At 57.0% G+C, this 60097-nt stretch overlaps 4 protein-coding genes across 6 annotated transcripts; 2 read left to right on the plus strand and 2 right to left on the minus strand.

The window, feature by feature from the left end:
• Positions 1 to 8428: 8428 nt before the first annotated feature.
• Positions 8429 to 10578, minus strand: GADD45B (growth arrest and DNA damage inducible beta). The gene is made up of 4 exons (XM_073324039.2): positions 10266 to 10578; positions 10027 to 10128; positions 9532 to 9748; positions 8429 to 9250 (listed from the first exon to the last, which is right to left on the minus strand). The coding sequence occupies exons 1-4, from the start codon at positions 10307 to 10309 to the stop codon at positions 9137 to 9139; spliced, it is 477 nt and encodes a 158-aa protein (XP_073180140.1). The 5' UTR covers positions 10310 to 10578; the 3' UTR covers positions 8429 to 9136.
• Positions 10579 to 24829: 14251 nt separating this feature from the next.
• Positions 24830 to 31737, plus strand: LOC140903188 (uncharacterized). Of its 3 annotated transcripts, none has more exons than XM_073324075.1 (10): positions 24830 to 25014; positions 26547 to 26618; positions 26984 to 27103; positions 27287 to 27484; positions 27999 to 28193; positions 28708 to 28833; positions 29689 to 29757; positions 30387 to 30509; positions 30913 to 30991; positions 31447 to 31737. In XM_073324075.1, the coding sequence occupies exons 1-10, from the start codon at positions 24967 to 24969 to the stop codon at positions 31536 to 31538; spliced, it is 1122 nt and encodes a 373-aa protein (XP_073180176.1). In that variant the 5' UTR covers positions 24830 to 24966; the 3' UTR covers positions 31539 to 31737. The 3 variants fall into 3 exon arrangements, with proteins under 3 accessions (XP_073180176.1, XP_073180173.1, XP_073180174.1); XM_073324072.1 differs by having other exon boundaries at positions 24831 to 25014; positions 30913 to 31002; XM_073324073.1 differs by having other exon boundaries at positions 24831 to 25014; positions 30913 to 30998.
• A 1175-nt stretch (positions 31738 to 32912) lies between these two features.
• Positions 32913 to 44019, plus strand: LOC140903196 (uncharacterized). The gene is made up of 3 exons (XM_073324101.2): positions 32913 to 37951; positions 40847 to 40930; positions 41970 to 44019. Exons 1-3 carry the CDS (start codon positions 37151 to 37153, stop codon positions 42075 to 42077), a joined length of 993 nt encoding a protein of 330 aa, XP_073180202.1. The 5' UTR covers positions 32913 to 37150; the 3' UTR covers positions 42078 to 44019.
• A 3682-nt stretch (positions 44020 to 47701) lies between these two features.
• LOC140903215 (zona pellucida sperm-binding protein 4) lies at positions 47702 to 55569 on the minus strand. The gene is made up of 12 exons (XM_073324148.1): positions 55386 to 55569; positions 54353 to 54474; positions 53159 to 53243; positions 52614 to 52769; positions 52066 to 52253; positions 51155 to 51252; positions 50711 to 50838; positions 49949 to 50138; positions 49721 to 49868; positions 49118 to 49205; positions 48429 to 48545; positions 47702 to 47856 (listed from the first exon to the last, which is right to left on the minus strand). The coding sequence occupies exons 1-12, from the start codon at positions 55567 to 55569 to the stop codon at positions 47702 to 47704; spliced, it is 1659 nt and encodes a 552-aa protein (XP_073180249.1).
• Positions 55570 to 60097: the final 4528 nt, after the last annotated feature.

A 60097-nucleotide genomic window follows, 5' to 3' on the forward strand; every position in this document is an offset into this window, starting at 1 on the left:
GTGGTGGGCAGGCACTGTCCAGGCCTGAGCCCTGGCGCTCAGGGGAACAAACTGTGCGGTGGGCCCTGAGAGGCACAGAGGGGTGCACACGCCCGGGAAGCTCCAGGGTCCAGGCAGCAAGCAGAGTCCTGGGCTGTGGGTTAGCAGCGTGGCTGCAGCACCCGGGGGTGTCAGAGCCCAGGCGTGCCAGGGTTTGAGCGTGACCAGGAGCCAGCCACATTCAGGTAGGCGCAGGCCGTGCAGTGTGGAATGGGCCCAAGCCAAGCTGCCGGGTCAGACTCCAGGACGAGCTGAGGATGCAGCCCTCAGTTTTCAGGGACCTCAGAGCTGAACCCACGGGCCAGGAAGGTGTTTTCCTCCCACTGACACGACTGCAGACCAGTTCCTCCCCCCACTGAGGGGCTGTATTGTGCATGTGGCCTGGTGGGGCTGCTGCAGAGAGGTGCCATGGGCCTGTGAGCAAGTGTAGGTGCAAAGCTGCCTCTGCTCCCAGCCCAGCCCTGGGGTGAAGCTGGAACAGAGCAGCCGGTTAAATCAGGTCAGGGCGCCAACAGCGTCTCCGTCTCTGCTGCTTGAACTGGGAGCTGAGCTCGTGGAGAGCAATGGAGGCTCAGGGCTTGAGCTAGCCAAGATGTGCAACCCCCGTGCACACACGCATACGCAAACCCGTGCACGCACAGACACACCCAGAGCCCAGCACAACCATGTACGTGCAAAAACCATGGACCCCTCCCCTCCAACAGAGTCCCAAGGTGCCCAGCACCCTGCAGGCTCCCCCTGTTCTTGTTGGAGCCAGGGGGGGAATTCTCCATTGTTCTCTGCTGGGGGGGGTCCTCTATTCTGGGGGTGGGGCTGCTCAGCTCTGTGCCCAGGCAGCCAGGAATTCCATGCAAACAGCCGCTGCCCGCTCTGCCAGGCCGCGGGGTGACCAGGTCTTTGCCGTTGCCCTGTGCTGGGAGCAGGATCACACTCTCCTCTCCACCAACCTTCTTGCTAAGGTCACGGGCTGGGCCAGAAGTCCTGGGTCCCACCTGGCGGGGCTCTGGGGACGACGCTGTGCCGGGGCCCATCCACTTTGCACCAAGCCTGGTGACCAGATTTTTCCTTTTCCTTTGGCAGGCTATGGCCTGCCAAGGCTGCTTGCATCCCGGCCCCAGGACGTGCCCGTCGCCCGCCACCGGGACCCCTCCTGGCTGGCTTGAACCTGGCAGAGGCAGCTTCTGTGCTGAACAGTGAACCGAGAAGGGGGAGGAACGGGACAAGCAGGACCAACACCTTACCAGTGCGTAACTAATCATTAACCGGCAGCGAGACAGGGAGCCTCATGAACAGCGAGCGCTCGCTGCAGGGCCTGTGTGCCGTGGCGCTTAGCCACTGGAAGTGAAATTCACCCAAGAGTTCCTGCAGCCCTTCTGTCCTCAAAACAGGGCTAAGGAGGGGGGCATACTGATCAGCTGGGACTAACTCCCTGCCCCTGGGTGAAACTGACATGCACCGCATGGCCTATCCTAGCAGCACCAGCTTCACCCCCCACCCCAAAAACAAGGTCCTGGGGGAAGCCAGAGCTGGTTCCATGCGGCTCCGAGAGGCCCAACCAGCAGAGCTCTTTGCAAGCTCCTAGATTCGCCCCTCTGCTTTGGTGAAAGCTGATTGCAGCAGCTTGCAGGGTGTGAGTCCTTATCAGCACTCCAGCCCCTGCCTTTGGAAGCTGCAGAGATGCTAGTTAGTGACGCCTTTGGAATACATGTTCTTCCATCCCAAGGGCCCAGGGTCATCACGGGTCGGTGTGGCGGTGACAGAGGCAGTGAGTGTGGTGGAAGCGAGGAGCGGCAGGTGGCGGAGAGCAGGCTGGCTGTGGGACATGGTGCACAGTGGAGGGATGCAGAGAGAAAGCTGGCTCTGTTTCCGGGCGTTCAGTGAAATCCTGCATCACCAAGGAGCTGTGCACCGGGAGTGAGGAGCCCAAAGTGTTTTGCAAAATAAATGCACCCCCACAGCGCTGAAATGCAGCCACATCTGGGGTGGCTGGAGGGGGAGACTGGGAGTCCGAACTCCTGAGTTCTATGCCCAGCTCTGCTTCTCTGTGTGGCCTTGTGCACGTCACTGCTCTGAGCCTCAGTTTCCCCATCTGCAAAAAAAAGGTGAAATACTTCTTGAGTGGTGCTGTGAGGCTTCATTTGTTGCTATTGGGGAAGTGCTTGGAGATCCTTGGCTGGAAGGTGCTAGGGGTGGGGGTGTCATTAACGAACATGCCTCGTCAGTATCTGTCGGACCTCACTCTCTCTCCTCCCACATCAAACTTTCACGCTGTTTGCTAATGAGGGTTATTGTCATCAGCAGCACTGAGGGTGGCAAGACAGTGTTCCAAGCAAGGAAGGGAAGGTGTGAGTGTGAGTGTGTGTGTGTGGTGGGGGGGGTGGGGGGGTGAGCAGGGAAGCTGTGCATGCAGGAGTGAAACCAAGGAAGAGGAAGTGCTGACCTCGCGTGCTACACTTTAGAGCCAGCTCAGAGCTGGAGCTGGGCAGGGTTTTTAAGCTGCGTGTTTCCTGCAGGTGGACAAGTGGCAAACGGGCCGTTATAGCTCAGACACCTAGTCTAATAACTAGCGCGGGGAGGGGTGGGCTTCAGGACACCTGGGTTCTGGTAGAAGAATGAGCGTGAATAGTTAGAGCAGGGGGGCTAGAATTCATGATTCCCATGTGCTATTCCTGGCTCTCAGAGGGAGAGCAGGGGATGGAGAGCCAGGAATCCTGGGTTCGCCCCCGGATGCTGGGAGGATGATGTTGCCTAGAGATTGGAGCAGGGAGAGTTCTCTTCCTGGCTTTCCTACTGACTCCTTGTGTGATGTTGGACAAATCCTACCCCATGCCTCAGTTTCCCCATTTGGAAGTTAAGGCTAATGGCACCTTTGTCAGTTGCTCTGAGAGCCATGGTGCAAATGTGTGACATGTTGTTGCTCGTGCAAGCTGTTACTGCCTTTGCAAATGCGAACATGCCATTAAGTGCACAACTGCTCCCTAAGGAAGACTGGTGTTTGGAATACCCCAGGAAACCGACCTTGGGGCCCGAACCGCAGATGGGGTAAATCGGCCCAGCTCCATTGGAGTCAATGATCACCAGGGAACAAAATCGGTGTCGCTCCACTGACTGCTTCAAAGCTTTGGATACCTCTGTTCCTGTGAAATAAGGGGACGTGGCTCAAGGGTTGTTAGGTTATTTAACCCATCTCTTTCTGCAGGGTGTTGACAACAGGGGCTGGCTTGATGCCCCGGCAATGGGCAGCCAGTAACCTGCAGTCCCTGTTAGTATGGGCGGCAGCAGGGAGAGGTTGCCCTCTACCCCTGCCCTGGAAGGACTAGAGGTGAAAAGGGACTTCAGCCTCCATGGCCCAGTCAGTCCCCAGGGTCTCTGCCAAGGCTGCCAGTGACGGGGGCCAAAGTGGTGACAAGGCTCAATGACATGGCTGCTCGGACTTGGGCTGAGACCCAACCAAACTCATGTCATCCAAGCTGCCGATCTCCCTACCCCCCGGAAATGCCAGCGGCATTTGTTCACTGCCATCCCCTGCAGGAGGGGACAGCCTCAGGGGCAAAGGCAGAAGCCTACACACACACACACACACACACACACTCGTGCATGCAACCTGCACAGGTGTGCAAGCCCTTGAGGCTTGTGCACAAACTGGGGATGCACATGCATGTTCTGTGCATGTGCAAGGTGAGACGGCAGGTGGAGGTGCACGTGAAAATGTGTGCACGCCTAGGCTCGTGCCTCTGCACACTACCGCCTGCTCTCGCCCCCCCATCTCAGTCCACCAGGGCTCTCTGAGGTGGTATGTGACGAGCCAGCCGCCCTGTGCCCTGCTCCAAAGGAGAGTGGGGTCCCAGGGGCAAGGACACCCCATGAATAGGAGATGACCCTCCCTTTAGCAGGGCTAGGAGCGTGCGTGAGCAGCACTATCAGATTTGCTGGCTGTGGGGCCACTGGGCCTCCCCAGAGACCTAGCTTCTGAGCTGCTATCCTAGGCCTCACCCTGGGCTTCCCACCCCACCCTGGGATTGTCCAGTCCCAGGCTCCCCACTGCACCACACTCCTGATCCACAGCACCCACCCCTGCTCCCAGGATAGTCCCCGGGGGGAACTGGCTAATCAGGCCAGTTGCTGTGGACATGTGTCCACCAGGGGGGATAGGCTGAGACCCACCAAACCTAGTTACACGTCTGAGTGAGGATTTAAGGTCTGAACAGAAAGAGTGGGGCTGGAACCCAGAAGGGCCTCCCGGGTGAGAGCTAAGCTGGAATCACCTGCGTCACTTCCTCATTGGCTTGTTTGGCCACCTGGCTTTATTTGCATAGCCCTTTCCACCTGTTTCGGCAGCGGCTGGCAGGCCAGACGCAGAATGCTTCATGGCTGTTGCGTTCTCCCAGGGGAATCCCCAGCTCTTCCCCCTTCCTGAATGCTTCCAGGCCGGCCTTGGCCATGGAGTTTGTTCTGGGAAACCGGCAGCCCTGGTGGCTGAGTCATTAAATAGCTACACTGCCCGGGCTGCCAGCGCCTTGCGCCTGAGGCTCTCCGAGCAGCGAGCAGCTTTTGCTCCTTCCCCAGCAAGAAGGGAGGGTGTATGGGTTAGGTAGGGTTATCACTCCCATGTCAGATATGGGGAAACTGAGGCACGGAGCAGGGCTGGGATGTCCCCAAAGGTTACACAGTGAGTCAGTGGCAGAGCTGAGCCTGGAACCCAGGATTCCTGACCCCCAGGCCCCTGCTCTGACCACTAGAAAATACTTCCCCCTCCCCCCAAATCCTCTCTTTAGGCCCAGAATGGGTGTGGCACGCGCAGTGATGGGTCAGATATCCCTCATAGCCTGCTCGGTGCTGGTGGATCTCAGCCCTGCATGCCAGCACCCACACACCCCCCACGCCCCGCCGTAGGGCCAAGGCAGGGAGGAGGGGCTCTGGCTCCAGAGCTCAGCTCCCCACCCCACAACACAGCTCCCCGCCCTGTTTCTAACAAGACTCCGGGCAGAGCTGGAGGATGCGCAGCTCCTGAGTGGCTGCTTCCCTTAGGGGGCCTGATCCCGGGTGGAAAGATTCCTGTCGGCTGCCGTGATGGGTTTTGGGTCAGGTGCCTAGGGCGGGCATAAGGCTGCGGGGATGTGTCTCTCGTAAGGGGGGTGCCGAATCCCCCTCTCCTCCGTCCCTCCCTCGCTTGGCCCCTGGGGATCAGATGGAGCCTGGGTGTCAGCCCCCGGCCTCCGCTCTGTCCCTCTGGGTTGTGAGCATCACTCACTGCTCAGCTGCCTCCTGTGTGGTTGGTGGTTGTGGTGACTTCATCACGGAGACACTGGGCTCCGAGTCCCTCCAGCTGGAGGCGGCTCAGGGGATTTCTGTTGAGCCCGTGTGGCTGTGAGAAGCCCCCCCCCCCCCCAGCACAGAGCGTGGGCGTGGAGGGGGTGGGCATGTGGCTGCCCAGCAGACAGTAGGTCTGCCAGGAGCGCGGGGGGTTCCCTAGCCAGGGAGGCTGAGGCAGCCTGCTCCTGGCAAGGCTAAAGAACCCCCCCGCCCCCGCAGCCTGGGGAAGGGGGGAGGGGTTGTGCTCAAAGGGCAGCTTCCTACATGGCAGCGAAATCCCCAGCAGCGCCCATCATGCCACCCCCTCATTCTCCACACCCACGAGCCGGGGCTGCCCAGCCAGGACCATGGGCAGCTCTCTGGTGGGGGGTTGGTGACAGCTTGGGAGGTCACCCTCTGGCTGGATTCTAACCAGCAGGCTAAGAGCGGGGCAAGGCCCCATCTCCCATTCCCAATCCTCCCAGCCCCCAGGGGAGGGGGTGGAGCTGGGAGAACAGAATGGGGCCTTAGTAACAGGAGTGCAGGGGCAGTGGAGACTGAAGGCCAATGACACACAAGGTGAGCCCACCCCCATGGACACCCACCCACACGTGTGCCCACAGGAACATGCATGTGCCAGCACACACAGGGACACACACATACAGGATGGGCCCCCTCTCTGGCCGCAAACAGGTGCATCATGGACACTTGCCACTGCTGTGTGTGTGTGTGTGCAATGAAACCCCCCCCCCTGCCCTGGCTATCTGCATGTGCAATTTATACACCTGCCCTTTTTCCCCAAACAGCCCCCTCCTTCTTCCATATTATTTATTTACATTCTTCCAGTTTGGGGAGATTCATCAGTTTCATGTTTGTTTCTTGTAGTTCCCACTCAGCTGCATTTCCAGATTTGCAAGCTCCGGCACAAAGCTGCAAGGATGGGGGGCTGCAAATCTTGCAGGTTGCAGCGGGGCGGGGAGGGGGAGCTGCAGGGAGCATATTATTTGTGCAGAAGAACCCTGACTCCATTAGATTCTCTCATGTCGGCTTCCCTCCTCTTGTCTTAGGTCTCCACAGACGCTTTGCTCCCTGCAGAAACAACAGGATTTCCCATCAAGCCCACAGCCGGCACCTGACTCCCTGCCGCAGGGCTCTCGGGGAGCCCTGACCACAGGAAATCAGCTGTTCAGCCTCTATTTTGCTTTCGGGATGCAGGTCACCCTCCAGAATTGAAAGCGAGAGCTCTGCGCGGGTCGGCTTCACCGCAATAGGAGATAGGACTTGGGAATTGAAAGCAGCTCTCAGCAGCAGGGGCTCTGCACCTTCCACCAGGTGTGGAGTGTCCAAGGCATGGGCTCCCTACCCCCATGGGAAGAATCAGGCCTCCCTCTCCATACTTGCGTATTTTCTGCAGCCCCAGGAGCGCTTGCAAGTGCAAAGCCGCTGACTGGCAGCCAAGGGGATTAGCTGCAAGGCGGATGCCACCGGGCAGCCAACCCTCGTGTCTCCTCCACCCCACTAACCCCTGGGTCAAACAAGCCCCCAAGCCATGGGGCAGGTCACTCCTGATCAATTACCTCACCCAGTCAGGAGGAGCTAGCATGAGGCTCAGGAGACTAAGGCTCCACTTGCCACAGTCTTGCTGTGCGACCTTGGGCAAGCCCCTTTCTGCGCCTCAGTTTCCCCCCTTCTCGCTCTGTAAAATGGGGACACCGGCAATCCGGCAGTGGACTAGATTTAAAGCAGTAGAGTGATCTTGAATGGGTGGGATGCCCCCCCCATTACGCTGACGCAGCCGGTGATGTTAGGCAAGATCTCGCATTAGCTGAGCCTGTGTGCATGGCTGATTTGAATTAAAGGCTACTTTTGCCAGCCAGTCATTGCTGGCTGTAGCCCACAATTGTGGCTCATGTCCTTTTAAATACCTGGCATCTAAAAAAAAAAACCCCATGTCTAGTTCACCGTTTATACTACACAGGCAGAGGCTGGTTTAGCACAGAACAGCTGATGCCCCCACCCTACAGCAGGGCCATGGGGGGGCTTTTCTGCCCACAAGGCTCAGAAGAGGAAGAGATGCATGCAGATTGGAGGGGAAAATACACTTCGATCCCAGCCTAGGAAAGCCTCAGCCGTAAGGACTCTGGATACCTCAGGGGGGTTGGGGAAGTGGGTTGGATGCAGGGGAATGGTCTTGCCCTAGAACCAACCCTGCCCCCCTGACACTTGGGGCCCCATCTAGGCCCAGAGCACGGTGTGGACCTGCTGCCACACCCCAGCTAGCCTGTGCTAAGCCAGCACTCGCCCCCGTAGTGCTACGCGCAGGGTAAGCCGCCCTGATAGGCTCAACAGAAAGGGGCTAGCATGAGTCAGGGGCTTGTTCCCTAGGTGCTCCCTGCTTCTCGGAGTCGGGGCAGAACCAGGCTCCTGCCAAAAGAACTTGTAGGTGGAAATGGGTCTGCAGCAGCAGCTGTGCTGGCGAACGCTGCCCAGGGGCAGCTAGGCCCAGGAAACGTGCACCCAACAAGGGGTGCTTTCAGCTCAGCCTTGTGGGGGGCACCACCATTGAGAGGGAGGGGCTGGGAGATGCCAGGAAAAAAAACAAAAAACTTTATGCACTTCAGTAAGTCTAATCAAACCTACACACTGATTATCCATGATCCTGAAGGGGGGGGGGCTATGAGTGAGTCAATTTAAGGACCTAATTAGCACTTCTCTTTAGCCCCCCACTCTCCAAACTTGGCCCACGCTCCTTCCTCCACACCCCGAAACCAGACAAAATCCTGTTTAGCTGCAAGTAGGCAGGAGGCTGCACCAGCCAGCAGCTCACATGGCATTTTGCAACAGGCCAGCCCTTAATTGCTGCTTGTTTAAGCCTCTTTGTCAATTTACAGAAGTGGTGGCGCCATGGAGCCAGAAAGCCACAGTGTTTTGCAAAGAGCGAGAACAGGGCTGGCTCCTGGAAGCTGGTTTAAGAACACAGCTACATCCTGAGCCGCTCACAGAGTACAGGACGTGCCGTGAGGCAACATGCAGGGACCAGGAAGTGTCACAGCTTGACGGGAAAAAAAAAAAAAAAAGGATGCAAGAGGAAGCGATATTTAGCGTTCAGAAATTTATTGCAAGTTCATTGTACAAGAATATATAGAATCACTTAGTGGCTTGAGTGCAAAGAAAAAAAATTGCAATCTTGAGCTTATAAATATAAGACATTCTGTCCATTAAAAAATAAAGAGTTCATTTGCAACTGTCCTTTTCAGTCCTCGCATCTTCCATCCACAACACAAAGCAGATGCAAAAAATGGAATAAAAATCCAGTCTCTTCCCCACCCTGCCACATTAAGTCCTTAGCAAAATGTGGTCATGCCCCCTCCCGCTGCAGAGAAAGGGAGCGGAGGGAAATCCAGTCTTTTGCCATGGATCAGTGGCATCCACACCCCACGCAGACAGAGAAACACGTCAGAGAAACACGTCGTGCCTTGCGTACAGGATTCGAGCACTCTTCACGTTCCAGGAGTCAGTCGCCTTGACTCAGCCATTCCCCCAAGCATGTCTCCTGCCCGCCTGCTCCTCCTTTAACGGTCTCCACGCTGTCACAGCCCCTTTGCTGTCACAGCCCCTTTGCCATCGCCAGTCCCCTGGCGCTCCTCCCTTTCCACGCACACTGTCGCTGCCGGCCCAGGCTCTCTCCTCTCCGTTACTCCTTAGCTTTTATTTTGATGGGGTGGTTTTTTATTTTTTTAAAATGTTGTCGTTTTTTTTGTTAAAAAACATGAATTCAGCACAAAACGAGAAGGCAGTGCCCGGCTCAACGCTCCAGCAGCGAGACATAGGGGACCCACTGGTTGTTACAGCGACTTTCTTCACAGTAACTGGCTACTTCCTCCAACCCTTGGCTCTTCCAGGAATCGGTGTGGGGATTCTGGTGGGAGAGGACACACAGATCCAACCGTTAGCAACAACAAAACGCAAGCCTCTTGGACGTCACCCCCGCCCATTCAGGAGACATACTTGAGCGGTGACCCACACCACGGCTGTTCGGTAACATACACATCACTGAAGCACCTTGGCTCAGCCCCAGGTCACATGGCCCTGCATCAGCACCACTGAACAATACAAGCTCCCCTCTACAGGGATGGGATTGACTCCCAGGTGATGGACACCCTCCCCAACCCCTGGCACCCAGCACCACAGGGGACTTACCGTCACTAGGATGCAGTGCAGGTCCCGGGGTTCGCTGTTGTCCTCCAAACTCTCCCCGAGGACCTTGGCCAGCCGCTGCATGCCGGACACCCGCAGGATGTTGATGTCGTTGTCGCAGCAGAAAGCCTGGATGAGGGTGAAGTGGATTTGCAAGGCGATGTCACCCTCATCTTCTTCATCAATGGCAAGGAGGCAAAGCACCACGCTGTCGGGATCCCTGAAGGGCAGGGGGAGGAAGCAGACCGGTCAGGATCAGGGGGGAAGACAGGCCCCACAAATCGACTCTCCATCTAAGGAAATGAGTCTCAGCCCTACCCGCCCCCCCCAGCTGCTCCTGAGCAAACTGCCAATGCCGGAGTGCGTCTCTCTTGCATCTGTCACCCCCAGCTCCCCATCACCCCCCCCCCCCAGCTCCAGCGGAGCTAAATGAGCTGAGCACCCCCCCGCCCCATCAGCTGATCAGACCCTGCACACGCCACGGCCAGCGCCACTTACACATTCATGAGCTTGGCCGACTCATAGACGCCGACGGTCAGGCAGTCCTGCCTCTGAGCCGCCACCAGCAGCTGCTCCACCGCTCCGCTGACGGTCTGCATCCTTTGGGAGAGGGCACAAGGGGGGGGGGGCGGCGTTAATGCGGAGCCGCTTTGGAAAGCCCGGCCGGCGCAGGGCCAGCGGGGAGCGCCGGGACCGCCGCATGCTCCTGCAGCGCCGCCAAGGAGGGGGACACTTACTTTTGGGCAGCGTTGTCGCAAGCCACCAGCTCTTCCAGGGTCATGTTGCAATTATAATCCACAGCGGCTTGGAGTCAGGAGGAGACGGGGGGGGGGGGAGAAGCAGCAACCCTCAGCCCAAGGGCCTCAGCAGCAGCGCAGAGGGCCGGCGGGAGCCGTGCAATAATCCACTGGAGAAACAAGGCTCGCTCCTCCCGGCGGCAATCTCCCCGCGACGACAGACGCTCCAGCTGCGGGTCAATCCGGCGCCACTCCGAATCCAACAGCCCGGCTCCTCCAAACAGTCTCAGGGACACTGGTCGCTGCGGGCGCCTTTTATAGCCTTGCAGAAGGGGCGGGGCGTCTCCTTTCCTATTGGTTCCTCGGCCACAAAGGGAAAAAACCCGGTGCCAGCTGATTGGTTCTCCCGCTGGGGGAAAATAGCGAGTAGCCCCACGTGGGGCGGGGGAAGTTTTCCAAGGGAGGGATTTGCTTAAAAAAAAACACACACACAAAACACGAGCGAGAGTTTCGATAGACATTTCTCAGCAGGTTTTGTTCCTGTGCTGGGCAGAGGCGTGGGATTTCCACAGAGCCCTGGGCTTGCAGCCGTGGGGGCAGGGCTGGAAGCCGTGCTATGTTCAGAGGAGATAACTATCCCAAGAATTTACATGGAAATGCATGCCCCTGGAAATTCCCCCCCCCCCCCCCGCGCCGTTTTCCCAGGAAGCCCCCGGCCACCCTGACCCGGGCTGAGTCTGTTCAGGGACCAAAAAGCCACGTCCAGGCGAGGATGCATTTGGCAAAGGAAAAGCAGGGACATTATGCAAAGGGAAAACAAGTATTCTCTTCCACTCCGGAGCAAATTCCGAGATGCGCGGGGGTGGGAGGGGAGGAGGTGTCTATATTCCCAGGACTGAGCTCTGGAGCTGCAAAAAGCAAACTTGTCTGGTGAATTCCCTGCTATGCAGGGGTACGTTGCCTCCCCGCACCCCCATTTGATCAGGGCGATACCCATTCCACCTCGCTGGCAGAAAACGAAGAGCACCAAGTCTATAATGCTGTGTAGGCGGCGGAGGGGAAAGGGTGAGTTAATCATGAGGTTTTAGAGCCAGTCATGGTTTCTGCAGCTTGCAAAAACTTGGTGACTTGTTTCACAACAACCCCTGCAGCGTGCATCATGTTTCCTTGGCTTGGACCTTCTAGGGGTCCTCTCTTTTCTTCTTTTGCAACGCTCCTTAGACCCCGGGGGTGGGGTTGGGGTGGGGAGGCGTACAGTCTTTACTGGGGTACACACGCTGCTGGCTGCAGACAATACTCGCTTCAGGCTCGCGCTCACGATGGGAGCTGCCTGGGTGGCAAGATTGATTTCAGGCCGAGAATTAACCAACCTCCAAATCTCCGGGTCCCTCACAAACCTGGGAACGCAAACAAGACACCGTGTTCTTTCCCGAGCAGCGGAGCTGCCAGGGGACTTGCAGGGAGCGCTGCTGGGCTGGCCTTCAGTTTGTATTTGAATGAGGGGCGGGGGGGGGGAGCTGCAAGGTTCGCATAACGCCCCGCTCTGCAAAGCACGTGGGAGGTCGAGCTTGGAGCCTGAACTTTTGCAGAGGTAAAAGGTCCCCGGTGCAAAGCAGGGCGTGTTGCAATAGGCTTGCTCGAGGCTCACGTTTCGGGGGAGATTAGCCCCAGGTGGATTTGCAAAAAAACAGAAAGTGCAACGGGCAGCTTGCTGCCCGGCTGGTCTCTCTGGAGACGCAGGCACAGGGCAGGGGGGCGCCCCCAGCTCAGCGCCGAGGGGGGTGCAATGAATGACATTTCTGCATTGCAGGGGGCGGTGCTCAGGACCTGGGGTTCAGGCTGCAGGGGGCCGAGTTTCTCCCCCCTCTGACCCTTCCTGCCCGGGGCGCTCGGGCGTGGCGGCTTTGCACCCTGCGGTCGTGTGTTGTCGTCGCAAACCCGGCCGGTAGCTGCCGGGAGGCGCCCAGCAGCGCCGGGCAGGCCAGCTGCCACACCAGCCGGCGGAGGCCGCTCGCGGCGGGCAAGGCCGCCGCCTAGCGGGCCCGGCGTGCACAGCAGGCTGGCGGCTCGGCGTGTGACCTGAAGTGCAAACCCCCTCCCTTGATCTCAGTGGGAGTCAGAGCCCCCAGGCTGGGGAGGCCCCTAAATACCTTGGAGGCTCTGGGCCTGAGAGACAGCTGGGATGGGAACTCTAGACCTATGCTGGAGGGATAAGAGGGTGTGTGGATGGGTGTGGGGGGATAGATAGAGGCGTGTGTATGGAGATCAGTGGATAGACAAAGGGTGTGAATGGGGATAGATACGTAGAGGGGTGTATATGGAGATGGATGGATACATACACAGAGGGGTGTATATGGGGATCAATGGGTGCATATGGGATTCTGGGTGGACGGATAGATAGCTGGGTGTGTATGGAGATCAATGGATAGACAAAGGGTGTGAATGGGGATAGATACGTAGATGTGTGTATATGGAGGTGGATGGATGGATACATAGACGGAGGGGAGTATATGGGGATAGATGGGTGCGTATGGGGTTATGGATGGATGGACAGATAGAGGGGTGTGAAAAGGAATAGATAGAGGGGTGCGTATGGGGTTATGGATGGATGGATAGATAGATGGGGGTGTGTATAGGGCTGGATGGATAGACAGAGGGAAGTATATGGGATGGATAGATAAGGTAGCTAAATACGGTGATCGAGCCAGACTCCGTAGTAACCCTACTGCAGCAATTATAACAATAAGTTAATCACATGTAGCCCTTACATGGTGCTTTTATTCTGAAAGTGCCTTAGAGACATTGACTAATCAACCCCTCCCCCAGTGGGGTAAGTACTGCTGCCCTCGGGGAAACTGAGGCTGTGAGATCCTAAGCGGTAGGGAGTGGCCCTAGCTGAAGGCTGTAGCGTTTTGGGTTATGTGAATAAGGAGGTTGCAAGGATAGGAGCTAACAGCAGGTCCCAAGGGGCTCACGCTGGCCATCCCCGGCCCTGCAGACAGCCCCACTGGTATGCCGGGCTGTAGTGGGCATAGGGGGAGGTCACTCTAAATCCTAGCTCGGGGATGGCTGCCCCTGCTGATGAGCCATGCTTCTCGTTAGCATTCTTCCTCTGCTTTCCTGAGCCGGGCCGCTGTTGCGCTAGGCACTGGGCAGACACAGAGTACCGCCATCCCCAAGCTTTCCAAAATCGGAGTCACCCCCCACAAATCACGAGGTTAACTTAAAAATCACAAGATCCTTTTCGTTTGGCTCCTGGTCTGGGAGCCTCCAGAGGCCACGTGTTTAAGTTTTTCTCTGGGCTACAAAGGTCCAAGCTGAGACTCTCAGGTGATCAGGTGGCTCCTGCCGATGGGAGCTTTCGGAACGCTCCCCCTGCCCTGAGCACGACAAGCCTCCTTCCTGTGGCTAAGGGGTGACTTGATCACAGTCTGCGAGTACCGACCCGGGGAACAAACCTTTGCTAATGGGCTTTCCCCTCTCGCAGACAATGGTATTGCGAGGTCGCATGGCTGTCAGGTGTAGCCGGATAGAGCTGGCCTGGACATAAGACATGCATCTTGTACTGGGAGCGTAGCCATCGGGGCAATTCGCAAAGCATCATGGTGGGTTTTCCATCGCTGGCCATTTTAAAATCCACACAGTCTGTTTTCCTAAAAGATCTGCTCTGGTTCCAACGGGAGTTATTTGAGGGCGGTTCCAGGTGTGGGCTGGGGAGGTTCTGTGCCCTGCGATGTGCAGGAGGTCAGATTAGCTGATCATGCTGGTCCCTCCTCACCTTGGGATCTGTGCGTCCCTGAGTCTTCAAGCCCCAGGTCTATTAAACGGCGAAGGCTCTAGGCCGTGTTCCAGTTTAAACCTCCTGTTGTTTCCATGTATTGTTAGTTTGCCACGCATCTCCGTGTGTCGGTCCCGACCCCCACCCCGACAGCGCCATCCTCTGCAGTGGGGGGGCTGGGTGCCCGGGTAGGGCATTTCACCGGGATGGAACTGTGGTCGGTTGCTGCCACCCGCTGACCTAGTTTGGTGACAGCTCACAGACGGTCACGGCAAGATAGGGTGACAGAAAGAGGGTGCTGATTGTGGGGGTGCAACTTGAGACAGCTGAAAGGGGCCTGATTTTCAGAGGTGCTCCTCTTCCAGGTGTCTTGAGGTGTGACCCTCAGAACTGCGGGACTCAAAAAGCCTCCCGTGTTGGCCTCATCTTTGCTCTCGGTGCAGTTCTCTTCTGTGTAGGTCTGGGTACCGCACTGCCTGCCGGAGTATCCGAGGGCTTCCCCCTCTGTGCAATGGGGTGGATGAAACTGGCTCTGCAAAGCGCGCTGGGATCTGGTGGTGGAACCATCGAAGGGCTGGGCTCGAGCCGTGTCCGGGTGTTTGTATTATCTGGTTAATACGAGCTGCAGGCAGGCAGAGACCCACCGAAACTGCCTCTACTTGCATGCCCCAGGCGGATCCGATTTCCCTCTCCGCTCGGCTTGTTTTTAAGGCCCAGCCTCCCCATCCTGTTGTTCTCTGTTCCCTCCGGCTGCAGTCAGAGAACGTTCTGTGTCGGCCCAGGGTAGGAGCAGGGCACCCCGCCAGGTCCCTGCTCCCTGCCACAGGCCAGCCGTGCTCTGGCTTGGCCAGCACAGTGGTTTTCTGTACACTGATTGGGATTTATCCTGCAGCAAACTCGGCCCGGGAGCTGCAGAGACGGAGCTGGGGACGCAGTTTGCAGCTGGCGTGTTTCTGGGGCTGCAGGAAGTGCGTGTGTCTGACGTCAGCCAAAGGTTCCCCAGGATGCCAGGGGTGCAGCCTGGCCTTGTGGCTAGGGCGTTGGGCTGGGACCCGGTGTTGGGTGCAGAGGGATGGCGGGGGGCAGGGTAGTGGTGGGTGCAGGCATGCTGCAGTGGGCCTGCTGGGTCCGTGGGCACTGGGACGTCAGCGCATGCAGCTGCCATCAACAGCCAGGTGGGGACCACGTGAGCGGGGGACTTTGGCCGCGGCAGTAGGCCCTCAGCCCTCCCTGGGAGGTGCTGTCTGGAGCCAGAGCCCAGCTCCTGCGAGGAGGCAGCTCCGGGCAGCTGCTTCCACAGGCTTGGGGTGCTGCGACAGACTCTGATCCCCCAAACCCTTCGCTCCTCCCAGGCCTTGGCCTGGCTCCCACCAGCCCTGCGTGGGGCCTGCTCTGCAGGGCCTGCTCCCTGCATGCGGCGTTCAGGTGGCATCTGGGGCTCCTACCTGGTTGCCAGGGCGACAGAGTTTCCATTCACCTGTGTTCCGTGGGAGGCTGCCACTTGGTCTGGGCAGCCAGATGGGGCTGGAGGCAGCTACTGCCATGGCAATGCTGTGGAAGGGGGGTAATTGCTGAGACACCCCCAGCTCCAGCCATGTCCTCTGCAAGTCAGGACAGAGGCTGGAGCATGTCACCCCTCCCTTTATCCCTGTCCACCCCCCCCCCATCTACTCTCCGTATACACCCCACCCTCTCTCTGGCCCCCACATTTCTCGCTATCTCTGATCGCTGCAGTACGTGAAACTAGCGACCCCCAGTCACCTGGCCCTCGCCTGCAAGAGACGCACACATGCAAAAGCCCCCGAGCTTCGCCAGCCAGGCAGCTCTGGCTCCATTGCCTGGCTGGCAAGTGAGGGTGGGCTGGACCCCAGGGCAGCCTTTGCCCAGCTCAGCCAGGGGGGCAGCCCAGGGCTGGCTCTGCTGTAGCTGCAGGTGGGGCTTGGCGAGGGAAGAGGTGCCCTGGAACCTGTCAGTTCCCTGCGTGGGAAGCCGGGGTGCACTGTTTCCTGGCTTGCCCAGAGCAGCAAACACCTTCGAGCCAGTGGCCCTGGGGTATTAACAGAGGGGACTTCAGAGCCAGCAGCTGGGAACATCTCGGGGATCGGAGTGAGGCTGGCTGACCCCAGCGGTGGATCCAGCCCCGGGGCCATTCACTTGGCTTTGTTCCAGCTGCAGGGGCTGATTAGCAGCATGCGTGTCTGGCTGAGTGGCAGCTGGAGTGACTGCATCGTGCTGGGCATATGTCAGTCCCAGCTGCGGCATGTGTTGGGACCAGGTGATGTGTGGGGCATGTGGGGGAAGCCCCCCCGCTCTCCTCTTGATCCCGCCCACATTTTCTAGGCAACCGGCTCTGCTGTGGCTGCTTCATTCTTGTTCTTAATCCCTGGATTTGAGGTGCCTGCCGGAAACAGTGTCTCTGGGCTGCCAGGTGGCGCCCATGTGGGCTGCCAGGGCCAGGGACTGAGGGGCTGATCTGGCGATTGGTCAGGGAGGTGGGGGGCAGGCAGTGTTTACATGCATGCACGTGGGTGGGTGGGGGAGCGTGCATGCAGGTGTGTTGGTGTGGGCAGTTGCCGAGTAGGCACGCGTGTGTGTGTTCTGTGTACTCGGGGCTGTGTACACATTGGGTGGGCAGCTGTGTGCGGGGTGCACATGGGTGGAGGCAGGTGTATGTGTTGTGTGCGCTCTGGGTGTTGTCTGTGCAGGCTGTGTGTGTTGTGGGTGTGCATGGGCGTATGTGGTGTTTGTGGGTCAGGGTGCAGCTGTGTGTGTTGTGGGTGTGCATGGGCGTATGTGGTGTTTGTGGGTCAGGGTGCAGCTGTGTGTGTTGTGGGTGTGCATGGGCGTATGTGGTGTTTGTGGGTCAGGGTGCAGCTGTGTGTGTTGTGGGTGTGCATGGGCGTATGTGTTGTTTGTGGGTCAGGGTGCAGCTGTGTGTGTTGTGGGTGTGCATGGGCGTATGTGGTGTTTGTGGGTCAGGGTGCAGCTGTGTGTGTTGTGGGTGTGCATGGGCGTATGTGTTGTTTGTGGGTCAGGGTGCAGCTGTGTGTGTTGTGGGTGTGCATGGGCGTATGTGGTGTTTGTGGGTCAGGGTGCAGCTGTGTGTGTTGTGGGTGTGCATGGGCGTATGTGGTGTTTGTGGGTCAGGGTGCAGCTGTGTGTGTTGTGGGTGTGCATGGGCGTATGTGGTGTTTGTGGGTCAGGGTGCAGCTGTGTGTGTTGTGGGTGTGCATGGGCGTATGTGGTGTTTGTGGGTCAGGGTGCAGCTGTGTGTGTTGTGGGTGTGCATGGGCGTATGTGGTGTTTGTGGGTCAGGGTGCAGCTGTGTGTGTTGTGGGTGTGCATGGGCGTATGTGTTGTTTGTGGGTCAGGGTGCAGCTGTGTGTGTTGTGGGTGTGCATGGGCGTATGTGGTGTTTGTGGGTCAGGGTGCAGCTGTGTGTGTTGCGTCTGCTCTTGCATGTGTACATGCCTCTTGTATTCCTGGATGTCCACGTGTTACATGTCTGCAGATCCTGGCATCAGAGAAACACCTTCACCTGGGTGTCTGACCCTGGCTGCCCGGCTTGGCACTGAGATGAGCTGCTGTAGTGGCCATCCTGATGAGGAGGAGTCACGGGCCAGCCAGGCCCCGCACGGATCCTATTCGCCAGCTCAGCGCGGCTCCTATCAGCCAGACCCCGCGGGCACCAGCTCAGCCTTGCTGACAGTAACCTTGGGCTGGGAGATCAGGCCCGGCCCATTTAGCTGGTGTAAGAGGAAGAGGAGTTCGGCAGAAACAGATGCTAGCCCCGGAAGGAACTTGTGTCTGCCACCCCACAACCTGGAGCGAAAGGCCACCAGTCTGCTCGGCACCCCAGCCAAGTGAGGTGCAGGAATGAAACAAGCCGCTCCCAGCAGGCTGCCCCCATCTTGACACCAGGTGGATCGTGACTTTCAGCCCCATGCTGTCGCTTTCACCTGTGGAACTCGCTGCTGCAGGGGTTGAGCCAGGCAAACAGCCCTGGAGAAGAGGGGACCTTGGCTGGGGGCCAGAATGTTTGCAGCTGTGGGCTCTCGGTGCTCACCAGTCAGGGTGTGATATGGGGGCGGGCAGGGTCAGGAAGGAACCTCCTCCCGCCCATCAGCATATGGAGCTGCGGAATTAGGGGCATTACAGGGAGGAGAGCTTTGGAGATGGGATTCCAGGCCAGAGGGCTCCCGGGGCTGGTTGGTTGGAGATGGGATTGGGAGCAGCTGCATGGACCCCGCTACCTCTTGCTATGGAGACAGAGAGCATGTCCCCCCCACCTGAGTCCTTTGCTCTGAGCTAGGCCTCCGACCTGGGGGAGGGGGCAGGGGGGCTGCTGGGGTCACGTGGCCAGCCATGCTTGCTGCCATGTGCCAGAAGGGACAAACGAGCACATGGGCTCCACGGGCAGCGACAGGCAGCTGCTCACTCCCCAGCGCATCCAAGGAGCAGCGTGGCAGGAGTGTGAGCAGCTGCGGGGAAGGGGGGAGGCTGTGATGACAAGGCTGCCGGGCTGGGTGTGTGCGTCCAGCACGGACACGAGGCACAGACGTGCTCCACTGTGCGGGAAGCACCTGCTGGCAAAGCACAGGTTATGAGCCGTGGGTATTTATAGGTGCCTGGGGGAGGCGGCAGGGCTGGTTCTCTCTCCGGTTACATGTATGTGTGTGGTGACGGTGTGCAAGGGGAGAGCTTGCGGTGGAGGATGGGGGGTGCGAGTGTGCACGGGTGTGCACGGGTGTGCTGTGTGAGGGCATGGAGGGTGCATGTGAGAAGGTGCGAGAATCGGAGGACTGAGGGTGGGAGGATTGTAGATGTGTTTCTGCAGCGTGTGGATGTGTCAGGAGGGTGTGCTGTGCAGTGGTGCATAGCATGCATGTGCGAGGGGCTGTGCCGGGCCAGGCTGCACAGGGTGAGTGTGTGCGGTGTGGTGGTGCACAGAGTGAGTGTGCCAGGGGACAGTGCACACCGCGAGTGTACAAGGGAGTGTGGTGTGTATGTGGCAGGAAGGCACATCGTTTTGACCGTTATATTTATTTCATTTACACATCACAAAGGTCCCCGCTGGGTAAGAAGGGACCAGTTTTACAGCCACTTTTCTGACTGCAGCTCCACCTTAACGTCTCTTCTTGTAACCACGTCTCTCCCTCTCAGCCCCCGGCTCCTCTCTCTCAGCCCCCGGCTCCTCCACATGAGCATTCTCCATGCTTTGTCCCCATCTCCGGGTGCTCAGGATGCTGCACGGTACACGCTGCCATTCATAAAGCTGTCCCGAGGCCGGACTAGAAGATAAATCTTGGGCCCAGAAGAACTCATGAATGGAAAAACACCGGCACCTTAAAAAAGACTAGAGTTGAGGGGTTTTCCAGGTTCTCAGACTTATTTGCTTCATTTTTGACTTTGGTTTCCAAGGGAAAGGGAATTTCTGACTCATAAGAACATAAGAGCTGCCGTACTAGGTCAGACCCATGGTCCATCTAGCCCGGTTTCCTGTTCCCTAGAGCGGCCAGTACCAGAGCTTCCTGGGGAGTGTACAGAACAGGGCAATTTTGGAGAGATCCACCCCTGAATTCCCCTCCTGATTTCGGGCACTCAGAGGTTGAGGGTCACCCCCAGCATGGGATCATCCCTGACCCCCGGGGCTAATAGCCATTGATGGAGCTCTTGTTTTAACCCAGTAATACTTTAATCATCACAATATCCCACAGGCAGTTTGTTCCATGCAAATGGGAAAGGGCATCCCAATTATGCTGAGGGCTGTGATAAAGAGGGTGGGGATCAACCGTTCTCTATGTCCGCCGAGAGCAGGACAAGAAGTCATTCGTTTATTTTGCAGCAAGGGAGATTTAGGTTAGGTATTAGGAAAATCTTTCTAGCTAGAAGGCTAGTTAAGCGTTAGAGAGGTTGTGGAATCCCCATCATTGGAGGATTTTAAGACCAGGTTGGACAAACACCCTCAAGGATGGTCTGGGTTTCTGGTCCTGCCTCAGTGCAGGGGGCTGGATTTGATGATGCCTTGAGGTCCCTTCCAGCCCTGCATGTCTATGATTCTCTTCTGTGATGTGGATGCAAATCATTTCCATCTGGTTGCAAGGGCAGCTGGGGAAATGGACCAATCAGTGCAAACCACCAGCATAGCAACATTGACACCCCCAGAGCGCTGGCGAATTCCTCCCGCTGTGGACCCTGCCCAGGATTTTTAAAAGCAGCAGCTGGTCTCTTGTATTTTGCGAGAGCTGATTGGGATCCACATTTCCAAGCTTCTCACCCTAAGCTTTTCAGGTGGGCCTGAAATCCAGCAGAACTGACGTCTCCCTCCCCTGGGTGTGGATTGTGGAACGGGCCAGTGCCCCAGATGGCATTTTCAGTACGTGTCAAAGTTTCAGTCATTATTGTTTGTCTTGGAGCCGGGTGGAGAGGCCCTGATTGGGATCAGGGCCCCGGTGTGCCTGGCCCTACACAGATCCATGGTAAGAGACAGTTTCTGCCCTGAGGAGTTTGTGATCTAACTAGCCAAGACGGACAAAGCGTGGGGGGAAAGGACGGATTATTATCCCCAGTTCCAAGAAAGGAAGTGGAGACAAAGGGATTTGGCCAAAGTCATGCAGGCAGAACCAGGAAGGGAACCCAGCTACCCTAGGTCCCAGCCTAGAGCCAGAGCCACCCTCTTTTCATTGCCTTCAGCTTTGCTAAATTGGCACAAAGAACGATCTGCCTGCAGCATGAGGCTGCCTCAGTTCCAGTTTCCGAGTGTGTCTGGCAGAAAGCGTCCTCTTGTCTCCAGGAAAGTAGGGCTGGTTCCACACCTCTTCCAGGCCCTCCTGAGCCGAACAGTCATTGTTCAGAGAGGAACTGAAAATATCATTCACGGCTCGCATGGCAGCTTGGTAAAGGGCCGGAGGTTGATCTCAGTTACAATGGTGCAAAGCCAGAGTCACCCCACTGACCCCCCTGGAGGGAGTCCAGCCTAACTGAGATTAGCATCTGGCCCAAAGGACTGAACGACTGGAGAGCAAATCAGTGTGGCCGTCTGCGGATTCCATTTCAAAGCCAGACGGGCACAGCCAGCTGTGAGACCACTGGGAGCAACCTGTAGCTGCCTGGGGAAGATCATGCTGAGGACCTTGGGCGGCACTCCAGGAACTTCAGTGAGTCCTTGGAACATGGGGACAATCTAGCTCCTGCCAGTCGGTTGAAAACTAGAGACACCGAGGCACTGGGCAGTATTGCTGATCTGGGGAGGGGGGTGAGACTGGAATCAAGGTGTCTCATGCAAAGGCCGTGGGGGCAGCTCAGCTGATGGGTTGGGATTTCAGAAACCATCACTTCAAAAGGTGCCTAAAATGAATAGGCACTTAAGGCTGGGGTTTTCCGAAAGGAGTTGGGTGCCCAGATCCCCCTGGGGGCTGAGTAGCAAATTCCCTTAGGCGCCTTTGAGACTAGATTTAGGGATTGAGATAAGTCGGCTGCTCACCAGGATTTCCACTGAGGTCGCTTCTAAAGGGCCTCGGCAGATCTGACCATTTATTCAGGTGGCCAAATATGGACTTAGAAACTTCCCGCATTTGAAAAACCGTCACTTTTCAGTCCTTGTGTCTTGTTCTTTTCAGGGTGAAAGACTGGGACAGCACCATGTGCTCCATAAGCTGTCTCCTGGCTGTATCCGCAGTTATTCTCATTGCTCAGAACCTGGCAGGCAAGGATAAAATCATGACTCTAATCAATTACACTTGAAATAAATATTTATGACTTATTATTTTTTGGCAGGGAAGAGTGAAAAACTTGTCCCCGGCTCGTTAAAGGAAATTAGTTGTTGACTAGCACATGGAGCGGAGTTTAATGAGGAGCAGTTGTTTCAAATTTTGCAGTTTCTGTGTGTGTCTGGAAAGCTCATCTAAAATATGGGCTCCTGTGGAGACAGGAGACCAAACAAATCAGAGCTATTGGGCCTGGTTCTCTGATGACCTGCACCGTGGGCGAGTATTTACACGATTGCAAAACGGAGGTGACACGCTGGCAGTGAGCCAGTTTGCACTAATGTAAGTGACTACATAAGGTGTAAGGAAATTGAGAAAGAGGCCCCAATCTAGCTAGTGATCCCCAAATGTCCCCATCATCTCATCATCCATCAGTGTGAGACAGGCAAGGCGTCGGTAATGTGATGGGGTAATTACTCTCTAGAGCTCTGGGTTCAGATCCTCTCTGGGTCACAAGTGCAATGAGTTTAGTGGGTCACATTTTAGGCCTGTCTTTAGTGTACAAGTACAGAGACATTTTTGTTTGCTGATTTCAGGGAGCCTTACTTGAGACACCGTTCCTCCCACCAGTCCTGGGTTTTGAGGGATTGTCCCACTTTGACCCCCACAACCCTCTCTCTTGGTTGAAGCAGAACATTTCCTGCATTAAGCTTGCTACGTTACAGTAGCATCAGTTACTATGACTGAACGAAAATACAATTAAAACTGAGTGTGCAATCGTAGCCGCAAAGCAGTATTTCGCTTGCGCAAAGTCACAACTCCACGTGTTTCTACTGGGTGGTTACGCTCATGTTTCTTTTTATGACTCTCACCCTCCCTGTGTCATTAGACCCCCCACTTCCGCCAGGAATGCCATGCCCAGGAGGAGTTGAGTTGTAATGTGAGAAGGAGTTCAGAGAGCCTCAGCTGGCCACACCGCGTGAGTGTTAAAATGAGTCAGAGCCAGGATTGGGTTATCGTATCGGTAGCAGAGTCTCGCACGATTAAAACTGAAACTTGAGCATAGGCCAGAAATTGCAGGATTATCAAACAAATAAATAAAAATAAAATTACCCCCCAAAAGACTCAGCAACAGCCATAACTGATGAAGACACTGAGGGTTGGCCCAAGACAAAAGTGAAAGTCTATGTCTGTTTAAAGACACTTGGCAGTCCCGGCACCCTTTTCTACAAAAATCTAGGTGAGGGCGAACGTCTGCTTTTCGTGAGCGTTGCAGATCTGATTTGTCTGCTAGTCATGGCGAATACAAAGATACTTCAAGACATATTGCTGTGGAGAAACATGCGACCGGTGCCAAGGCTGTGACAATCAAAATCATGGGCAACTTTGCTCCCATCTGCTGGGTCAAAAACGAGTGATCGCATCACCAATGCTGAAATTTGATTTACAGAATGTCTTTTGGAGCATAACGTCCCTCGTGCTAGCAGTGACCATGTTAGTCCTTTCTTTAAAACCATGCTCCCAGACTCCCCAATTGCTGAGAGCTAGGCATGTGCTTCCACAAAAGCGACCCCTGTTATACAAGGGACAGTCGCACCTAGAGCACTTGCAAATGAACCTTGTGCGATCGAAGGCCTTGAACGATATGGTGCTTTGGATGCTAGTTCGGATGAGGGTGAGACGTATTTTCCATTCGGTGCTAAACCAAATATCTTTTCCCACATGGAGTGCCAGCAGCATTAGCCTTCACCCAAGCTGCAAAACCTACTGCGTGGATCAGTTTGTCCCCCCCGCCGGGAACACTCTGCAGAGGAACAGGAGCTGCTCTTTTGCTGGGGTGAACACTTACTTTTGTTCCAGCCAAAACTGGCTGTAAAATTCATTAACAAAATCAATCTGGGGGCTGACGGTCGTTTCAGAATTTGCCAGGAGTGAAGACAGACAGACAGACAGACAGACACTTTCTTGGGTTTAGTTTCTTTTGTTATTTTGAGCATGCTGTTATAATAGCTGCTCTACCAACCCTTCTCCAGAATGGAATTACTCGATTGATTTTTTTTTTAAAGGCCCCCCCCCCCTGCTTTAGCCACTCGAACGGTGGGAAGCGCTGAGGTACCTGGGGCCTGATTTTCATCAGGGCTGCGGACCTTTCACTCCTGGTGAATTCAGAGCTCGGCGGTCGCTCGGAAGGACAGGCCACCAAGAGGGTCAGTGCTACAGCCGCCTGGGAGCCCCGTCCGTGGCCCGCCAATAGCAGGCGGTGCTGCTCAGACAAGGAGAAAGGCACAAACCATCCCAGGGAGCAGTGGACTGAAGGCCACACAGAGGTGCCTTAGCTTCCTGGAGAAATTGTCGGTGCAGCCTTGGGTGTTGCAGAGTTTTGGCAGCTTTAACCGTTGTTTGCCAGAGCTTTTCCTTCTCCTTGCAGAGGGGCTGCAGTGGTCACAGCTGCATGGTATTAAATAGTTGTCCTGTTTCACGGCAGCTAGAATTTGTTTAGTATTTTTATTTCCGTTTCCAGGAGGGTCTAGAGAGCTCACCGGTGCCCCATTGTGTGGGGTGCTGCACAGACACGGAGTGAGTGAGAATCTCTGCCCCAAAGAGGTTGCTATCTACCTAGACAGGACAGGGTCATGATCCCCGCTTCACAGAGGGGGAACTGAGGCACAAAGAGAGGCAGTGACTTGCCCAGGAAATCTGGAGCAGACCTGGGCTCCAGTCTCTTGGGTTCCGTCTAGTCTCCGAACCACAAGGGAGCCTGCATCCCAGGGGGAACTCTGTTTGTCAGCCTCCCTGTGTGGAGCCTGAGATCACGTCCTAATCCGCCTAACCCAGCCTGAGCTGAGCCCCGACACAGCTCGTCACACCGGGGGACCCTCTCCCCGCGGCCCAGCCTGTGAAGATTGGCCATCCCTAGGCGGCGCCGTGTACCTCCTACCCGCAGAGGGCGCTGTGCAGAGCAGACCGGCGCGCCGCCTGCCAGCCCCCGCCACTCTGTGGCGGGAGAGCAATGCCCTCTGGGGGCTGTAGTCCAAGCCTCCCCCCGGCTGCGCTGCAGAACGCAGCCAGGGGGTGAGGGCGAAGAAAACTACATTTCCCAGGGAGCCTGGAGACGGGCCCCGCGTGCGTGCCTGGGCTCGGTGCAAGAAGCTGTGTGCGGGGAGCGGGCGGCGCCTGCCCTGCGATGGCGCCTTAGGGGCTGCGGGCTCCGCGTGCAATGGCCGAGTGTGCGGGGGAGATCGTGTACCAGAAGGAGGGGCACCAGGTAAGCCGTGGGGGGCAGGTTGCAACCCGAATGCATCAGGCTCTGGACCCCACTGGGCCTCTAAAATCCCGGGGCGGGGGGCTTCCTCCCCAGGCCTTTTTTTGGGGGGGACTCACAGATAGGACTCAGTGTGGCTCCCCCCCCCACTTGCAAACCAAGGTGAAGAAGCTGCACTTAAAGCCAAAGCTGGAGTCGTTCATTTCCCTGCTTTACACTAAGTTCAAAGGGGGGACACGAGAGCGCGGGGGCTGCCCCCTGGGGGTGTTAGCCGGGGGGGGGGGCTAGAATACCCTGCAATCCAGCCCCAGCTGCGGGGTGGTAGCAGCCCCTGGGAAACCAGCGGCTGCGGAAGCCTGGTGGCTTTTATGAGTGTCATGGTAGGGTTTAGTTCCCACCCCCAGGATTGGGTACCACGTAGGCACGCCCGGATACTTTTTGGGGGTTTTCATACTACAGCAGAGACGCTGGTGGGTTTGTTACACAGGTTTCAACAGCGCCAAACCTTCTTACTTGCGGGGTTTTCCCTGTCTTGGGTTTTAGAGGGGTGAATGAGCCCGGGCCCCGTATTATGGGGTAGGGGTGGGGGGCGACTGCTGCTCTGCTTGCTTTGTGAGTTGTTTACAGGAGGCCCTGATCCTGCACAGAACTAAGCAGGTGCTTAACTTTAAGCCTGTGAGTAGCCCCTGCTGAGTTCGGGCAGCACTCGTATTTACCTTGATTGGGAAACAGCATGGCCTAGTGGGAAGAGCAGCGGACTGGGTTTTTGTTCCTAGCTCTACCGGTTTCACGCTGTGTGACTTTGGACTTTTCCCATCTGTAAAAGGGGAAACACAGCCCTGCCTTGTACCGCATGGGGAAGCGTGAGGGGTCATTAATCCACTTCTGGCTGTGGATCAGAGTTTCTCCAGGGGGGGATGGTTTAATATGTCCAGGCTAATCAGGACTGTAGCTTTTCAGGGTAAGAACTCGGGGAGGTGCCGGCTGGTCTGGGTGAACTTCCACTGGCATGCCTTTACTTTCTTATCTCAGCATCGCCAACCCCAAGCATGCACAATCATGGGTCAGAAAGCGTGTGATTGCCTTAAAAAGAATAAGATTTGGGGTCCTCTTTTTTTTGGGTTTCTGAGGCTTGAGATTTCTAGGGTCATGTTTTCAAGCTTTCTTCTGTAACTCAGTGGGCTAGAAACTGTTTGGATTTTTAAATAGAAGCCAAGATGCTCCTGTGATCCCAGGATCTCAAGAGCTTGGGAGCTTTCAAACCAATCATGCGAATTGGCCGGACGGTTACGCCCGAGCAGCATGCCAGGGAACAAAGAGAACGTCCCTACTTGCTAGTGCTAAGGGCCCTATTCTGCGTGGGTCGGCGTGACCAGCTCCCGGTACAGGATCGGGGCTCGCAGTTGCCCCTCTGCCTGCCAGCGTGTGTCATGCTCTCGGGGTAGCTGATTCTGGTGGCTGGGCTCAGCTGAAGGATGCAGCCCCATGTCGTGTGTGTAGACGACCCTCCGTGACTGGGTGCGTGCTGTTTGCAGAATGCCGACTGCACAGCGTCCGATGACTGCGCTCTGATCCGCTCCTACGACCGAGCCGTCCGCTCCTGTAAGGTGAGGCACGCGGGGGGGCTGTGCTGAACTTCTGGGGATGCTTCCCCCTGTGTCCCTGCCTGTTGGATGTGCCCCATGAGCTACCTGCTCCAGGTCTTGCTGACCCCAGCCCCCTGGGGATTGGGGCAGAGGCTGCAATCTGTGCTGCCTATGGGGCAGTGACCTGGCTGCTTGCACAGGTCTGAGAGCTGCCTTCGCCCTCCTGCTCTGGGATGTCCCCTCCCTCTCCATGTCTGATGCTCCCCCAGCCCTGTGGGGAAAGGTTGGTCCTTCCAGCCTGTCTCAGCGGGGCGGGGGGACAGAGCAGCTGCTCCTCCCAAATTCCCCTCCTTCTCTCAGCTGCCTCAGTATCTCCAACATTGCAGGACACCCTGGGAGCTGGCGACAAGGACCAGGCATCCAAGAGCTCTGAGTCTTCAGCCTCCAGCGGGGCCGAGAGTGAAGGAGATGTGGAGGAGGAGGAGGAAGAGGAGGAAGGCTCCCAGGTGAGTACAGAGCAAGAAGAGATCTGCAGGATCCAACGCTGGAGTCAGGGCGGCGCGTGGAATAGTGCAAATGCCGCACTAGCACGTGCGTTGCACAATGATGGTTCATGCTGGGTAGCGTGGGCTACGGCCCGTCCAGTGACGCCGCTGCAGCCCTGAGGCCCTGTTCCTCTGTCTCCGCAGTGGAAGGTGGGTGACACGTGCTGCGCCGTCTGGTCCGGAGACGGGCTTCTCTACCCGGCTCACATCGTCTCCCTGAGCGAGGAGGGGGACGCCTGCGTGGTGGAGTACGAGCTCTACGGCAATCGGGAGGAGCAGAGGCTGCGGGACCTCTTCCCCCCCGACGAGAGCCCAGACGACTCGCTGGAGCCCCGGAGAATGGTGAGATGCTGTGGGGTGGGGCTGCGCGGGGGGGGGGTGCTGGCAGGGTTAGCCAGAGGGGCCTGGCTCACTCCCCTTAACCTGGGCACTGGGCCCGCCCTACGGGGGAACTGTCTGCTCTCAGATTCACCCATCTCAATGGGAGGTGGTGTGGTGGTTAGTGCACAGGACTGGGAGCCAGGATTGTTCTCGGGTGGGGGGAGTGTGGTTGAATGGTTAGAGCAGGGGAGAGCGTCAGGATGCCTGGGTTCTGTTCCCAGTGTGGGAAGGGGAACGGGGCCTCATGACCAGAGCCCGGGTCTGGGATTCAGGACACCTGGGTCCGATATCCGACAGACAGCAGAGCTCTGCCTCCCTCTGATGCTGCAGGGGGAGGTGGAAGGTGCTGTCCCGAGCTGGGGTTTGGTCGGGATCCCGAGGCAGACACAGACTCTGGGGCCTCGTGGGGTCCCTAGCAGCCAGGCTCTCTGTGTGATGGGCTCTTGTGTGAGCCACGGTTGGTGCCGCTCCCCAGTGGAAGGCGGGCGATGCCTGCAGCGCCATCTGGTCGGAGGACGGGCTGCTCTACCCGGCCACTGTGCGGTCGGTGGACGCCACGGCGGGGACGTGCCTGGTGGAGTTTGTCGGCTACGGGAACAAGGAACAGCAAGTGCTGGAGGAGCTGCTGTCCCCGTGCGGGGCCGTGGATGGGGACCTGGGCAGCTGGAGGGTGAGTGGCACCCCATGGGACGGGGAGTGAGGGCCATTAAAGGAGCCCCCACCCCAAGACTGAGTGGCTGGGGGGGCAACGGGGGCTCTGTTAGTGAGGGACTGATTTGGGGGAGGGGAGATCTTGGCCGTAATCATTGCAGAAGCCCCGAATCCCTCATTAACTTCCCTTCCCCTTAACTCTGCCCATTGATCCGCCCTCCCCCACCCCGTTTTTCTCTTCACTTCCCTTTGTCCCCCCTGATTACCCCCAAAGCTCAATGCTAGGGGGCGGTGTGCTGCGGGTGTGGGGGGGCTCAGTAGGGGGCGCTCTCCCCGGCGGTTAGTGTCCCCTCTTCTCTCCCTTGTCTGATCCCCTGCCAGCTCTGTGCCTCCCCCCTTCTCTGTGGGGTCCCCTGGGGCAGGCGAGGGGGGTTGCAGGTCCCTGCTGCATGCTGGTGGAAGTGCAAGGCCTGGTGCGGGGCACGCCAGAGGCACGCTCTGCTCTGCTCTGATCCTTGTGTCTCCTTGGCAAGGCTGAAGCGGACGCCCCTGGAGTGCCCAGGGGATGCAGCCCCAGCTTCCCCCGCGAGCCGCCCCACAGCTGGAGGAGGCCGAGCACGAAAGGGGAGTGGGCGCATTACTTCCCCCCGCCGCCCAAGGTGAGTGCCTGGGCTTGCCCCAGCGGGACAGTGACCTGGGGGAGCTTCAACCGCAGCCCCCACTCCACGTGTCGTCCCGTCGTGTCCCCCCCGCGTCGCAGGGAGAAGAACGCAAGCTGCGCCTCACAGCCCTGAAGCTAAGCAGGGTTTGGTCTGCTCAGGCCTTGAATGGGAGACTGTGGGGGAGTCTGTGGGGAAAGCCCTGGCTGCTGCATGGGAACGAGGTGTCTCAGAGGGGGGAGCTCTCCCCCGGGGGTCAGCGCTGACCCCACTACCCCAGAGTGGTGCTAGGGGGCACTGGCCTGCAGGAAGGGGGCATGGTCCCTTTGGAGTGGGTGCTGACTCCAGTGCCCAACATGGCACTAGGGGGCGCTCTCCCCTGGCAGTCAGGGTGGAGCTGGGGGGTGCTGTGCTGGTGGTAGGTGGGCGGGGGGGGGGGTCACTGTCCCTGGGAGTCATTCCTGTACCCGTGCAGTAGGGGGCGCTGTGTCACTGTTGCCCTCACAGAGGAGCAGCGCGATGGAGGGCCTGGGCCCATGGCCCTTCAAGCGGGGACTAGTGGGATTAGCCCTTTCGAGTGCCCTGGTTCCCCTTTAAATGTCATGGCCCTGTAACAGGGCCCCCTCCCCACTTAGCCCAGACCCAGGGGAGTGGGGGGAGGGGAGGGGAAGGACAGGGGCAGCCCATTAAGGTCTGGGGGCTAGTGACCCATGCCCTGCTGGGGTTTTGGAACAGCTGGCGGGAGATGCTGGGATCACACCATGGGGCTGTCTCCATCCCTGGCTCACTGGGGTCAGATCCCCGTCCTCTCTCTGGGCTCATGCCCGCTGGGCGCTCTCTCTGCCTCCCTTTCAGAGCGGCTCCTGGTGGCCTGGTCCCTTGCTGCCCTTCGGCCCCCGGCCCCGCAGATCCGCCTGCCCCCCGGTGAGTGTACACGCTCCTCGTCGGGGACCTGTTTCTACGGCAAACCCAGAGCCTCCGCGACTCCCGCCCTGCGGGAAAGGGCCCTGGCTGTTGATCTCCTGCCCCAGCCCTCCCCCCGGGGCTGGAGGAGGGGGCAAACCAGTGCAGAACCCAAAGCCTGGTGGCTGTTAAAGGGCAGTATTGATAGCCCACTGCCATCTCTGGTAGCTCATGCTCTGGCCAGACTTCCAGGGCGAGCTGCCATCCTGCAGCGTCCGATCTTGGGGTTGCCAGCCCCATGAGCTATGGAGCCAGAGCCCACCCCCCTGAGCCTGGCATAGGAGCCCAGCGCTGGGGCACCCCCAGCTTTGCCCAGGCTCTCCCTGCCCTCTCTGGGAGGCAAGGGGGGCAGGGAGCCCCCACAGGCTGGAGCATAAAGAAGCCACTAGGTGGTGCCAGTGGGCTGTTGATTTGTGTATCACTGTAGGAAGGACTGGGGGGGGGGGGGTGTCATGTAAAGCTCCTGGGTCCCTGTGCATCCCGGGTGAGTTGTTCCCCCGCCCCCCCCCCCCCGGGGAGGGGGGATCTCTGTAAGCATCTTTATTGCTAGGGAAGGTCCCTGACCAGGAACTCTGCTGCTGCTTTTCCAGGTCGTCCCTCCCCCTCCACCGCTGCTTCTGGACCCGCTGTGCGCGGAGGACGATGAGGGGGGTGCCCTGGCCTGCATGCTCCTGGCCTGGTACATGAGTGGGTACCACACTGGCTTCTACATGGTAAGGCCTGGCCGGGTGGGGATCTGCCCCCTAGACAGTGGGGCTGTCTTGCCCGTCTCCCCGGTGCTGCCGGGTGGGGGCCAGGCTGCACCGGCCACTTGCGGTACCACCCCCCCCTCGCTGCAGAGGGTGGCTGGCGGTGCTGGGCGTGAGCCGTGCTGCTTGCAGCTCTGCGTTTAGCCTCCTGGGACGGAGCTAAATGGGGGAGCGGCTTGCTGGGACACGGGCTGGATGCCCTTAGGGGCTCCCCTCACTGTAGGGGGTTTTTTGGGGTGGGTGTGGGTGTGGGGCTGGTGGGCAGAGGAACGGGGGTGCGTCCAGGTGCTGAGCTGGCACGTGCCTAGGGCTGGATTCGAACTGGCAGCCTTTGAGTGCTACACATTAACCCTTTTATGCCTTGCAGGGACTCAGACAAGGCCGGGCGGAGGCGGCAGTCCCCCCTGCAAAGCAGGGACCACGGTGGAAGAAGTCGTCCCCGCGCAGTTAGGGGCAGGTTGGGTTTGCACTGTGCGGACATTGTGGGGGGAGCTGAGATGCTGGGGGTGTTTACCGGGCACTGGCTCCTGGCTGTGGGGCAGGAAGTGAGCAGGTCCATGTGGCACAGGGCTCTTCCTTGCCCCCAGATCTGCCAGTGCCCCTCAGTCTTTATCCCTCCCCCCCAGCCGGCTATTCCACCAGGTGCCTGCGGACGTGGCCAGTTGTGCCAAGCTGCGCTGTGATGTGGATAAACCTCCCCTGGGAGCGGATGAGTCCTTGTGGCCCGCTCTGCCCCACGCACGGCAGCCCCTGCACCCCAGGGATCTCTAGGGCAATCCATCCCTCTGCTGCCTTCACAGGCTCCTCCCGTCAGCGGGGAAGCTTTGGGGGAGCCCCCCAGCAGGAGGTAGGAGCGTCACCTCGTCTCCTCCCCCTCATCCCTCCCCGTTCCTCCTTGCAGCTGGGTCTGGCTCCTTGCTCCGCCCTGGCAGGCTGGAGACAGCGGCACCGTCGGCCAGAGGTTTCCATGCTGGTGCCGGTGCTCATGCTTAGAGGACTGGGACTCTGCAGTGCTGGGTACCAGCTCACCGTGCACCCCGGGGAGGGAGAGGACGGAGGCAGCCTTGGTCCCGCGCTGGCTCCGAGCCTGGCTGGCGTCCTGGGTGTGGAGGCATCGCTCCCCAGCGGCAGGCGTGTGTAGACGGGAGGGCTGGTGCCCGTCGGTGGTTTCCAATAAAAGGTGTTTGTCAGACCCTGGGCTCCAGGGAGGTTATTGCTCTGGACGGGTGGAGGGAGAGGGGTTTTCCCATCAGCTGGACCCGGAGGGGGGGATGTCAGTGGGCTCCCGCGTTTGAAACACGCTCACTGTGACCGAGATGGGCTAAGGTGCTGGGCTGTGCCCTACGCCCATAGGAGTTCGCCCCCCTCCAAGGCTGGGTGGCTTTTCGGGGGAGAGGCCGTGGGGGGGTCACTGGGTACAAGTTCTTGAGCCTGTGACACACAAAAGGAGCAGGCTAGACGATCAGATGGTCCCTATGAGTCCTGGGTTCGAGTCCTGGCTCTGCCACAAACTCCCTGGGTGGCCATGGGCAAGTCACTACATCTCTCCGGGCCTCTGTAAAATGGGCAGAATGCTCCTGCCTTTGTGTCCCTCCCGCCCCGTGCGTCTGTCTCGTCTTTGCACCTGGGGCTCGGGCCTGTGTCTGGGCAGCTCCCAGCGCCACAGTGCCTCAAGGAGGTGCCGTGGTGTGACTCCGCATCAGCACAGGGTCAGATCCGGGCCCCTCGCCCTGCTAGGGCCTGTGAGCCTAGGCCTGGGCCGCACTCTCTCTGTGCCTGGCTTGGAGGTGAAACCAAAGTCCCTGTCCTGCCTGTACAGTCATGAGCCCTTAGAAAATGCAAGGATTTGCCCTGGTGCCTTAAATCTCCCTGTTTCCAGATTTGCCTGTTACTTTGGGGTATGCTCATTTATGAGGGTTACTCTTCTGGAGGGTGGCGGGGTTCTGTAATTCTATCAGTGTCCTACTTGTGTTTTTGTATGGAGCTCTGCTTCTTCTTGCTGCAAGTTCCCTCCCAATGGAGGTATCCTGCAGGACCTAGGGCCCCCAGGGCTGGGTCCTGCAGCCCCAAATCAGACGAACACACACACACATTTACAGCGTGTGTCTGACTAACCCCTTATATGTCCCTGAACTCAGCAGGCTCCTCCGAGCAGCTCTTCCAAGCTGCTGCCCTCCTATGCCCCAGGTTCAGCACGTCCCTATCCCCACTTCCACGTTACAGTTGTTTTGGTCATAACCCACTGATGAGCAAACCCCACAGGAGTTTTGGGCGCTGCAGGGATCTTAGTTTAGGTACGAGGAGAGTTGCTGAAGAGCAAATGGGGAAGCCAAAAACACAAGAGGGAGGGAGGGAGGGAAGCAACCAGTTTAACCATAAAAGTTATTTATTGCCAGGTGATAACCCTACAAGGGGAGCCAAACAAACAAAACAGTTACAATAGTAAATCTAGCTGAAATTTGATTACAAAATCAGGTTTAGAAAGCTATAACTGATCACACAAGTCAAGGTCAGAAGGCTGCACCAAGAGAGAGCTGGGTTCTCATCGCTCCGTGAAGCTGGAATCGGTCGAGGGTCCAAGTTGGTGGCGGTAGCTGAGGGTCCGGAGGGGTGGAGCCAGGCAGAGCCCCTGGCACGATCACTCAGGAGAAGATGAAGTCCCAATGGAACTGATGCAGATTTTGGATCCAGGCATCAGAGAACTTGAGCATAGGTCAGGGTTTTTGTCGGGAAAGAACAATGGTTCAAGGGAGAACACTTGATTTGTTTGTGGGTAAACTGATGGCTCAAGGGAGAATACCAAAGTTTTGTTCAGGCTAGACAATAGGAACTGCTCATTCCTGGCTATGGGCGGTGTTCCTTCCAGGGAGCTCACAATGCAATTTGGCAGCTTAAGTATTCTGGATGCCAGTAAAGGACTTATTGCTCGAATTGGTCTGATAACTACAGAGCTGGGTGTGTGCAGAGGTGGGTTCGTTAACATCTGGAGCAGAGATTCCCCCATCATGCACTGCTTCCCTGCCTTTCTGGTCCCTGAGTTCCATGCGGTTCTTGCCTTGAAATCTCTGTTCTCCAGTCTGTGCGCTAATGGAGATGCCTCCCTGTCCCATCTTCGATGCAGATGAGGCTAGGGGAGTTCCCTTAATTCTGTCACCCTTGTCCCAGGGGTTTAGGTGTCTCCCACGGCCTTGTCATTGCTTTTTGTAAGTCTTTCTTCTGATGGGTTTTGGTTCAAGAGGCTGGGGAGGGAGGTGTCCTTCATGAGTCAGACAGGCTGGATACTGCGCCCTGGTTCCCCAAGTCACAGAGCTGACAGGTAACGTCCTCCGCACTCCCAGCCTCGCATCCTCACCAGCAAGCAGCAGCCTTGGGTCGCCCCCCTTCAATGCTGCTCTAGCTTGCGGGCCCAGCAGGGAATCTGCCCTCAGCCCCTGCTTGCTCCCTCTGCTCCTGATCCTCACTTCAGCCACAACACGGGGGCTGGAGCCGTGAGAGGCTGATGGAGCCGCCCCCCTTTGGGGGTGGCCAGTTGATTCCTCCAGCGCTCAGCGGCTACCTGCTGTTATTCCTGCTGCCAGGATTTATGGCTCGGGGCCCGGCTGCAGGTGCCATTAAGGACTCAGCAAAACAAATCGGGTTTACAGCCGGCCGGGGGGCTGGGCATGCCTGCCCATGACTCACGGGGCCTGGCCCTGCAGGAGCCTGTTCTCCCTGCTCCCCAGCCGCTAGTGCCCCACCCCTGCCCCCGAAGAGTGAAACAAAATATCATCAAATCTATTGCAAAGGAACCGAAACCCGCAGCTGCTTGAGTCTCAGCAGCTCCCCCTTGGAAGGCGCCCACCCAGGCCCACTTGCAAAGTAACTGTCCTAGCTACACAAAGGGCTGCCTTGCTCTCCAGCTGGCCTTCCCCGAACACTGGCCCGGGTGAAACCAGCTGGGTGTGGGGAACTCCTTGCCACTAGATTGGGCTGATCTGCCCAGCCAGAGCAGAGGGCCGAGCGCGGCTCTCGGCACAGGTCTCCCTGGGGCAGGGGAGAAGAGGCAGCGCTGCCAGAATCTGACAAACACAGTTACTCAGCTGAGGTCTCCCTAGCCGCAGCGTGGCTGAAGCTTGCAGCCATCTGCTGTTTGCGGGGACCTGCTGGGCTCAGCTCTGTGCCTGGTTGGGGAGGGGACAGGAGGCTGAGACGTCGTGTGTTGGGGAGGGGGGAGTAATGTTGGCTCAGTGAATTGGCTGCCCCTGCCCTGGGAGGGTGACGGTGACTGAGGGGGTGTGCGCAGACCTAGCTGCTCCCGTGGCTGCCGGCTGCGCAGAAAGCCTGCCTCACTGTTTGCTCAGTCCCAGGTGCGGGTCGGATGCTGCTCGCTCCTTGCGGGATGTCCTGGGGCGGGGGAGCCTGGCTGGTTAATTTCATTGCAGCACCAGGGCCCTTTGCGGGGTGACCGGCTCGGTGGCCGCGCACGGGCTGTTTACGTACCTCCTCAGCGCCCGCGAGTTGTGATAGGAACCCGGGACTCAGCCTGGAGCAGAGCCCAGCGCCAGCCGGCACCAGCCGCCTCGGAGGAACGTTCCTCCTCCCGCCGGGCTGCTGGGCCTTGTCTTCACCCGTGGGAACTACACAGGGCAAAATCCTAGTGAGGCCTGATACGTTTGTAGTTCCTCAGTTAGCAGGTCTGGCTGTAGCCCACGAAAGCTTATGTTCAAATAAATTTGTTAGTCTCTAAGGTGCCACAAGTCCTCCTTGTTCTTTCTGCAGATCTAGGCTGATGCTCGGCTCCCTGGCAGCCCCAGCTCAAGCCCCGTGTGCACAGAACCGATTCCCCGGCCTGCACCTTCTTGGGGCTTCCCTGGTCTCACCCTTGGCCCAGGTGGCTCAGGCTCCATCTACGCTACGGCGTGATCCCTCTGCTGGTGTGCAGGTGCACTCGTGGAGCAAACAGGAGTATAAGTCGCAGTGTAGCCATGGTAGTGCCCTGGGGGCACGGCTGAGCCATGCCAGGGACAGGTCCACCTGGCACCGGTAGATACACGCTCAGCATGGCTCACCGCAGCTACGAGGTTATTTATACTCACGCTAGCTTGTCAGCTTGTGTGATCAGCATGGAGAGAGCATGTGCCCCCGAGCAGGGGATTCACCCCTCACTCGTAGTGTAGAAGGAGCATTGTAGTACCTGGAAGGGATGGACTGTCTAGCTCCCAAAGCAAACCCCGACTTTGCCATTAGTCCACAGTCAACAAACCAAAGGTCTTTTGGCCCTCCTGGGCTCAGCTCATGGGTCTTGCTCCAGGTGGGGCTCTGACTCCCTGGGCTTGTCCACCGGGCTTCCTCCTGAGGCCTCTGCCCAGCAGAGGTGGCAGGCTGGGCTGACTAAACAAGACTGCCTGGCCCTGAGCCCTTAAAGGGACAGGCCTTGCACTCCCCCAGTGTCTGTACTTCAACCTACTAATTCATGTAAAAACTATAGCTTGCCATATTGGCCCTCGGATTTTACTTTGCAGGTGTTAATGTGAGTCCTGCAAGCCCTTCCCCCCCAGTGAAGACGCACCTATTGTGGTCCAAGCAGGAGTATGTCTAGCCCGCGGGGACAGGATGTCCTAGCCCTTTCACAGTTTCCCCCTAGATCCTGGTCTGATGGGACGGCCTACAATGGCGTGTAGCCAATCAGCGACTGCTAGCAGCAAATATCTCCAATGGTCGGAGATGAGACACTAGCTGGGGAGGGCTCTGAGTTACTACAGAGAATTCTCTCCCAGGTGTCTGGCTGGTGGGACTTGCCCATATGCTCATGGTCTAACTAATCGCCATATGTGGAGTTGGGAAGGAATTTTCCCCAGGTCATATTGGCAGAGACCCTGGGGTTTTTTTCGCCTTCCTCCGCAGCATGGGACATGGGTCACTTGCAGGTTTAAACCAGTGTAAACGGTGGATTCTCTGTAACTTGACGTCTTTAAACTGTGATTTGAGGACGTCAGTGACTCAACCAGAGGTCAGGGGTCTATTACAGCAGTGGGTGGGTGAGGTTCTGTGGCTTGCGATGTGCTGGAGGTCAGACTAGATGATCACAATGGTCCCTTCTGACCTTAACGTCTGTGAGCCCCTGAAGGGTGACGTCACACAGCCAGAGCCCCATCACTCTGCACTGAGGGATGAGCCAGGATGTAGCCTTCAAAGAGAAATCCCTTCACCGGCCTGTCTGACACTTTCCAGCCCCCACCATGCACTGAGGAAATCCCGTGCTCTGGCCTCATACGGCCGCCCAGAGGCTGGCTGGTCCCCACAGGCCCATTAATGTGTGTGGGCTGGACAGTTCCAGTGATTTACTGGCAGGGACACAGCGTCCTGGCGGATCAGCCCTGATGCTTCTTGACAAGGCGGAATTGCTTTGTGATGAGGCTCTCAGGGTCCCAACCCTGGCCCGTTTCATCCATTGATTTTCCACCCTTTGGAGTTAAGCTGCTAAGTGCAGCTCTTGGGCCTTGTCTCCACCTACTTAAGACTCTCTGAGCCAGGCAGCCTGAGTTATTGCCTGTCTCTCAAGCAGCCTTTGCCCCTTCCGCTCGGTTCTCTGTCGAGCTGGGTTCCTTGCAGAGCTTAGGGCCTAAATGAAACAGGGGTTTTGCCTCCCCCACAACTGGCTCCAGCGCTCGGGGTTCCCGGCCGCAGGGCTCCAGCTCTTCGCAAAGGCAGCTCAAGCATCATTAACTATTGTACAGACTGGGGAAACTGAGGCAGGAAAAGTGGGACTGGCTCAGTTACCTGGTGGTAACGGGATTAGAACCCAGCTGGTTCAGAGCCGCTTGGCTTGTGCTGCTCCCGCTGAGCCAGGCCTAATTACCCTGCTGCCAGGGCTAGCTTTAGCCCCCGGAAGGGCCCCTGCCTGGCGGTGTGCTGGCAGCCCAGGGCCGGGCCCGGGGCCCAGGGGCACTGCGGTGTTGCTGCCTTTCAGCCCTTGGCAGGGTGCTCCTGGCACTCAGGGTCACTGCGCCCTGCGGGGAGCTGGCTGGGGGCGGGCGAAGGGGGGCGGGCGCCCTGGGGCCAGGAGGCTAAAATCCATCACAGGAGGCCTGGTGCTACCAGCCAGCTCCAGCTCCCCGGCCAGCCCCCCAAGGCCGCCCCCGCCCGTCTCCACCAATCCGGCGCCTGCGGAGGTGTCGCTCCGCATTCAAAGAGCTGGCGACACGCTGCATAAAGCCGGCCGCCCCCCGCGCGGAGCCGACGGAGCAGCGGGCGAGCTGCCGCACCGGGGCGAGCCAAGGGGGTCACGCCTGAACTTCAGGACCATGGCCAGCTCCCGGCTCTGTCTGCTCTGCTCCCTGCTCTCCCTGCTGGCCGCCGGCCAGGAGACCCTGGGGCCCAGGGCTGCGGGCAGCCCGGCGAGCAAGAGCCAAGAAGAAAAGGAGCTGGTAAGGGGGGAAGGACGCTGTGACTGGGGGCAGCGTGCAAGGGGCTGCCCGTCTCCTCAAGGGCTAGGTGGGAGGGTGGGCGCGTGGCTCAGACACTCAGCTGGGCCTCTGGGCTCATTGCCCGGCTCTGCCACGGACACCGTGTGTCCTTGGGCAAGTCACTTAGGCTGAGATTTTTTTCCTGCGGCCCTGCCCAGCTCCCACTGAAAACCCCTGGCAGCGGGTCCCGCCGCCGCCACCCCTGGAGGTGTTATTTCCAGCTCACGCGGCCCTAGGCCGCTAGCTCTGAGCGGGCCAGCTGCCCCGAGCACCGCCCTGCCTGGGACCCGAGGTAGATATCTGTGGCAATCCCCCTGGTTTTAGCATACTAGTTCCGTCGGTGCTCGCCTGCGCACCTCTACCCCCGCTGGCAATCACAGCTCCCGCTTCAAGGGTAGCTGTACTCTGGTCTCTTTCACGCCCCAGGTCAATCGCATGGGCGCAAGTCCTTTGCTGAGCCAGGGTGACGCTTGGGTATTGCAAGGATAAAGTCACCGGTGCTCGGGAGGCGCTGGCATGCCCTGAAATCAGCTCAGCTAGCTAGAAAGGGGCTTCCTGCGTCCAGAACAAACAGGCCAGCAAGAGTCTAGGAAGCGGGTCTAGCCAAGTAACAGTGACAACTAGACTCCGCTCTCGCCCAGCCAGAGATCAGTCACGGCTGTTGGTTTGCTAAAGGTTTGTCCAATGAGAACCAGGCACTTTCTTTAAAAAGCTGATTGGTTTTTATGGCACGGATTCAGAGATGTTGTTTGGTTAAAAGCGACATGAAACAAACCCTAAATATGCCGCTATGATTAGATTAAAACACACCCAGCCTCTGCGTACAGATTGCTGCATAAAGAAACGGAATGGATCCCACAATGGATCCTTTCATTTCTTGACCTGGATGCAAATGTATCGGAGTGGGTGATTTTTTTCTGGGTCTGGTATTTTAATGAATGTTTTAAACTTTTTAACTAGCAGTCCAGTGCTGGAGGTGGGCTATTGGAACAAGAAATATGGACCAGGGCTCTGAATTTCTGAGCTTTCACGCTGTTTGTCGGGTCTCCCTTTTTAAAGTTTGTCAGCAAACGGCTGTTCTAGTGCATATGAATCTAATGCTCCTTTTTGGGCCGCCTTTTATCCAGGGTTGCAGAAGCAAGAGGCGGTCGAGCTTCAAGGAGTTACCGTAACAATAGTGGACAGGGCTGGAAAGCTACAAAGATCCCTTCTCACCACCTGAGAGAGCTCTACAGAGGTCCCTGCTTGTCCTGGGTAGTAGAATGGGAAATACGACTTCAAGAGGCACTTGGATACTGCAGTAATAGGGACCGTCAAAGTACTGAGCGCGAGGGAGGGTACTTACTGTGTTGTCACAGCATCTAGAATCCTGAACGAAGGTCAGGGCCCCATTGTGCCACACGCCGCACAGATGTGCCCTGAGAACGGTCCTCGCTCGAAAGGGCTCCCAGTCTAAGCAGCCAAGACAGAGAACGGGGAGGTGAAAAGACAATTCATCCTCTCCCTTTCACAAAGTGAGGCCCAGCTTTGTAAAGGTGCAGACAGGTGACTAGTGGGGTTTTCAAGATCACCTGTAACTCCATCCTTAGCTGCCTAAGTGGCTCTTAAAATCTGGGCCTTGCCACGCGACTCGCCCAAGGTTGCACAGATACATGAGATGCCCAGCCGGTGTTTAAAGTGAAGGGGTCGCAGAGGGTGGAAGATGGAACTGGGCAAGAGAACAACCTCTCTCCATAAAAGACCCCAGAAGGCATTCCGATTACATGCCCTTCACTGTCCTCCTCTGTGGAGCGATGGCTAAAATCCTAAGCGACAGGAAAACGCCGGTGGACCTGCAGAATAAATGTGCCTCCCTGCTGGGACGGGGGGTTGAGGCTAAAGCACCAAGAGAACGCAGGCAGCACCAGTCCTGGTTTGTTGGTGCCACTGGCTGCTCCAGCCACCCAAACGATCCCCTCGAGACACTGATTCAGGGACTTTGCAAGTAAAGCGGTCGGGCTTGTGGCCACGGCGCAGGGCTGGCACTTTGGGGTCAGTCCCTCGGGGGACTCACTGAATCTCTCAGGGTGCAAATATTCTTTGGGGGCAGGGACCATCCCTCACTCAGCGTCCATCCACACTGCCAAGGAAATGGGATTACAGCCAGGTCGGCACACCCGGACTAGCCTTGATCTAGCTAGGGTGGGTAACAACAGGAGGGTAGCCGGGGCAGCTAGACTACCCAGGCTCCCCTGTGGGCTTGTACTCCAGTTGCCAGCCCGTGCTGCCATGTCCGCACTACCATTGTTACCAGCACGAGCTAGATTTAGGCTGGCACTGGTATGCCAAGCCATGCTGTTCATGCAGATGTCCCGTGTGTATCTATGCAGCCCCATGCGGGGTGAAGCTTTCCAGCCCACCTCAGTGACTGGAGGCTCCTAAGCCCCCTTGACTTTCACAGTGGCTACACAGACAATTCTTAGCACCCTAGCTCCGTCGCTCAGTCGTGAGAAATTCACACCTGAGTGATGGAGTTAAGACAACCTTCCCCCCCACCCCCAATCCCCCTGTATCGACGCTGCTAGGGTAATGGGCGAATTCTTCCATCAACCGGCCTACTGCGGCTCGGGGAGGTGGAATGGAAACCCCTTCAGCCACGGCAGGAAATATCTACACTATGGCACCCATAAGCGTAGCCGTGGCTGAAGACTCCAGTGCTTGTGACAAGCTGATCCTCTTGCCACGCTAATAGCTGGTGCGACCAATCTCAGCTCCCCACTGCACGGCGGGCTGCAGTGCTGGCTGTGGATGGAGAAGGACCCTGGCGCCCTGCTCACCCGACTGGTGCCCGCCCGACTCGCTCTTTCTCACCCACAGATTGAAGCTCTCCAAGAGGTGCTGGAGAAACTGAAGACGGAGAGGCTGCCCTCCATAGAGAAGAAGCTGAGCTCAGTGCCTTCGGTAAGGAGCCTTTATTTCGGGCCCTTGCAGCTTGCTCCGCCCATGTCTGGCTCAGGGCCGAGGCTTTAACGAAGGCCTGGGGTAAACGTGACCTGGCCGCTTTGCCCTGGGGAGGTGGTGAGTAAATCTCCCTGCAGCTGCGAGTGCCACCTCGGCACGGCCACCGCCAGATTGCTGCGCTCAGCTCCCACTTGGGAGCCTGAATGACGAGGCCAAATCTTCTGTAGGGCCCAGCCCCCAGCAGCTCCCATGGCGACCAACGGAGACTTCCCGTGTGCCTCTGCCAGTGAGAGCAAGGGGGGGCTCCCCCGGCCCCCCGTGTTCCCCCACCAGTATGAGCAATGGGGGCTCCCCCAGCCCCATGTCCCCCGGTATTTGGCTCCTTGAAAGATACGGTTAACCCCCTCCCCCCCACACACACATTCTGCCCTTGCCTGCGGTTATGCAGGCAGGTCTCTCATGCTCTGGAACCAGGCCAGCCATCTCCCAGCTCTCTGCAAACACACTCCACAGTCCAGAGGGCCCCCCTCACTTCTTAAAGGGACAACGCCCAGTAACCCAAATGCAAACAATGCAACATCCAACGTGGCTCCCCGAGACAAGGTTTTGCCATATAAACTCCTTGTTCGGCAGCCTTAGATTTGTACTTTCTCAGACCAGCAGGGTCCCTCGTGATCCTCTAGTCTCACGATTCCGTTTACTCCAAGGTCCTTACCCGACAGCCTCAGCTGCAGTGTTACTGGGAGGTTTCAGAGTAACAGCATCCGATGAAGTGAGCTGTAGCCCACGAAAGCTTATGCTCAAATAAATTGGTTAGTCTCTAAGGTGCCACAAGTCCTCCTTTTCTTTTTAGTGTTACAGGGAGTTGATTGTGAGCTCTCGGGGTGGGGGCCGTGTACCATGCACATCTGCAGCGCTGTGTAAGCCCTGACAGGACAGATCGGTGCCTGGGAATGGCTTGTCAGCCAGGCGGGCGGCAGCTTTGAGCCAGGGGCATCTGACCAGCTGTTCCAACCCAAGTGGCCCTTCTCTCTCCTAGTGCGACGCTGGCGAGCCGTGTGCCGTGAGGAAAGGAGCCCGGATCGGGAGACTCTGCAAGTGCCCCCGCGGGACGGCCTGCAACTTCTACATCCTCAAGTGCTTGTGAGGAGGACAGGAACACGAAGACAGGATGGGGTGGGGGGAAGGGGCCTTGGGGAGCAGCTTCTGGTCCTAATATCTCCACCTTGCCTGTTTCAGGAGGTGGGTTTGGTTTTTCTCCTGTGCTAGGAAATGTAGCTTGTCACTTCCCTCACGGCCCTTAAGGCTCCCCCCTCATTCCAGTGCCTGCGATGGAAGGAGCTCTCTGTGCACAGTTTGTAATTGCTTTGATCCCTTGCTGCCCCGCAAGGTGCTAGGAGAAGCCAGCCTGGCTTGCTTTTCCGAGGTGTCAAGCCCCTGATCTCAGTGGGGCCAGCAGGGGCTCAGCAGCTCTGAGAATCAGCCTCCAGCCTCACTTACATTTCCCACATCCCTTCTTCCCGCTTTCCCTGCCTGGAGACGCGTGACCAAAGATTCTCTGCTCAGTGCAGAGGGGGAGGTTGCTGGCTGCAGCCTCTCGTGTCTCTGCTTGGTCCCTGGCTGTCGGTAGAGTAGCCTGGGGGTTGCTCTAACATGGCACCGAGGTACCAGCCATGAGCACGCTGCTCTCCTGCCCCATCTCACCCTGCCGTGGCTCCTGCACAAGAGGCCGTGAGGAAGCTAGCATAGGAGCCAGCTATGGAGACTTCAGTGCCTTCTGGGAATCCCTCATGCCAGGGGAGGGGAAGCAGGCGAAGGAGCTTTGCTCCCAGGGGCTGGCTGCTGAGGCATGGTCTCCGAGTTCTCTGTTATCTGAGCACCAGAGGCATCCCTGCAGCGTCAGTAGGGGTGGTTTTGGATTGTCTCTCCAGGGGAGGAAGGAGCAGCAGGAAGAGGGGACCTGAGCAAACCATGCTGCATGCAAACACTGGAGATCCACAGACCCCCAAGGAACGTCCCCCACACGCATGTCTAAAACCTCCCCCCAGCCAACCATGCTCCCTGCTCCCCAGCTGCTGCACGAAACCCGCTCACCCTGACACTAGGCAAAGAGCCAGGCTGTGCAGCATGGCAGCAAATGGGGTGGGGGAAGGGGGAGAGCTGGAGGCAATAGGTAATGAGAGGAAGGCTGGCCTGGGAGGTTAAGGCACAGGGCTGGGATCCAGGTTCAAGCCCCAGTTCTGCTATTAACTCCTGGTGTGACCAGGGCAAATCACTCAACCTCACGGACCCCCGGTAACATGGATAACAACGCTTCCTTGGCCCATCATGTCTGTTTAGACTGTGAGCTCTGTTTAGACTCTGTGTTTGCACAGCACCCAGAAAACAGGGCCCCCATCCCTGTTTAGAGAATCAGTCTTGGTTCCAGGTAATCTGCTAGCATTCCCCAAAGGCAGCAGTCAATGCATGTGCGGATTTTGTCTCGCTTCCAGATCTTAACTGCTTTAGCCCGTCTCTGCAATTCAAACGGACACTGGGAAATAAACAGAGCCCAAGACATGCCACATCAGCAGCATGCACCATGGAGATACATGGGGCAGCTGCCCTGTCTGTGCTCTCCGCCTGTAGCGGCAGCAACGAAACCTGCCCCCCGCCCCAGACACAATATGAAGTGTGCACATAGACCCGCCCATTGCAATGACCATCAGAGCTCCCAGTGCCGGAGCAGAAGGGAAACCGTCACACTGAAGGCCCTGATTCACCAGGTGTTTATTAGCCCCGGTGCCAGCTGGGTATGAGAAACGTTCCCGAAGCAGCCTGGTAAAACAGCTGCTGTGCACGTCGCCTGGTTGTGTGAATGGCCAAACAAGGGGCAGGTCAAGGGAGGGGCAGGCCACAAAGGGACTGGAGCGCAAAGGGGGAATGGGAAAGAAATAGTGAGTGGCCCTTAAAGGGGTCAGTTTATTTCAAAAGCTGCATCTGCCCTGAAATTCCAGCCCGCTCCCCATTCGTTTTCCAGAGCACATTGAGCCTGTGGGAAGCCCAAACAGTAATGGACAAGGATGGGGGTTCCTATTAAATGATTTGTATTCAAGCCCCTGCCTCAAGCCTCCTCTTTTCAGTGATGCGCCGTTTCCACTTCCCTGCCTGCCAACCTCCCAGGGCTTCAGGGGACCCTGTTCCTGCTCTGAAGGATTCCCTGTCCTCCCGGGCCTGCTCTACACAGAGTTTGTACCAGTGGAAGCGTATCGGTCAGGGTAAAACCAACAGTTCTAGCAGAGACAAGGTGGGGCCGACCCAGCATACAACGTAGACCTTGTTCCCGTAAAGGTCTACAGGTACAAGCCCCACTTCCACCCTGGGGTGTCTACAAACGGCACCAAAGCAGGACAGCGTGTATTTAAACCAGCCCCAGGGGCACTGCTTCACGTTGTCAGCCCTGGAGGCACGGTGAGGAGCTTTTCAGAGGCATTGACTCACAGTGGGCCCATAATACCTACATGCCCCTTGAAAGCTTCTGTCTAGCTCTTCCTAGGTCAGCTGGTATTTACAGCAGTACCTCCTACAGGGACTGCTCAGGATCAGGGCCTTGTTGGCCAGGGCAAACCCTGCCACAGGTCCGGCCTGTGGAGAATTTCCAAGTGACCCCTGCAGGATGGGGAGGATCTAGCCCCATCAACACAGGGCTGCGTGTCCAGTCAGACTCCAGCCACACGCTGGGAAACACCGTGAGAGGAACAGGGAGCTTGGCAGAACCTAGCCTGGGAGGGGAGCGGGGGCAACAAACAGGGTTCAGACCCAGAGCGGCCTCCAGCCAGCTGGCTTTGGGGGGAGTGTAGGCCCTGGCAGTATACACCCCACAGCGGCTGGCACAGACCTGCCCTGCTCAGTGGCTAGGCACCAGCTGGTCTGGACAGCCGGAGGAGGAAATGCTAATGATCCTCTCTCCCCCCAGGCTCTCTGCAACTCGTTAGGGATCTGCCACTTTGAGAGGCAGGGGACCCTGCCCTCACCAGCTGTGTTCCATTACAGAGGGAAGATTCCACACAAATACCAGATGCACAGGGCCAGCCTCCTGCTCCGGCCCTAGGCTATTAGATTGGGCTCAGGAGAAGGAAGGTTCTCTCTCCCCTGCCTCGCTCCTGAGCCCCAAGATGGGGTTCAGAATCAGCACCAGCAGCAAAGGGTATTCACGCTAAAGAAAAATCCCCACACTGCTCCTGTGGGAATGTCACATCAGCCTTCAGGCCTCTCTGGGAGCAGCCATTTCTGGCCATCTTCTCCTCCCTCTTCAGCCCAGGCCCTGCTGTCTGGCATACCCCAAGAGGACCCAGCACACCCCACGGTGGTTGTTAGCCCTAGAGGGGAAAGGGTGTTTCCTCACACTGGCATGACACAGCTGACCTAATCCCCCCCAGGGGAAGAAACAAACCTGCTCTTGTGCCATGCAGGTCAGTTGCTGCAGTTCTCTGTCATGTGACATACAGCAGCTGAGCTGTGTGCGTTAGATGGGGCAGGAGCCAGAGTCCCACCACAGCAGAAACCCCACAGCCTGCAGCAGCTGGTGGGGTGAGAGACTAGGTCACGCTGGTCCTGAGACTCTTACAACGCATAGCAACTGGAGCCCTGTCCCCAGGAGCACGTGGCCTGTGGAATGGGCAGACCCCTGCCCAACTAGTACTTTGCCCCCCACAGTAACAGGGGGCTACCCATGAGCCTTTGCCTCCCCCAGTGTTAATGTAGCACCCTCAAGGCTCAACCGGCTCCCATGTAGCCAGAGACACCACTGATTACCTGCCCCTTACCAGCCTCTGCTGCCACCCCCTGCAAGCTGTTTGTTGCAGGCCAAGTGGGGTATTGGCCCTAGGCCAGGGTTACTTGAGCAGCCTAGCCCTGGTGTAAGGAAGGGGAATTGCTCCCCCCTCCCTTTAAAATTAAATATAGTTGCTGTTTTACTGCACAATGCCTCAGCTGAAAAAAGAACATACTTGCTAAAGGTTGAGCTGTGCAAAATGGTACAGAGTCCTTCAGTACCAGTAGAATAGACATGATTTGTTAAACTATGCAAACTATTTTATGGTCCTATAAGGCAGGAAACTAGAGAATGATTAGAGGGCAAATATTAAAAACACAACTTCCTTTGCCTAAACTGCTTCTGTGGACCCAGAACTACAGCCATGGATAGCCCAACACTGATACAAAAAATTCAGCATGCTTTTTTGCTGACACTGAAGCTGACAGTTCAGCAATCTTGAAAGGGATCAGTTCCCTGATAAGTTTAGCCCCCATCTACCACTGGGATCTGGCCCTGATAAATAACAGGAATTTCTTGAAGGTCAATGGTCCATAATGGTAAAGTTATTCTACATGATCTGCTCAACTTGGTTTCCAATTCTAGTTAGGCTATTTTTAAAATCATACAGCATGAGCACAAAAGCACCACCCATGCATACAAGAGACTCCTAATGTGATCTAGAGGACAGATGCATCTTAGAACCAGCCCAAAGAGACTCCCTCTTGGACCTGCTCCCCTTCCTCTCAGCCCAGCAGTGGATTACCTGGGTGCCCTGGCTCAAGCACGAGCTGTGGGAGTGACTTGGCACCATGTTGTCCAATTGTATAGGCAAGGCTTCAGCCAGACTTCCCCTGTAGCCAGTTCTTAATCACTGTGCTACACCCAGCCAAGGCACTGCAGTGCTGTATGGGAAACCCACTGCAGCTGGGGCAGCACATGCTTGATCCTCTACCATCCCTGCAGCTACTCCAGTGAATTGGAAAGGTGATTGACTTCCCCCTTCCCAGGGACAGGGATGGCCCCAGCTGCCACCAGGAGCTTAGAGGTAAATTGTACTACAGGTTGCCTTGTGGCAGGGTGGAGTTACCACCACAAACCCTCTGCACAAGGGTCTCTCTTTTGGTAGAAACACCCTTTCCCTGGACTGGGCCCCAGCATAGACCCATAGCTGAGAGGCCAGAGCACACATCCCCTCCACCCCATAGGGAGGGACAGAGTCCACTTGTTCCAATAGTGGCAATCACAACAGCAGAATGTGGCTCAGAGCAGTAAGACCAGCCCCATGCCTGCTGGGTCTTGGGCCTAGTGTTTTCCCTGCCAGCAGGAAGAGCTGGACAAATTGGAGTTGGTCCCTGACTCTACCAGCACAGCAGCCCCTGTTTGCCTTCCTGTAGGTGGAGGGTTTAATTTCTACCAGAGTGCCCTGGCCATTAACCTTCCCCATGTAACAGCTGATTAGTGTGTTCTATGGAGGGAAGACATGTCCTGAGGGCACCAGGCCAAGGCTGTCTAGCTGGTTGCAGACACCAGCATGCAGGAATCTGGTCCCAGCTCTGCCACCCTCCAAGCTGCCAGGCACAGGGGGGCCTGCTGAGCCCAGGGAGCTGGAGATTCAGCAGCAGAGCTCTGGAACCAGCCACTTTAGCAGGCAAGACCTTGACAAGATGCCACCCTTCTCTCCCTATGGGTCTTTGCTTTCTTGTGCAGGGCATTTGCCTCCCTTAATCACTAGCTGCTACCAGCCCTATAGGTCCCTCTCTGCACCACTCCCCTCATCAGCAAGGCCTGCACCCTTGAGCTGCCTCTTGGTGTGATGAGCCAGGACTGCCCAGTGCTATGGGTCCCCAGTGCCTCGATTCCCTCTGGATTCTGTGCTTCTCACCCTCCCCAGTGCACAATGGCAGACCCACACTGCAGAGCAGACTCTGCACCATCAGTAATGACAGGAGGCTTCACTCACTTGATTGGTTTATTCCTTAGGCACTTGCAGTCCCCCTGGCATGTCCCCACCTGCCCCAGTGCTTCCTCAGGCCCAGAGCCACCACAACAGCAACCGAGAGAGCAGCAACAGCCCCTGCCAGGGACACCAGCACCTCTCCCCACTCCACCAGGGGCCTGAGTCCATGGGAACCTGTGGAGGGAGGAGCAAGGACACAGCAAGCCAGACATCAGTGCTCAGGTGGTCACTGCCAGATCCCACCCTAGTCCTCCCCCCTGCCCTGCAGGGGCCTCACCCCCCACAGCCCCCTTCCATTCCACACTAGGCCTGCCAAGGCTTGGCAGAGCTCAGCCAAAGGAGGTGCACTGGCTTTGAGGGGCTCCCTCAGATAGTCTCCAGGGCAGGGGTGACTGGCTGCTCAGGAGCTGCTGAAGTGTGAAGTGGCTTTACACTAGGCCCTGACTGGAAGTGAGGGGCTCTTCACATCTCTGGTCAGGTTTAAGCACTGCCTCATGGTGCCACCAGCAGCCTGGGGGCGGTTTTGTGCCTCCTCCCTGGCTCAGCTGCCTCACCACTGGATGGAGGGAGGGACAAGCCTCTCCTTCCACTGATCCTCAACACCCACCCTCCAGGAGAGGGGACCTGAGAGGTTCTGAACTGGCCCCCCATTCCCAGAATACTCAACCCCCCAGTTTAATGAACACCCACCCATGAGGCAGGTGGGTGCCATGGTCCCATTTCACCCCCAGGGCCTGCTCCATTACCTTCCTGGGCAAGGTCATCCTCTGCTTCTTGGCCAGCCTGGAAGTCCACAGGCCCCTCAGCTGTCACCAGGCTCAGGGGCTCCTCCCCCCAGGCTTGGCTCTGGGAGGCTCTTCTCACTAGGAGAGAGGAAAGTGAGAATACAGTTCTCTTCCCAGCTCCTGAAGAGGCAATCCCCCAACCCCATATGGACTAGGGCTTTGCAGGCTGTCTCCAGTGCAAGGCCTGTGGCCCAGTTCCAGTCCCCATGGGAAAGTCCAGATGACACTCAGGTGCCCAGGGTCACTGCTGAGGGAGAGGCTCAATAGAAGCGGTCATTGTGCACACAGGCAGGGAAGGGGAGATCCATGGTCTCACTTCAAGCCCCCGGCTAGTGCCTGGGTACCTTGCTAGAGGCCTATGACCAATCTGCAGGGGGGGGGTGTCTTAGGTGCCCTCCCAACAGGGTCATATCCCCTGAAGGGGTAACCTGCAGGAGGCCTGAAGGTGGCTTCAATCTAGCCAAGCCTTCATGCCCTGTGTATCCCTAGAGTGGAGACCTTCCTGCCATGGCCTGTCTTAACCAGCACCCCATGGGTCTGGGGCGCTGGGTTCTAGAGCTGGCACTTGCCAAGGAGGGTGAATGGGAAAGACCCAAGGGTCTCAGGCCGGTTGAGAGCCAGAGGCAGATGCCAAGGAGGAACAGACTTACTTCTCCCCTGCAGGTTTGTGGGGCATTGGACTGCACAGTGTTCCAGTCCAGAGGGCATGCAGGCAGAGGCACTGCAGTGGAAATACACCTGGAAGCAGAGAGAATTCATGCTTGGCAAGGAAGAACTAAGGGGACCTGCACCAGAGGGTCACTGCCTCCCTCTACCCTAAGATTGCTTCCAGCTCTTGTGAAAGCCAGAGAGGGACATCACCAGCCAGTTACAGCAATGGGATTCTTTGCCTCCTGCAGAGCCATTAAGAGCAGAAACTTAGTTTGCCATGTGGCTACACAGGCATGATCCAGCATGGGGCTTTGCAGCCTAAGGCCATGAGAATGGCAACAGGGTCATGATTGCCCCTGACACTGGATGGTGTTTGCTTTAGGCCAGGTAAGCTAGTGCTGGTCACTCGAGGCTACACAGTAGCTTAGAATCTGTCCACTCAGGTGCTCCCCACCCAAGCTATCAGGAGAGGGGCAGAATTGCCTTGGGAGGTTGCAAAGCAGCTTCAGGTCCGTCTCAGCTGCATTTGCAGGAGGATCCCTGACCTACTGGCTTGGCCACGGGAAGTCTCAAGACTAGTCCTCTGGGGAGTGGGACCATACCGGGCCTGAGAGCGCTCGCTGGGAGGTGATGTCCACGAAGGTGAAAGTGCTGACAATGAAGCGCTGATGGTGAGATGGGAACTGCAGCCCTGAGGCCTCGCCCACAGGCACCAGCTGGGTCTGGTAGTTGTCACCTTCATAAGGGCACCTAGAAGGGGCCAAGCAATGATGGTTGAGGCTTCTCACCTGGCAGAAGATTGCCCCGCTCCCATCCCCACCCAGACTCACCCATCTACAAGGATCAGCCACTCTGGCTGCTGCAGGGGGTTGGTGCTTGGGGTGGCCCAGCACTGATGCAGGACCAGAACCAGGCTTGGGTCCATTCTCTGGAGGATGCGGACCTCCACATACACTGGGTCCCGGAGAAGCTTCACCACTGGGTACTCACGGTCTGTGTAGTAGGTGCTGTAATGCTCATCTGCAGCAAGAATGAAATGAGATGACCAAGTTCTGCCCTGACCCTTGGCAGGATCACTGATTTCATGGGGTACTTTGCAAGGCAAGTACTGGGGCAGAATCACCCACTTCCCCCTGGTTCCTATTCACTCTAGGAGGATGGGGTGAGGCTTTTGTCTCCTGGTGACCAGGTCCCACTGGTATAGTATCAGAGCCATGATCAGCAAGGGCAGTTGTGCCCTGGGACCCAGCTGGGACACCACAGGAGGCAGACCAGGAAAGTCATTTCAGACAGCAGTGATCTCCCTGAAGGGCCAGAGGCCAGTGCAGCCATGCTGAGAGACCACCCAGGCTAGGTCATGGCCAAGCCAAGCTTCCTTCCCTCCCAGTGGGAACCAGCTGCTCTAGGAGCAGAGTCACCCCCACCATCCAGGTAAGTGGCACCCCCCCCCCCCACTCCCAAGGAGCAGTGATTCAAGTCTTGAGTGCCACACAGCAGCCCAAGGCTCTGGAGATAGCCAGGCATGGAAGTGGGCCAGACATGTCAACATTTCAGAAGCATCTCAAGTGCTTGGCAGGCCTGTATGCAGTCACCTGTAGCAATCCTCATCTCCAAGGCCAGGGGTCCCTGCCCAACTGCAGGCAGGGGTGGAGGAAGGGTGGAGACCATGATGTTCACAGGGAGGAAGTCCTCAGCTGAGTAGCTGCAGCGGATGGTCAGCCTGGGTGGGGAAAGGCCAGACAGCTGGTCACCTCTGGACTCCCCAGAGAGCATACTCAGATGCCAGGGGGAGACCTGAGACTTCAGTGAATGGCTAGTGCCTCCCCCCTTTAATTCCAGGGGATCAGGTGGCCTCCCCTAGCAGGAGGGGATATAGGCAGGGAGCTCAGCAGTGGGCTGACAGAGCCAGTGCATATCCCCTAGCTCTCCCTGGCAGGGGAGGTGCCCCCCTAGGAGAGGGACCCAAACACTGCTTGGCTGACATGCCCCCCCCCCCATTTCCAGCAGAGGCCTCCAAGCTTTGCCAGGCCTGTTACCTGAAGGTGCTGTCCCGAGTGATTGAGCCAGAATGGGATGTGAGCACTTTGCGGTCTGCTACCAGCTCATTCTCATACACCCTCTGGTCACCAGATGCCTACACAGGGGGAGAAGAGAGGCTGGAGGCACCAGAAAGGCCTTCACATGTGAATTCTCCCTTACACAAGAACTCAGCAGCTCCCATGGGGTCAGCAGCTTAGCCCCCACAGACAATAGGTCTGAGATCTAATGGCCCAGGCTACACCCCTCCCTGCCCCACCATGCTTTTGCAGGAGTCGTGTCCTGTGAGGATTGACTGGAGCCAATCTGCATAGGAGAGATCCAGCCCAGCTTTACTTGGCTCAAGTTCAAGTCAACCAGAAACCAGTCAATATGCTAGTCCCCACCCCCTTCCAGGACAAGCACACCCCCCAGTGTTCACTAACCCACTAGACTTCCAGCTACACTGAACAGGCTGGTTTCATGGCCAGTCTGTAGCTGACACCAGAGACACTAAGGTTGTTCCATGTAGGGACCCAGGAAGATCAATGGGTGCCATGTTCCCCCCTTTTCCTGCCCATGGGTCCCCTTTAGCTCCAAAGCTATTTGGCCTTTCTTCACCACAAGCATTAGCAGCCACTGGGGAGCAGGGTTGATAGGCTGCTTGTGCATCACCACAACTCCACTTCAGAGTTGTAGGGCCCAAACCTTAGGAGACCACCCATAAGCAGAGGCTGTAGGCTCAGAACCCCAGGCTGCAAGGGACAAATCTGATGGTCTCAGGACACATCAAATACAGCCTCATGATGACTGTTAGTGACCCCCCCCCCCATAACCTCAAGGACAATCAGCTGTCATCAGAGAGTGATGAGAGTTCATGAAGTGCCTTGCCCAGCGGAGGGTGGACTGACCAACAGGTGCCCTCCTTTACCTGGACAGTGGTCCCACAGGCCGAGAGTGGGAAGCGGTACACAACAAAGTCTTCATTCCTAGACACCGGGGCACATCTGCTGCCGTGAGCGCTGACCAGGTGCACGGAGCTCAGGTCCAGGGGTGGTGTGGTCACATCCCTTGAGATTGCAACTGAGAACTGGCCATCTGGGGTGCACTGCGCGGTCACTGGGGGAGAGCCACACAGCCTCTCAGCAGGGAGCTGCAGCCTCTGCTGGAGCCATTTGCCTGGGGACTCCCCCAAAAACTCCAGGCTAGCACCCCAGTGAAGCAGGAGTCTCTAGACACAGTGGAGGAGTTGACTTGCTAGAACTAGTCCTGCCCCCAACAGTCACTGGGATGAGAGAGTGACAGGACAGGCCTGAGTGCAAAGGGACAGGAACGCCATCACTGGGTCCTAAAGCCTACCAAGGCCCTTGGGTGGCCCTAGGCCCCAACTGGGTTCTTCCCCCCGGACACACCCTCCAGTATCGGTCTGCTGCGGAGATCCCCAGCAGGTCCCTCGGGCAGAGGAAAGCCCCCGCTCACCCTTGTCGCCATAGTAGCAGGGAGTCAGCCTGTCACCGGGCTGGTAGCAGCAGCCGAGCGCTTCGCAGTCGCCTCGTGTGATGGGTGGGGCAGCGCACGGCAGCCTAGCCGAGGCCTGGATGGCAGAGCACATGCTAGGGCTCGGGGCATCCCGGGCTAGGGAGAGAGGCAAAGACAGTGCTTGCTCAGACAGCTGCCCTCCCCACAAACCACCAGACCCTGTCCATGGGCAGAGGAAGCCCCACGGGGTGGCTGAGAGAGGCCTGGCCTCCTCCTGCAGCACCACAGGCTGGAACTCCTGCTTCTCTTCAGCCATGCAGGAGAGGTTTGTCAGTGCCTGGACCCCCAGTTATCCACCCCAAAGGATGGACCAGGAGACAACAGCATCTCCCATGGCCCAGTCCCTCCTCAGGGAGGTGGCTAACTCCTGGCAGCTGGTACAGGATGCCCAGAGACAAGGCCTCCTGCCACACCAAGTAGTATCCTTCAGGAAGATCCCAGCAATGGTGCAGTCCCATCCCTGGCCAAGGCATGGGTGCCCTTACCTAGAAGGTGGTTTGGGCACCTCAGCTCCTCCTTGTAGGAAGCCACAGGGCCTTCGATCTGGACTGTCATCACAAAGCTGCCATCCTAGGCAGGAAGCAGAGGATGAACCATCACTGTGGTGTAAGTATTCAGAGTCCCTCCCCAGCACCATGTGCTCAAGGAGAGCCAGGAGCATGAATGATTTAGGGGGACAGCAGGATTTACAGGCAGCCCAACCTATCCCCTGGGTGGGCACATGGGCCCACAAGTCTCACCAGGGCTGCAGGCAGCCGACATGAGCCGGCAGCTGCTAAGCAAACACTAAAGGAGGTTTCAGTTTCAGGGGAGGGAGTATGGCAAAGCCAAGATCATCCGCCCCAGCCTTGACACTCTGCCTTTGGTACCACGGCTCCTCAAGGGGAGAGGATTGGCATTGCCGTGTCACTGACCCTAGCACCAGTTGGCCTGGAGGGGTTTAGCATCTCAGTGGCAGATCAGACAAGAAACCAAGATTTGACTTTCACACCCTGACCTAGCTGCTAGGCCAGGCCACTCCCCCACACAGGCAGGTGCTGAGCCATGGTCTAACCAAGAGACAGAGCCAGCTTTATGGGGAGAGAAGCAACAAGGGGGAGATTTCAGGCCTTCCAGTACAGACTGGGGTCCTCCTCCCCGCATTGCTGCAGCCAAGCTCTCCCTCTGAGTGGGGGACTCCACCCTCTGAGCTGGGCCAGCAGAGGGATTGCTGGCCAGAGCAGCAGATCCAAGGGCAAGACAAGCCAGCTGCAATGACATCACACTGGAAGCAGAGAGATCACTAGCTCCCAGCTCCAGGGATGGAAGCCAGGCCAGTGTAAGTGTTTCCAAGGAAGGGGTGGGGGAAGGAGAGTAGCGTGAACACATATCAAGTCCCCCCAGCTAGTAACACTGCATGTTCACAGCACTGGCCAGCCTAGGCTCTCAGGACACTGTGTGGACACCAGCCAAGCCTCAGCCTTCCTGAAGCTCAGGAGCAGGCTTGGGCATGTGAAGAGACTTGCCCCATATAGGAAGTTAGTGGCAGGATTAGCACTCAGGTCTCCCAATTCCCAGTTCTGTGCACTAGTGGTTAGGCCCTTGCAGACAGATCCAACCATGGTCTCCTCACACTCCCCCTTCATAAGCACTGCTACCCATCCCATTCACACCAGGGAGGTTCCCAGACAGGGCCTTACTCTCTCGTTGACATAACATCCAGCATAGGACGCTTCAACCACCACAGAGCTATTGGCTTGCTGCTCGACACGCGTCCCACAGGCAGGGTTGCTCTGCAGAACATGGGGCCTGCCTTCTGCATCTGGAGGCCAAGAGGATCATCAGACAAAGCACCTTCAGCCCTGTTCCTCCTAGTCCCAAATCCACTGCCCCCCATTGCCAGACCCTGAGCAGGGAGGCTCTGCAGAGGAGTCACACCGGCCTTGAGGAGCCACTGACCCCTCCCTTCCACTACCACTTGACCTTAACTGGTCATGCCTCAAAGGTCATGAGTGTGGTTGGGGAGGGGATGGAGTAGGAGCCTTCCTTACAGGGAACAGGAGTTTGTTCAGAGACAGGCCAATGCCATGGGCTAGCCCATGTGGTTTAGGGCTAGTTTCACTCCATTTGGCCTCACAAAGGCCACTCCCTCACACCACCTCAGCATCCATCCTCCATATTCAGGAAGGAGGAGTTCCCACCCCCCTACAGCTGTAGCCAAGGAGTAATATTAGCCAACTCAAGTCATTCAGCATCCAATGCACCTCACCCCAGAGCCAGGTCTCCAGCAGACACAGGGGATGGATCACCAGATGATCCCCTGGTGTATTCATTCCCTCCAGGGCACCTGGCATTGGCCACTATTGCCAGACAGGATACTGGGCTAGATGGACCACTGGTCTGACCATTATGTTCTTATGCATTACTGGCTTCGTTAGTGCACCAGCAGTCAGGTGTTTTAGCCCCCTTTGGGCACTTGCCAGTTTCTGCAAAGTAACTGAGCCAATTACTCCCAAGGCATTCCCTGGTCTAGCAACTAGAATCTTTGGAGACAGTCAATAAGTATTACATTTGTACCCTCAGTGGAGGCAAGCAGAGGAACACCCCAGGAAGTTACTCATAATCAAAGACCCCACAGCACCATCTCAGCTTTACCTGCTAGGGGAAACTTCCTCCCAGAATCCCAGCAACACCTTAGAGAGACTAAAGGATTTTAAGCTTTGTTCAACTTACCCAGAGCTCTCAGCACAAGGGGAGCTATCTCAGTCTGGTTTGGGAGCAGGGTGAATACCAAGCTTCTCTGCCCACAGGTCAGCCGGCTAATATTCCAAAGAACCCCCCCATTCCTAAAGCCACCCTGAGCTCCCCCAATCAGAAAAAAGAGGCCACAAAAGAGCCAAAACATCATGTTATCCATCAGCCTCACTTCACAAACTAGCCCACCTATGCAGCTACTCACTGCTTTCCAAGCTATTAGCACAGGTCTTATACCTTTCAAGGAGCTCTGATTGGCCAGCACTGAGGTCTAAATTCCCATATGGACCAGGTGTGACTCCAGCTGGCCAGCAGTCAGTTTACACCTTCCAATTGGCCTTGATTTGAAACTCACTGTACTTGCTCCAAATGGATCAAAACCATCCCACACCCCTTCTAAAGTGTTTTATTGATTCTTTCTCATCCCCAAGCCCTTGTTAAGACCCGTACAGGTTTTGCTAATTCAAAAGGAAACATTTAAAAAGGGAAATAAAGTGTTTGAAGGCTGAAGAGGTACTTAGCGGGTGAGGGGCTATTTATTGGCTGGAAAAAAAAAAACAACAAGTGTGGAAAGGGAAGAAAGCCAGATTGCTTTGGAGATTGAGAACTCCTTTAGTCAGATGACTATAAAGTGCTAGGAGGTTTTATTATTTATAGAGGGGTAAACTGAGCCCCAATCTTATCTCTCCCTCCCTCCCATGGGAGACGTATCTGTGCAAATTAATCCAATTGCAGCTTCCCCAGGCCTAGCCTCTCCTTCCCCCACAGGATCACTTTTCTCCTCTCATCCTGTTCCCCCTCAGGTTACGTCTGCATTGCAATCCAGGGGGGTGACTGCAGCACACGTAGGTGTACCCCAGCTAGCTCGGGGACGGGAGCAGCAAAGCCATGTGGCATAGGCTGTCCAAGCCTGCCTGGGTCCCTGGGTTCTTACTCAGGGGGCTAGCCTGTGCTGAGACCCCTGCTGCTGCAGCTTTGCTGCTGTTGGTACCCATGCTAGCTAGATCAAAGCTGGCTCTGGTCTGTGGAGACATGCCCTCCGTGGGCCCCACGCTTTGCCCCTCCCTGCACGTGTGCCTGCGTCTCGCCACACCCCCGTGGTGGTGATGGCATTAGCCCAGGCCTGACTTTGCAATGGGCTCACGCGCCAGTTCCTCTACCGGGCCCCCCTCTGCTCCCCTAGGGGACAGAAACCTCCCTCCTTTGCCAGGTGCTCCCAGGAAAGTGCGACTTACGAAGGACCTGGGCCTCTCGGCCTGCCAGGCCAGCCTGGCCCAGCTTGTGAGGGGAACATCACCGAGGCACCGCTGATCCCATTCAGCGGGTCGCGACTGAAATGATCTCGGCTCCTTGGCACAGCTGGGATTTTGTCAAGTCAGTCCCCCCCCCAACCCCACACCCTGCAAAGAGCAGACACAGACAGACAGCCGGCAAAGAGCCAGGGGGAGGGCAAAGGGAAAGACACGAGGTCTGCTATGGGCAGATACACGTGGCTGGTTGTAGACTGGCACCTTCTCCGGGGCAGGCAGGGGCACCTGTATTCCTGGCCATTTGGGCCAGGCTGGAGGGCAGGTCAGCTTGACAGGCTCAGCAGGGCTTGGCCAGCAGGAGCCTCCTGCAGGACGGCAGGGGCCCATCACCCGAACCTGACAGACCCCAGGGCTTGCAACTCAGGTGGTTTGGCAGCAATGTGGCCTATTGGCCAGAGCCCTGGGCTGGGGCACTAGAGATGTCAGTTCTATTCCTAGCTGTGACCTGCTGGATGACCTAGGGCAAGTTACTTCTGCTCTCTGTGCCTCAGTTTCCCAGTCTGTAAAATGGTGGTTGACCTGCTTCGTAAAGCTCTTTGAGATGAAAGGATGAAATGTGCTGGATGAGATCTGGGTGCTATGGTGACTAGACCCACACTGCAGAGCAGCAAATAAGAAAAAGGAGAGACACCAACATACAAAGTGAAAAAGGCAACTCTTGCTGGGGATTCCTTTATATCCCTTCTTTACCCATGGGTCACATCAGCCACCATGGCAACGATGGAAGGTTCTCACGCCAACTTCTCGTGAGCATCAGGGCCTTGACTTGCCTGGAAAACAGGCATGTTTCCTATAGGCTGGGCCAGACCTGCCAGAGCTGCTCAAAAATGTTTTTTTTTCCCCTGTAAAAATTTCAATTTTTTGGTGAAAATTTAAAAACTGAAAAATTCGGCCAAAACTCAAAATCTTGGAAAGGAGAGGCATCATGGGACTCCATGGCCATGGTGCATTGTGGGAGATGCAGTGCAGTCAGGGAGCCCGGCCCATAGAGGAAAATGGGGATGTGGAGTAATTGAACTACAGTTCTCAGGAGGCATTGCAGCAGCATAGCCAAACTGAAATATTTTGGTTGTCAGGTGTTTGGAGGGTTTTTTTCTTTTTTCGTGAAAAATCAAAATTATCTGTAGAAAACAGGCACTTGTTCGGAAAAAGTGTGTGGTGGAAAACCCAATTTTTCAAAAAGGAGGAGTCCGGTGGCACTTTAAAGACTAACAGATTTGTTTGGGCATAAACTTTTGTGGGTAAAAACCCCACTTCTCCAGATGCACGGGGTGCATTTTTCAAAGTTTTGATGGAAAGTGTTCAACCAGCCATAACCTCCACCTCAGCAGTAGCCCACCTGTGCTCCCAGCAGACAGTGTCCCAGTTCTCCAGCAGGAGCTCCCACCATGAGTCTTCTTCAAGGGAAAAAGACCTTCCCATAATTCCAAGGCAATCGTCTATAGCCCTGAAACCACTACAGGCTCCATCCCGAAGGGGAGGTCCTTTGGCAGGCAGCTTCCCTTGTTATAACACCCCATCTTGGCACCTCAGGATTCAGCTATGTAAATCCATGCGGATTATGCATTTTATGCAAAGTTGCATACATTTAATGCCAGTAAAAATATACAGGGTTTTGCCTTGCTGATATGGTTCTGTCTCTGCTAATGATGTTGAGCTACATCCTAGGGTTAGCCGGTGTTTGACTCGTGCTGTGGGTTATACAGGTGCGGGGAAATGCCTAAAATCCACATCAGGAAACATTTTCATTCACTTCTGAAAGGAAGCAGTGGGGCCTATGGGTGAAAGCAGATGCTCTGCTGCAGGAGACCTGGGGGCCTATCCCATTCTGGGTGAACTTAGGCAAGTCACGTCCCTGCTCTGTGGCTCAGTTTTGTCATCTGTAAAATGGGAAGGATCAGACAGGGATAGAGCACCCCAAATTCCCTCTGCAGTTGGGCAGCTGAGTGAGTGTGTGTGTGGGCATGAGGGCATGTGTGTACTAGAGATCCAGTCTTGTGCTTCGTTTCTCAGTCAGATCAGCAGGTGCCAGCTGTCAGTTGTAATTTCCCAGTGAAGGGCTCTAGCATGCAGCGGTGAAATCAGTTTCACTTCAGCACAGACCTTTAGATGTTAGTTATGGACTGTAACTAGCTATAGCTTTTGTCTCCTCAGTTTCACTGCCCAGGGGCAACTTCCCTGGGTTAATGGCTACAAGTCCCTTCTCCCAGGTGCTAGATTTTAAAATAGAATTGCACAGAATGTGGCCAAGGTATCTCACAGAGGGGACTCACTTGGAACTGACTTTCCCAATGAATGCTCCGTCCATTTCCCCCAGCACCTTCCCTGTGCCATGGCTCCTCCCCAGAGTCAGATGTGGGAGTTTAACTCCACGGCCCATTTCATCCTCACCTCTCTGCTGAGCCTGCCATCAGAGGGCCGTGTGTCATGGGTGCCCACCTGGACCAAGACCCACCTAACCCACAAAGAACCACTGGATGGTCACAAGTTTTGGCCACTGCCAGCTTGACCTTGGGAGTTGCAACTCTTCAAATGTCATCCTCTGGGACAAGGATGTCACGTTGTGACAACACCAGCATCATGACGTCACATTGGCCCCTGAAGGCCACATCTACGGTTTATATTCCAGCAGCACCTCCAGGCCCCTTCTGAACTCAAGGAGCAGTTGTGCTTGATGCTGGATATTCACATCGTGAGCGACGCTCCCTGTTAGTGCAAGAGACAAATCCCCATTGGGCAGCTGGGGAACGGAGACACAGAGCGGTTCAGCGGCTGGCCTGAGGACACACAGTCGGGGAGATGGCAGAAGCGGGAGTTGACCCCAGGTCTCGGGGCTCCCAAAGCAGAAGGCCACCCTCTCAAAACCAGAGGGGGCTGCATTAGCCCCAAAGGTATTTCAGTTCTGTGGGTGTGTTTCCGTGCAGTGTTTAATGGCTCCTGTGGTTAGGGCTGGGGCTATAGGATAACCAGATCCATACTGGGAGTGTATAACCTAATCCACCAATTGCCATGGGGCAGAAACCCACACAGGCTCCTAGCTGTGCACACGGGGGCGTCCCCCCAAGGAGAATGCACCAGAGCAGCAGCAGGTGTGGGGTAAGGTTTGATAACCCACTTTCAGCCCCGCTTCTGCAAACATGTTGTGGTTTGGGTGCCACTGGGAATGCAGAAGTGGCCAAGGAGCAGGTAACCTTTGAGAGCAGAGACTGACTTGCACCCCTAGCATGCGCACACGCACACGTGCGCACGCCGGTGGTTTTTTCAGACTGGCTTTTCTCCACCTTCCACACCCAGCAGAGCGTGGGGCTGGCTGCCAGCCGGGAAAGCTGTCTCCTGTCCTTGGCCAGCCTGTGCAGGGTGAGGATGCAAGATGCAAACTGG

Source organism: Lepidochelys kempii, chromosome 25 (genome assembly GCF_965140285.1).
Source record: "Lepidochelys kempii isolate rLepKem1 chromosome 25, rLepKem1.hap1, whole genome shotgun sequence".
NCBI lineage: Eukaryota > Metazoa > Chordata > Testudines > Cheloniidae > Lepidochelys > Lepidochelys kempii.

Coding starts and splice junctions, on each gene's coding strand:
- GADD45B (XM_073324039.2), bottom strand. CDS start 10,309: ATGACCCTGGAAGAGCTGGTGGCTTGCGACAACGCTGCCCAAAA. Junction 10,129..10,265: donor TGCGACAACGCTGCCCAAAA/GTAAGTGTCCCC, acceptor CCTCTCCCAAAG/GATGCAGACCGTCAGCGGAG. Junction 9,251..9,531: donor TGCACTGCATCCTAGTGACG/GTAAGTCCCCTG, acceptor CTCTCCCACCAG/AATCCCCACACCGATTCCTG.
- LOC140903215 (XM_073324148.1), bottom strand. CDS start 55,569: ATGGATAACATGATGTTTTGGCTCTTTTGTGGCCTCTTTTTTCTGATT. Junction 54,475..55,385: donor CCTTGTGCTGAGAGCTCTGG/GTAAGTTGAACA, acceptor CTTGGCCTCCAG/ATGCAGAAGGCAGGCCCCAT. Junction 47,857..48,428: donor GGATGACCTTGCCCAGGAAG/GTAATGGAGCAG, acceptor CTCCCTCCACAG/GTTCCCATGGACTCAGGCCC.
- LOC140903188 (XM_073324075.1), top strand. CDS start 24,967: ATGGCCGAGTGTGCGGGGGAGATCGTGTACCAGAAGGAGGGGCACCAG. Junction 26,619..26,983: donor GAGCCGTCCGCTCCTGTAAG/GTGAGGCACGCG, acceptor CCAACATTGCAG/GACACCCTGGGAGCTGGCGA. Junction 27,485..27,998: donor CGCTGGAGCCCCGGAGAATG/GTGAGATGCTGT, acceptor GCCGCTCCCCAG/TGGAAGGCGGGCGATGCCTG.
- LOC140903196 (XM_073324101.2), top strand. CDS start 37,151: ATGAAACAGGGGTTTTGCCTCCCCCACAACTGGCTCCAGCGCTCGGGG. Junction 37,952..40,846: donor GCCAAGAAGAAAAGGAGCTG/GTAAGGGGGGAA, acceptor TCTCACCCACAG/ATTGAAGCTCTCCAAGAGGT. Junction 40,931..41,969: donor AGCTGAGCTCAGTGCCTTCG/GTAAGGAGCCTT, acceptor TCTCTCTCCTAG/TGCGACGCTGGCGAGCCGTG.